Genomic DNA, 60,948 nt, shown 5'->3' on the forward strand with positions numbered 1-60,948 from the left:
AAATCCAATTATAGCCCAAATCTAGACAATAGGTTATCACAGCTGAAAAGAATATGTAGAAGGTGAGGAAAAAAAAGAAAGGATAAGTTTGTCTGTAGTGCAGCCCCCTTCTAGTGAGTGGAAGGTTACTCTGAAAGGAGCCCTCATGGCTTTTACCAGACTGTTTGGAGACCAATGCCATAGCCACAGAAGAGCAGTTATTACGCTCTGTCTCAGTCTATTGCAGTTTCTTTTCTGAGAAAGCTAATCGCTGTTTTGTTACATTACTTCCCAGCAGATGAGCCAGGCACTCCTGAATTTAAAACAGAACCATGAGTGAGTGACAGTGAGCTAAGCACAGGCTGGAGTCTTGTAGCAGCACATCCTTCAGCTCCAGTGCTGCAGTCAGAGAGAGAAAGATTTTTCCTTTGAAGATAAGACACCTGGGGCTTTTGTAGAAACTAAGTATGCCCCAAGTTGTGCAGCTGTTATCTCGATTTAAAAAAAAAAAAAAAAAAAAAAGGCAGAGAAAGACAAAGTGTCTGACTGTTCTATGCGCCACCAAAAATTCCTCAAAATACTAAAACCCAAACCAGCATTTTTCATTCTGCAGTTGTCTCGCTTGCGAATACTTTCTGTCTTGTGGCTTATGTGACACTTTCAGCCGAAGCAGCCTCCCAGGCAAGCCGTGAGGCTGTGCTGTGTGCGTACGGGAGAGAGGGAATGCATACGGGAGTGTGCGTATGTATATGTATGAGTGAGGGAGCGAGAGCGTGTGTGTACAGTGTCGTAACGTGGCAGGGCACAGGCAGTTATGAAACTTTCCAATAAAGTCTCAGTACGTCAGTATTGGTTGCTTGGGTTTTGTTGGGGTGGGTTTTTTTTTTTTTTTCTGTCTGTTGCCCTCCAGTTTCATTTCCATTTATAAGTGCAGAGAGAGAGAGGGACAGGTTGAGAAATGCTCGCAGACCCCCCCAAGCCTCTGGAGGAGCCAAGCAGTTCCCACGACAGGTGGAGCACGCCTCCGCGGCACTGAGTGAGATTCCCGGGTCGTGGTGCCCAGGGACAGGGGGAGGGGAAGCCCTCACTGTCCACGCAACTGCGGTTGAAGGGGCCCCTTCAAAGTGCTGCAGCAGCAGCCAGAAGTTTGACTTTTATTTTTTGAAAGGACTGGAGAAATTATTAACCACAGTTGATGACGTCAGAGTTGATCTGATTAAAGGTTTGTTTTCTTGCTGGCAGAGGTGTGCTCCGTAGAGACTGGTTCTCTCTTCTTTTTTTTTTAAGTTTCTTTTTTGAACAGCAAACGGAGGGAACTGCTCGCATTGCTGCTGCTGCTGCTGCCGCTGCTCCAGCTGCGTGTGTGTGTGTGTAAACAGGATGGTGTATCTGTAGCTGCCACGCGCAAACACACATTTGACCATGAGGACTCTTCGCAGGTTGAAGTTCATGAGTTCGCCCAGCCTCAGTGATCTGGGCAAGAGAGAGCAGGCAGCCTTGGATGAGCGGGGGACCCAGCAGCGACGGGCCTGCTCCAACGCTACCTGGAACAGGTAAGGTCTCACACGATGTGCCGGCTCCCCCGCAGTCTCTCCACGCTCCCGTGGCCGTGATTAATGTGTGGGTCGCTGCTCTGTCAGCGTGCAGGCTAGGTTGCCTTGCTGCCAGCTCGGAGAGGTTACAGTACGTGGGGCTTCTGTGTTAGCGCGTTACACATACCGGAGTTAGTGTTCAAGTAAAAGACGGGAGTAGCTTTTTTTCCTGTTGGTGTTAACCTTTCCCTGAAGGATGATAGCAAAGAGCCTTTTCCACAGATTGCTCAGCCTGCTCTTCCTTGTGACAGACAAGGACTTATTTCACAGGGGCCAGCTGCAAATATGTCTTTATGTCTATCTAGATATTCTCAGTCGAGGTTGATTTGGTTTAGTTTAAAAATATTTATACATACACAGCTATTAAAATACATTCTTTTTATCTGCATAACTATATATATCTTGCTGGTCGTTGATACAGATATGACAAAGTCTACTCAATTTACTTATATTAATACAAATATCTCTGTGCATGTGTGTATGTGCGCACGCAAGCACATGCACTTTGGACAGGGAAAAATAAGCCCTGATTGTTTTCTTTATTGTGTTTACAAATCTGAATTTTATTACTGTTTGAAAAAAAACAAACCACCATGCAAACATTTCATTGAGAATGTATCACTTAGCACAGATATTCAGAAAGCATCTTAATGACCGTTTTGGTGACACTCTTAAAGATGAGTCTAAGTCTCTTAAGTCATTAGGAATTATATTCTTATGTCCTTTTTGAAAATGAAATGTCATCTCCTGGGTCACAGCTTGGAAAGCGTCATTTGTAATGTTTTATAATTGTATGGCGGTACAGCTGTAGAAAGAAAAATACCGGTGAACTATAGACACATTTGCTAAAGGTATTTCAGTTTGGAGCAAAACCAAAGAATTATGAAATACCACGTTTTGTCCCTCTCGCCACTCGATATATGGTTTCATGCCTGCATTATGAATTAGTTATTTAATGCTAGCAAGCGCACCAAGCACTGAAACTGTACTGGTCACAAAAGAAACCAAGTTTCTGTTCAAATATCATGCTCTTTATATTACCTGGAGTTGCCCCCGAGGTCTGTATGGTGGTGGTAATTAAAGGCTAGATTGGGCCACCTTGGCTCGTGCCAGTTGGGGCTTCACTTGGCCAGCAGCCCCCTGGGGAGCAGCAGGGAGTAAGATACTCCTTGGTGTGAATCAAGATGACAGAATACAGTCCCCAAAGCCTTTTTGTGATGGTGTGCTGACAGCTTTAGTTGGCAGGGATTAGTATTTCCAGGTCTTGCTTTCAGGGAGGGAGCTGTGGAGGCAGGCGTGAATGGAGAGCAGGTCAGGCATGGGGCTTCACAGGAGGGGGACGGCTCCAGGCTTAAGGGCAGCTGATGCTCAAACCAGAGGGTTTTCCTAAGTGAGATGAGCAAGAGTTTGTTATTTTTAATGTGGACAGGGCAGGTATAGCTCTGGCCAGAAGTGGTTGCCTGTCAGCGAGCTAGACTTCTGTGTGTTTCATCCAAACACTTAGACAGCTGTCCCATCGCTCGTTCCTGGAAGAGGTGTCCGCAAGTCATCCTGTCACCACTTTGTGTGAACTCAGGCCTAACTGCGCTTTCTTGCTGCGGGTTGCCTTTTCCCTGTGCAGGGATCGCCGGGCCGTCCCTGCCGTTTGGTGGCATGTGCCTCTGAAATGCCTTGGGAGCACTGGCAGAGCTGCTGTTGTGGGGTGGCAGGCTGGTGCTACCTGTGGTGGCAAGTCAACTGGGCATCGCGTGCCTGCAATAATGGCTGCCTAAAGCTATGGCAAATACTCCAGATTACGAGCCAGTCACACTGCACGGGCAAAGGGAAGGCCCTTTATTTCTTATTTAATAGTGCAAGGCTTTCTCCTGAGCGGGAGACAGAGTGAGGGTAATTCTTCTTTCAGGTGCAAAACAACTTGTATCCTCTCTTGGTTTTTAAGAAACTCAGATATTTTACGGGCTGTAAAACTGGAGCTTTTCCTCAGGAAGGCCAGGGTTTAAATGATGTTGGATTAGTTGTGTTAAGAAGTTGTCCACAGTAGGTTCTGCCTATCACCAGCGCATGCCCATCTTGGTATGCAAAACAGGGTCTGGTCTTGAGGGAGCTGGTGCTCAGCTCTCGTGGAGAGACCGTAACATTGGTGTCACAAACTGGGCATCTAAACTTTGACTCACCAGAAATCTCAGGTGGGTTTTGAAAATCTTGGGCTGTACAAGGTTTTTTATTTTTTCCAAGCAAAATTAAACCACCCCAACAGGGGACTAGCATGCCATACTTTGGTTTATGGGAATATTTGTTCTTCCAAATGAAAGAATTGCCTGTGCTGTTTCATTCTGTGCAATATCAAGCTAAGAGTTTGCTGATCAAGGAAGTCGAGATGCACCAGCAGAGCTCTTCCCTCTCACCAAGCCTGGCTGTTCTATATTTAAATGTCTGCTGGTTTCTTGCCTAACATTACCAGCTGTGCCTGGGTGTGGCATGTGTGTATCTGCTTTTGAAAGAGGCTTTGAACCAAGTTCATCAAAACTGATGTGGGAGAGGTAAAGCACAACCCCAACCCTGTGGCCAGGCCCTGCCCCACACAAGACTGCTGATCCCGATCCCATGCTGAAAGTCAGCCCTTTGAGGTGGAGCAAGGATGCTGCCTCGGCCCAGCCGGGGACCACGCTGAAACGCTGCCAAGCTGGAGTTTTGCTTGTGGGGTCTTCTGCAAGGTAGCAGCAGCTCTGTCACAGTGGGCTTTGCCTGAGGAGGATGTGGCTTGTGTGTGGCTGCAGTCTGGTTGCCCAGTGATGTCCCCTCCGCTCTGTTCAGACCATTCAGCCCTCAGACTGTTTATATCGGAGGAAGCCTGCTGCTTTCTGACACCGAGGGAGGGCAAACTGCAGGACTTTAATCGCAGGGTTTGGTGTGCAGGGGGCACGTAGCACTCGGTGCTAGCAAGGAAGGTCTCTTCCTCCCCGATAACTTCCCTTCACCTCCAAACTAAAATGCTGTAAAACTTCTCAACACTGTTAGATCAAAGGGAAATTGGTGCCAAGCTGCTGCCTGCTACTATTCAAATTAGACTTTTATATCATGGCTTTTTCTGAGCTTGCTTTCCTATGCACCCCAAAAGATCTGTGCAGCAACATACTGGCAGTGCACGTTAACTAGCAACCAACAGCAACATAGTGGAACAATACAGTTTCGTTACAGCTCACAGAATTTGCATTGGATTAAAATAGCTTAGATTTTTTCACTAGCATTGTCTTCAATTCCTTTTCTCCCCCCTTTTCTGCTTCAGGCAAAAGATGAGAGCTGAATGCTGACTAAACCAATTGGACTGAGAAACCCAGGGTTTTTAGTCTCGAGCTTGCAAGCCGGAGGGGGCGGGGGGTGGCTCTCAGGGCAAATAAAATCTGTTGCGAGGTTTTCATTCTGACTGAGCTAGCACAGACTGCCTAATCAGGAGCTGATACTGTCTGAGTTGTGCTGTGGGAAAGCCTCTAGTCAAACGCACTTAGATCCTCTTTGGTGCAAGAAAATGGGGAAAATTCACCAAAATGTGAAAGAGTATGAGATAGAAAAGGCGAAGAAAACACAGATGAGATGCCTGTGACATTAGTGAGATAAGCAGTAAATCCAAGGAGACGCATGGAATCAGAAAGAGTTTTATGGTTTGGGGTAATTTTTACAGGGTTGTAATAAGCACAATAACTTGCTGTAAAGTAATTTTTACAGTCATGGGAACCATATGTCATCTTCTAATTAAAAATGAGTGTTTTTTCAGATCATGGTGAGGCTTCTCTAATGGAGGAAACATTCCAGACCAGCATATTTATCTACTGCATCTATTCAGAAATTTTCTTTCTTCCAATATTTAGTGTTTATTTAGAAATATTTTAAAATGTTTCCACTGCCTTGAGGGTCAGCTTTTTTTTTCCTGACCCTTTAATTGGAACCCTCTTTGGAGCTTTTGGCTGTGTGTGTGCACGGGGGGCAGACAGAGCCAAACTGTGGGATGGGGAGGAGAGATGGGGCGTGAAGGGGACTTCCCATCTGGTCATGCCACCACTGCTCCATGGAGCATGTGCCAGCCTTCACTACAGTAATAGAAAGTGGTGGTAGTGGTGGTAGCAAATTGCTGCTCCCCACAACCCTCTAGACATATTTATACTTGCTTGAATGCAGGTATAATTGGAAGCCAAAATCTCCATAGCCCTACAGTCTGTAGAGATACTAACTCTTGGTAACACCTCAGGGAAGTCCCTTCACCTGTCTGTCTCAACTTCTTCATACGTAATGGTAGTGTTTATAATTGCTGAAGTTTGTGAACTGATGCCTCTCAAACTCTTTGAAGATGGAGTTTTGCAGACCAGTGTATTTTCACTTGTATGATCCAGTGCGTAATTGCAGCCTACCCCTCTTTACAGATTGCTTTACCTTGGGTAGAAATTTCAGAAACATAAGTGAACTACCAGCTGCAAGCTTATTTTGAAAGGGTCAAGATCTCAGGGAAAGCCTGTGGAGTTGCAGCTGGACTGAAGCTGTCCTGAAAATAGGCTCTTCCCAGTTGAATTAAGCTAATTCAGAAAAATGAGGTTTTAGTCTGGAGCAAGGGTGTCTTCAAGGAGGTTTTGATGCATGTATATCAGGTTAATTAGTGTTAATTAGCTATTCCTGTAACTGTCCAGAGGAAATAAGCTCTAAGTCACTTAGTCTCTTTTGAAAATGAAAATGCCGGTAGTTGCAGGCTGTGATTATTCACACAGCATTGTTTTTGCTCATGGACTTCACCTGGAGCTTTGGAAAGGGGAGAATTTGCAAACACTAAATAAAAAACGGCATGATATATTCACCCACGCTGTTTGCATGCGAAGGTAGCAACTGCTTTAGAGAACCAGCATTACCTGCGTGCTGTGCGCAAATGAAAACGTGAGTCGCTCCACCTGCTATGCCAGAAAAGCCGAGCTGTGAGGGCCATGGCCATGGTTGAAGCAAACAGGACATCAGGATTCAGACACAGACTTGCAAGCCAAACTTTGCTATTGTTCCTTAACTCTGTGGACAAACTGATTCTGACCTGACAGAAACCAGTGTCTTAATCACAAGTTTTTCCTTCTTGGGTTCTTAAAAACATCAATGAAAGAAATGGGGTGGATGGTACTTCAGTGCTGGGGGGAGCCAGCCTCTCACCCACAGAAGGCAGTGATGTCTGGGTGCACAACTAGTAACTCAAGGGAAGTGTATGTTTTGGTGGTATTGAGCTACATAGGCAGTGGCTTTCTTTTATGCAAAAATCAGAATAATAAACCCCACCCTCCCTGTCTTGGCACTCACGCTGTTAGGCTGGTTGGGAGTGCCGTCAGCGAGCATCCAGCGTTGTGCTCTGGGGATTTACACCTTCCAGATCCCTTCGTGCTGACGCAAACAGTGGGGAAGGTCTGCGCTGTGTGTGCTAGAGCTGCTGTTCCCCATGTTTTGGGCAGCTGAATAGCGAGTCCTGAAGCTGGTGCCTCCTATGGAGGATTGGGCAAATCTGGAATGAGTAGTCTCTCCAAAGAGGTGAAGTTTCTTAGCCTGCTGGGTTGATTTTTGTTGCTGTGAGTGCCTTCTTGGTTGTAGGTAGTTTTCTTTTGGCAATCAGTGGCCACTGAGGGATAGAGAAGTACAATATGTTGCTGGGGCTATCTGACATTTTGTCTTCATTCTAAAGGCAAACCCCCCCGAAAAGCCTGGTCTCTGCAATTTTCCAATCCTGATTTCCCCTCCTACAGCCAGCCTTCTCTAGCCATGCTTCTCTCTTCCTGGCCACCCCCAATGAGCCGTGGGAAGTTTCCTCCCAGGCTTCTTTCTGCCCCACTGCTGATCTCTCAAAATGTCGCCTTCTAGCTACAGTCTTCAGACGAAGAGTGACCGGTAGCATATGTTTTTATGGAAAGGTGCCTGCACAATGTATCTTAGTGCTTGGGTTCAGGTTAAATAATACTGCCACAGCAATTTATCCTCATTTACACCAGTTGAGGAGCTGGCTAATGAATTGGTGTTGTGCTTTCAAGACATGCCATAATCCCGTAACTCGGAAATTTGCGTGTTCTCGCAGTGTGAGGGTGGCTGTAGCTTGTTTCAAAGGTGAACTGCTCAGGTGCACAGAGCTTCTAGGTCCCCCTTCTTCTGGGAGAAGATACTGATGGGGGAGAGTTAGAAATTGCACATTACCTTAAGCAGGAGAAAGTGCAGTGCTGCAGGAGTAGGAAAATGTGTCTGTTGGTACAGTGCAGCAAATCAGAAGCAGTTATAGCTCTGGACATGCAGTATGGGCTCTGGTCTTGATTGGAGACCGGAACCTTAATCAGTACTGAGCATCGGGAGTTCAGGAGCTGACCTTTTTTGGTGGGTCTTGTGGGCTCTTTTTTGTCTTCTCTGTGCTGTTTTGTTCTTGTGCAGCTTGAGCACACATTTACACACACAGCAACTACAGGAAAGGTGTTCAGAGTAATATTAGTGCATGAGTGCACCCATTATTAACTTTCATGTTGTAAAAGAGCTACAGAAGGGAGTTTACAAAGCATTTCCAATTCAGGTTAACTATTAAAATATAAGTTTAATTACATACATTATTGACTTAAGACTCGGTGGAGGCTGGTCGCAGGCACAAATAAAGGTGATCCACCCACCTCAAGCATCTTGCAGGACTTCTGTGTGTAAGCAGCAGCTCAGTTTTTCTTTACACCAAAAGGTTGTACCATTCTGAGTAAACGCTTTTAAACAATCATTCATTATAGAAACTATAGTGTCACTTTGATTTAAGCAAGGGTTGGGTTTGTTTTTTTCATTAGCTTAACGTAACTAAGAAGATTTAAGCTAGCTTTTTATTATCCTGACAGCTTATGCCCCCAATAGCATCCCGATTATTCCAACTCCTCTTTGTTGCCTCTTGAGCAAGTGTGGAGGGCCAGATCTCCATGGCCCTCCTGGGACTGCATGCCTGCACCCCGCAGGCAAGCGCTGCTGTTTGGGGTGGGAAGGAAAGGCTGCTGGTCAACGTAGCAGGGCCAAGACTTGTTTTCTAGACAAGGCAGTTGTCCCTCCTACAAGGGAGATCCCAGACAGATTAAAAGATCACCACTAGGATGTTTTATATAGGTGCGGTTCTACTACATGGGCAATAACTTAAATACTCATAACCTGTCTCCCTTAGTTCTTAAAATGTTTGGTCTCTCTTATTTCTTTGAGGAATAATAATGGACCTGTTAAGCTGGAGAGAGGAAACCTCCCCCTTGTTTAGATAGCAGTGCCAAAGAGAAGGAGGGAGAGCACGTGTGCTTCTACGAGAGATATTTAGTCATTCTTTTCTGCAGAAGGCTGGCAGGGAACATTGCAAAGTTCATTTCCGAATCAGAAGAGCGTGTAAAGACTGCTTGTTTTATTCACTACATTAATCGTACTTCACATATTACTCATAATATTAAAATACCCAAGTCGCTTCACTGTATACCAGAGACATTTAGCTGCCAATTTTCAAATAATTGTAAATTGAGTGTGTCTGTTTGAGCCAGCCAAAATAAGCTGGGTTAGATCATGAGTGTAGTTCTGCGCACATGGGTGTAGGGGGTAAAGAGGGACCACCGTGGCAGGGGGAGTGCTTAACGCCTTGGAAACATCATCAAAGGAGGAAAAGACAGTAGAGAATGATGGTTCCTATTTTGATCTGCTTGTGCATCTCTCCACAGTGGGTCATATTCTTCAACTGCCACTTTTAATTTCCTTTTTCTACAGATGAACGTGATTTAGCTTTTCTAACAGTGCATCTCTTTGCTGTTCAGCATTGCTGTGTGCCTGCGTTTCGAATCTCTCAGTGAATAGCATCGCGTTTACTTTCCAGCCCATTCCGTGGACCTGGGAAGGTTTAATGTGGGTAACCTGAGGTCCCCACGTGCCCTCCACTGCCACCTGGCATAGTGCCTGCAATGACATCCCTTGCGGTGGGAGCAGCCACCTGTGGCTGAATCTGGCCCTGAGCTGACCAAACTTGTCCACCAGTAGGAATCAGGCTTCCTCCCTCTGGAGACCTTATGAACAGATACCACCTTTAGCTCTTGGGGCAGGGCAACCCCAAATTCTGGTACCTCCAAGATGGGCAAATCTGGTCCTGGTTTTGCTTTCCAGAGCTCTAAAGCCGGTTGCTGCTCCATTGCACCAGACTCCAGTGCAGTGTGAACAGGGGGAGGTCAGCTGCAAAGCTCTGAAAAATGACGTTGCAGCATCACTGGTAAAACAAGATCCCCAGGAGGGATGTGTTTGCTGTAGCTTCTCATTCTTGGAAGATCTCTTCACTAGATCTAGAGGTGAGATTCAAGTTGGTGGCGTATAAATATGCCTCCTGAGCATCACTGAGGCTGGTTTTTACTGTTCCTTGCTCCTGCTGAGTACAGGCTGGGACACAGCATACAGAATGAGTGACACCCAGGGAGATGGTGCAGAACAGGAAGACTTCTGCCCTGTGTTTTTGTAATACATCTTAAGATGTCATCTCGCTTTCTCAGGTGCAACATTGAAAAATCTGTATTGTCCCTTTGCAGTCAGTAGGATTGTGAGGGAAGGAGAAGAAAAACAGTGACAATGGTGGCATGTAATACTGCTATTGATAATCACACTCATTGCTTTTGTTATTATTTTCATAAATATATTTTAAAACACCCTTTAGTGGTCACTGTCATCCTCTTTATGTGTGGGGTAACAGGCAGTTCAGAAATGAAATGACTTGCAGTCACTGCCAGCGGTGGGAATGGTTGTTTCAGTAAAAGCAGTTGTATTAGAAACCAAGCAGCAATAATGTGAGAAGTGGAGCTGATAAAGGCTGCTTTCTTGCGTGTAAGCATTGGGAAACTAAAGCATCTGTATGAACGTTGAATAAAGACTGAGCTCACCCTGCAGTGTGTTCTCAGTCATTAAAAGATACTTTTACCCCAGCTGAAACCTAAAAGACCTTAAGGTTTTGGAGACTTCTACTCCATAGTTAAATGTGGTAGATGTTGCCAAGCGGTTCCAAGAGTGGAGGAGTGAGGATGAGCTGACAGACAGAGAGACTGAGTGAGTTTTCTTTCCTTTTGAAGTCAAAGCTGTGAGGCTACAAAAGGTGGCACTGGGTTGGGGAAGGAGACGTCTACTCCCTTCTAGTAATGCTGAAACAGGTTTGGTCTCACCTTTCACTGGCATTTCTTTACCTTTGTCCTCAGACCTAAGCTCAGTGCTTTAGGCTGATGTGTCACCACTCTAATTGTGTCAGGTGTATTTCAGGAGCGTTTCAGAGCTTCATCTTGAAGCACATACTCATTTCAGTAACCCTTTGAGGTGCAGTCTTGTTAAGTTCATGGGACTGGTAAGCATCGCTGCTAAGCATGTGGATTGCTGGGTTCCTGTCTTACCTGGCAGGGTTTTGCCATTCAGCGTCCTAGAATTTATGGGGCTGGTGGCTGTACACCCCAGGGATGGACAGCGTTGGGTATGTGACTTTCTGCTGAGCTAGAGAATTTTGTGGTCTCGATCCTGTCTTTAGTTGCGTCTGATTGCAGCAGAAAGTCACCACGTCTAAGCAACATCTGCTTGCAGAACAGTTACAAATGGCATTGAAAATGAAAAAGGGAACAGATGGTTGGCCTGTACCTCCCTCATGGTTCGCCTTAGAAACTCTAGACCTGTCATTTTTTCAGCGCAGCCTTGGTTTTCCTTTAGCTGGCGCAAGAGCATAAATCTTTGAGAAGTGAGTAAGTGTCAATAGGAAACAGTCTTTGTAAGCAATTGCCCCTTTTCTATTGTTTCATTTTTGACCATGAATGAGAGATCGGTTAAATTGACTTAAAATTCATAATTGGCTAGTGTTTCTTTTAATTTTTTTTAAAGAACTAACCATTCTTGAGATTCCATTCAGGAATGCTATATTTGTGGGTTGAACTTCAGGTATAGTGTCCAGCCTGGATAAATGCTGATTTGTTGATAAAGAAATCGAGTAACCATAGCTCAGACAAACATATTCCAACAACGTGGGGAATATCATCGCTGATCTCACAGTGAAGCTGTTAATTTTCTCTGTGGTGAATATATTAAAAGTTATACTTAATATACTTAAAGTACCTAAAATATATAAGCCTAAGTTTTTTGAAATTACTGATTTCAGATGTGCAACTGTTGAAGTTACCGATTTGGAACAAATCAAAAAGAACTGATTTTCAAAGATGTCATCTATTTTCTAAAGCATAATTCCGTTTGAGGCATGGGGTACCAGAAGTCATCTATGACTTTTAAAAAGGTCCTGCAGTGTCTAGGCAGAGATGTTAAGCTTATTGTGGAAGTGATAGTCTTCTAAAATGTGATCAGGTGCTAATGACTCCTAATGTTCTCTTTCAGTATCCACAATGGAGTAATAGCGGTGTTCCAGCGTAAGGGTCTCCCGGACCATGAACTTTACAACCTCAATGAAGGAGTCAGGTAAGAGACTGGACTCTACGTAGGGTGTTATTAGCCAGCGTGCACAGTACAGTTTGCTAGCACTTGCACTTGAAAGCTTCTACAGCAATATTACAGTGGGTTGGTTTTTGTTTTTTTCCCAGTGGTAGTTTCAACCAGTACAGTCAGTTTGGGCTCAGTCGATAGCTGTTGCTGATGTGTGTCAACACCTCGCTGGGTAGTGAGAGCTGGGTTTCTCCTTCTGCACAAGAGGTATTCAGCCACGAGGAGGATGGATTATTTCAGAGTCTGTCTTGATGTACTGGATTGAAACTAAGGAACGGAAAACCTGGACCCCTGTAGTGCAGCCCTATACAACTGCAATGCTGCCGTGGTTTCCGTAGGTGCCAGACCTAGTACTGAGGTACTTCCCTTGCATGCATGGAGGATGCAAAGCCTCCAAGTGCTCAGTGGAACATGGCAAGGAAAGATGTCCTGCCTGGTGGTCCCTTACATCTAGCTTCTCCTTCCACGCAGGCTGAATATGCTGTAGATGTTACAAAGCTGTCTTGTCAGCACACTGACCTGAGTAATGCCATTTTAAGGTTTCTATGTCTTTCTCATACCGTGATGATACATTTAAGTTATAGTTACAAAGAAAAGTTTACCAAGAGATAAGCTGATATCTGGGTTTACAGCACTTTACTTTTTACTATTCTTTCTTGCACTTATTACTTACTAAACCCTCTCTCACTGACAAGGGCAAGGTAGCGGATTTCCGTTTAGAAACTTGTCCCAATGCTTTGAAGAATAAACAGTGGAAAAGAAACTGCACTTAGAAAAGACAGACAGCTTGTTACATTTCCTGGCTATCTTCAGATAAAACCCTTGGTGATTCCCTTTCCCTTATTGCTTATTCCTATCTGGGCACTGGAGTCTGACAAAATCCACAGAATATCCAGATATTCTGGGATTATCTGTCCCTGTCAGGTTCCATGTCTGGGATAGCTGGACAAATCTGGGTCCATTAATTGTGGGAATATCTTCAGAGAAGTCCAGGTGAATGGTATTTGGCCTGTATACTCTATTTTCCCCCTCTCTCTTTCTTTTTGAAATTAAAAGAAACTTATTCTCCAGTTATTTCTTACTTCTCTGGGGAGAAAATGACATACAAAGAATAGCTTTCCTAGGATGGCTGTCAGTTAGCATGATCCATCAATCATTTTGAGTTAGTTATTGGAATAATGGTTGATCATTATTACTGTAAGTGCAGTTGGGATTCTTCAGCTTTATCTGAATGACAAAAAATGGTAGTTCTGAGCTAAGATTTCCTGGCCAAATGCATTTGCCTCAGGATGTTTCTCTGCTGGTGAGGGACAGAACAGGACAGATTATCTGCTGATGTGACAGAGACAAATATAATCTTCTATGAACCAACAACTAGAAGAAAGAAAGAAAGAAAAAAGATAGATAGATGGATGGATGGATATTATTTGGTGAACTGTGCCTAGGTTTTGCTTTCATTTACCTGGGTATAAACCCTGCAACATGATGATGCTTGCTAATATAGTTGTGTTGAATTATTGCAACATCCAAGGCAGCCGAACAGGCAAGCTGACTACAAATAGACTGATTTTATTTTTTTTTCCCATTTTCTGAGGGGCTTTGCTGTGGCATGATAGGCCCATTTCTTTTTGTTAGGGTAAGGATAACGCTGCTTTGTTGTTATCTGAGCTGATCGCTTACTTTTGCTCTGCTTTGGGGAGAACACCACATGGTGACTCATACCTGAGCTGATGGACAAAACATTGTGAAATGTAGACGTAGCTAGAAAGCTGCCGTTGTAATTGAGGCATCAGCAATTTAACTCTCATGGGATGAGCGAGCATTTGGCAAGATGCAGCGTGGCTTTTGAGACTGGTTCTTGTCTACTGCTGCTCTGAGGTTGTTCCCTCTTGCCTCCAACTTGGCCTGAACAGCCTTCTAATTTATTGCCAAAAGCTGTCCATCCTCTCGGTGACAACTCTGTTTTTGTGAAGATTCTCATGTGTGTCCCGCTTGCTTCATTCATAGAAACAAGCGGAGATGAGAAAACTGCAAGTTGTCAAAGAGGACCCAACAGCTGAAAGATATATTGTTACTACTGTTGTTATTTAATTCAAAATAACTTTCTTTGAGTTAATGTTATTATTGAATGCAAAAATATCTGATTCATAAATGAACTCAGAAGTGGAACAAGTGTATATTTGCCTTACAATTGTTTTAGATGCATTTTCCCCACAAGTACATAAATAAAAAGAAACAAATAGCCATTATTTCCACTGGGCAGCATTTGAGTGTGGAAACATTCAGGTAAATGGCTTTTTTCAAGAGTTACAGGACAGTAAAAGAAGTTATTTTATTTACCACTTTAATTAGAGCAGATTCTGGGATACTTTTTGTAATTAAACCTTGAATATCCAAGTTAACTCACAGACCAAGTGTAAATATTTGAGAGGTTAGGTTATGCCCACAATATTTGCACACCAGCGTTTTGACTCAGGAATGTCACGTATATTCAACTACTGTATGTCACATACGTGCAAACAAATAAATATAACTTCCTTTTATGAATACACATCTTGAGGCTTTGAACCCTGATTATGTATGCACTGATTATTTAAGAAAACATCAGTGGGTACGAATTTATACAGTACCATTTACTTTTCTTCTAGGTTTGACTCATAAAAGCTGCCACTCATTTACACCAATGCCTTTTGACACCATTCTTGCATTCCTCTGGCATTAGAAAGTGGCCTTAAATACAGAGTTACACAGCACTCAGAAGGCCTGTTGCCAATAAAACCAGTATGTGATTTCAGTCTCTTTCATATTGCTGTAACTCCTGAATAACTCTGCTAAAGCTAATGATGTACAGTAAGATGGTTAGAAGGTACTCCAGTAACTGGGAGTATCACCAGTGTATGGCCTGTACATTACTACTTCTGAGTCCTTACTAGGTGATTTAATAGGGGATTGATTCAAAAGTCAGTAATAAAAATCTATTTGCATATACTGACTGTTTAGTGTTTTTCTTAGTGCATGTGTGTGATATTAGTAATCATACAGTGTTTTTTCCTTTTTCATTTCATGCACCATATGTCATTTCAGTGTTTATTTACATCACTTGTAAATCAAGGAAGAAAAAGAAGGAAAGGGAAACACAGTGGAAGCAGGATATCCTATATTAAAGTTAATACATATTTATAGCTGCCTCTTTTCTGAGTTTCAGGATACTGGTTTAATGCAAACAAAGCACATTTTAGTGGCATTTCCTCCTTTGTAGCAAGAGTTTAAACCCAGTAAAATCACTTGTTTCCATTTGCTTCATTTAACTTTATTTAACTAATAAAGTTAAATTCAGATATAATACAGTGTTAGAGTGTTAGACTTTCCATTCTGAGCAATGGTGCAAGATTTAATTTCAGAATGAACCAAAGAAGTGGCAGCAGGAAGACACAAAAAAGTCAGGAGCTATTACAACCATATTTTATGTGAATTTATATTATCATCTCAATTTATGAAGTCATTAAATAGTCAATGAAGACCTGATATCAATGATATCCAAGCTTCATAAGAGTGCAAAAGGACTAGCTTCAAAATCAGATGCACTTGAAACAAAGTCCCCTGTCTGATCAGGGATCTGTTTGAGGTTTGATCAGATTTTTACCTGGATTCCACCGTGATGTCCACATATCTAGATAAGGGTATTCAGTAATCTGAATTATCCAGGATCTGACAGGTGACAACCTCACTGATTTTTGTTACAGGAAATTAAGCAAGGATGAAAAAAAATTGCAAGCAATATCTTGGATCCAGTTTTGTTGTGGATCTCTTTTAAATTAATATGACTACAAAGGACATCAAACGTCAGTGTTCTGATGTGGCCTGAGGGCCTCACTATTTCATGAGAAATTAATTAAGCAGCATGAAGTATCTGTATTATTAGGGATTCAAAGAGCAAGATGCATTAATTGTGCCGTCAGTTCTTCTTTCACTCTGTAAACAGAGATGCTAATGTAGCCATAGTGCTGCTTGGTGTGATGCAGTCCAGTGCATATAATTAACTACAAGCTGGTTGTTTAGTTCACTCACAGCTGAAAAAATGGAAATGTGGTGAGATTTTGTTTTATCAGAGGGCTAGTTATTGGATTTTGTATTTCCTGCCCTAAATGCCAGGAATTATTAGTAGAACCTAATATATGAAAAGAGAAAGTATTTGCAAATCATCCGTTCAAGACTATGGGGAATTCAGGACTAGACTTTAAAGACCTGCTAGCTTGAGGAGAGGGTAGAAAATTAAGCAAAACCAGTCAGCATAAAGTATCAGTATTTTTTTTTTAAACAGTGGCAGAAAGAGATACCTGGGAATAATTTCTTTGCAATTTTCTTGTTATTTTAACCTAAAATGGTTTACCTATCCATGTTCAAACTAAGAAAAACTGTTGGTGCATTGCTTGAGATCCAGAAAAAAATCACATCACTTGGACAGTATATACCCACTTGGAGTAAGCGTGGCATGATTTGGCTATAGCATCTTTGTACTCTTTGACATACTCTTAAGGCTTTAAGTCTTTAACAGTCCTTGGGGAGGGGGTGTTAACCCCCACGAAGAGCTTGTCAGCTGATACCATTGAGGATGGAGTCTCAGAGCACTGCAAAGGTTGTCCTCTCCCATATGTTGCAACAGCATGGCCATACAATGGCCATTCATGGCAATGAGAGACCTATGGCTAAAGCCTGAGCTGGCTTTGAAAATTTTTGTCTGCAGATAGTTTGTCTGAGTTAATCAGATTTCTAGCTGAAAAGGATTTTGATGCTTACGAGCATCTGAAAACCCCCTTCCTTTTGTTTGTTTTCTATTTCATTTATGCTTAGAGTGTTTCCACAGGGTGCTATGAGATCAGTGTGGACATGTGCTTAAGGATAAATAAATAAGATATTGTATTTCGGCCTCCTAAAGGTTGACCTGCTCCTCCTTTCCCTGATCTTCCAGAAGATCTCAAGAGGCTGTGCTGAAGCATGTGGTGTTAAAAACATCGGATCCAACTCTTGCAGGCTTTTTCATGGAGCATAGTGTTATGCTGGAATTTTAAACCAGATGTGTATTTGTTTACTAGATAATTTGATTAATTAGTTATTTGTTAAAGGCATAACCCAACGTGATAGATGGTAACATGCTACTGAATGTATAATATACGCAACTGCCCTAACTGAAGTGGGTGTTTAGATTTTAAGTAGAATTTGACCTCATTTTTTCATGGGACGTGAGGTGGTCACACAGGGACAGGTTGTCAAAAGAGCTCATGGCTTTCAGGCCAGATTTGCTAACGTTCATCTCAGACTACATTTTTATAAGGTCCAAGCTCTCATATGTGCATCTAAATAGCAACCTGAGTGCAAAGAAGTACAACTAGCATCCAACATGTGAGACTTAAATGACATACAGCTCTTTGGAAATGTAGTGAGTTTTATCTGGATACAAATTTTGGGTTTGTGGATCGGGTTGAATTCAGTTTCTGAATTTGAGGGTTGGTTGTTGGTTGTGGGAATTTTTTTGCATGTGTGTTTGGTTTGCTCTCTGAGATTGTGTTGTAGGATTTAGTGTAGAGAAACCAGGAAAGGCCAAGCTAAACTGTTAAATCACTGAAACTGTATGAAACTTTGGCTGTCCTTGGTCTCCTGACTAGAAGATTGTGACCCTTTAAATGAAAACTGGCCAAGTTTCATGCCTGAAAAAAACCCTGTAGAATATCATCCTGCTTCAGACTTCTCTCTAAAAATTTTGTTATGGCTTGCATTTTTGGGTTGTTTTTTTTTTTTTTTTTACATTACACAGGACAGAGATAATTTGGCTCTGAACACGTCAGCCAAGCACGTGCTTGGTTTTTTGGCTCAGATGTATGGATGGGCAGAGAGCACCAGGAGTTCTCCCACGTCTGCAATGCCAGGTGCCAGTGAAGCCCTGGCACAGCAGGAGAACAACATAAGCATTTTTAAAAGGGTTAGATGTAGGATGGAAAACATCCTCTTTTCGTTGAATCTCAATTTCCTTTCATATGTATTTGTGCAACTGAGCCATCTAAAAGCACAGCAGGTATTTTTCAACACACAGAAATGCTGGCTGGGAGTCTTGGTCTTGTTGACCCTGTTTGCTCTATTTGTAGTTAGGCATTATTGACAGGCTCTGTGCTCATATGAAAATATTTTGCTATTAATGACTTCTTCTTTTCCATGCAGTGCACAGCTAATACGATTTGCTGATTACACAGATCCTTTTCTTATTCTTTTTAATACAGGCAATTATTGAAAACAGAACTGGGATCCTTTTTCACTGAATATCTACAGGTAGGCATGTGTGTTCTTTCATTTAAATCAGATTTCATTATGTTACTGAGCAAAATCATTTCACCCACTCTAAAAGCTGATCTGGAGCCCCTTGAAACCATTCAGAGATATCCACTGACTTCTCTGTGTTCTGTCATTTATGGATTAATGAGATTTGGATTTTTATATATATAGATAGTGACAGCCCAAGCTGTGGAATAGGTTTGTGCAGGCGCTATGTTCTTGTATGACATTGCTGTCTTTCAGTAGACTTCAGACATTCTCTTTTAACTTAAAATTTAAGTTCCTGAGTAAACCATTTAGGTCCATTGTAGTATAGTTGATAGGAAAGACAGTTAGCAGTAAGTACACACTGTCTATTGAAGCAGTATTCTTTCTGCTTCTCTAAGACAGAGTACATGCTTTGTGGGCCAGCCATTTGAAGTTTGAGAAGCACTTTGTACCACACACAATACATGCTGTATCCTGAAAGCAGTAGGTGACTATATCATCATTTGACAAGTGTCCCAAGTGATTTAAGCAAGATGGACACAGGAGGAGTCCTTTGATGATTGATCATTAAAATAAAAGACCCCCTTTACTGTCAAAAGTGAAGAATGAACAAAATGTGAAATATGATGGCTGTAGGGAAGTACAGAATTGAGTAAAGGCAGTCTATATTTTATTTACAGAATCAGCTGCTCACAAAAGGCATGGTGATCCTAAGGGACAAGATCCGGTTTTATGAAGGTAACTTTGATTTTAGCATGGCTATCTATATCTGTCACAGGATTTTTAGCAAATGCATTCTGGAGGCAATGTGATGCTTTCCACTATCTTTGCGGCACTATGGATTAGTTTGTATCAATTAATTCCTGCAGTCTGTTGTTGTGTTGCGCTTTGGTGTTCCCATTGGCTTTCATGAAGGAGAGATGATTGCCTAGAGCAGCAGCAAGGGAATAAAGGAAGGTTTACCTCCAGCATGGACACTTCCTTCTCCTTCAATTATAGCCTGCTCAATGTTAAGGAAAAGGGGAAAAATAGAGTAACATATCTTAAACAAAAAAACAAGCACTAAGATCCCAGTTAGTTGAAGTGTCTGGCTAAGTCCAAAATAATGCTGTAGGTTGTTTTAAGAGTTATTCTGTATTCATGCTTACATAAACAAGGTCAGACACTGTCTCTTTTTTTACAGTCAAGGCACCATTTGTCTTCTGGAGGTGTCACCTTCTGGAAGTAAACATCAGGGATAACCTCCACCAGATATGTCATTTTACAGTCGCCCTCATTTCGTGTCCTACGCTATTGTGTGGCACTTAGATGTGCTGTTAAATATGCTGTTTTGTCCTAGATGTAGGCATACAAGTTGCACCAGGGGAGGTTTAGATTGGATATTAGGAAAAATTTATACACTGAGAGGGTTATCAAGCACTGGAACAGGCTGCCCAGGGAAGTGGTTGAGTCATCATTCCTGGAAGTATTTAAAAGATGTGTAGATGTAGAGCTGAGGGACGTGGTTTAGTCTTAGGTTTTCTGTTGGACTCAATGATCTTAAAGGTCTTTACCAACCTAAATGATTCTATGATTCTATACGTCATCAGAGAGTGAAATGATTTCGGAATATCTTCAAGGATTATTGCCCATGTAAACAGTCTGAATTTTAAACAAACGTGTCTTTCCTTTTCCGATGCTGCAGTCATATCACTTAGTCTAAATATACTGCTTAAGCAGAAGCCTGGAGACAATAGTTTCCATTACTTTCAGCTATCTATAAATCCTAAATGTGACCTTTCGTTACTGACAGTACAGTTGATCAGATTAAGGTAGTACAATGAGACCCAGCTTTTCTGATGAAAAGATAATAGCCTTGAACACTGCAAAAAGAGAACAAATTTCACATTAAAAAAATACCCCCCAAAAAGCACCCAAACTCCTCTAAGGTGAACACAGAATTCCTCAGTTATATAAAGTAACAGCTCAGAGAACACAAGGGGAACTGTAAGGATCTTGAGACCTTCATAGATGCTTTGTAAACCACAAAGGAAGTTGGCTTTTAAGTATCAAATCAGCAAATTAGATACAGAGACCTTTTCTTCTGGTTTTACTAGCTTGAAAATCAAAAATACTATTGCTGATGTTCAATATCAAAGCTGAGATGAAAAATTGACGTGTGAGAACACTAAATGGCTTGGAAGTGTAGGAGCATGTTTAGGAAATACAAAATTTCAGCAAGCTCTGAAGTTCGTTTTGGTTTTGAATTTGGTGTATCATTTTTTGGTTGCCCCAGAAATGCTGGTAAGGTGAGGAGTAAATGTCACTTTTTTTGCACATCCATCCTCAGAAATGTCAACTCACTAAAACTGGCGAGTTTCAGGAGGGTAGCTGTAATTTAGGAATCTCATTCAGAGGCAGAGGTCTTTCTGACAGGCTTCCTACAAGCTTTCTTACAGCTTGCCTGGGGAGCTGCTGATGGATGTGAATTTCCAAGGCTGGAGTTTGGGTTTCTTGGCAGCAGAGGCAGCAGCACCCCAGAGTCCATCCTGTAGTCAGTGACCCCATGGCTCCCAAAACACCCAAGACAAAGTTGGGAGCACGGAAGTCCTGGGAGCTCCCATTCTCTGCAGGTCTCCCTTCCTGGGTCTGCAGCAGCAGCAGTCCTGCCCTCAAATCTTAGGTTGTCCTGCATCCCATGGTTTGAGTTTTCCTATGCAGTTGGTGTTGAAGTTTTCCAGAGGAAAAAGATCACTTCAGAGCATAGTTTGGAGGGTTTTTGTCCTGCGGGAGGTTTTGAAAAATTTAGCTTTTGTTTTAAAACAATGCTTTTTTATTCTTATATTTCTTTCAGGAGTTTCAATTAACTTTTAGAAGCACTGAAAAGTACTACGTGCATTTTTATGTCATATAAAATTGACTATATTGTGCTTCATTAAAATGAGCATTTAGAGTAACCCAGCTTCCTGGAATCTGGCAAACGCTTCTGGTAAATGTAGGGATCTCTGCCTGACAGTAAAACATATTCTTGAAAGGACATGGAAGTCACATTCATCCATGTGAAAGATGCTCATCATCAATAAACCATAGGAATTCTTCCACAGCCCCCTGTAAAAGGCCTGCCTGGCTAAAGGCAGGTAACTCTGCAGCCTTTCTGAGCTGCTGTACAGAAATCCATCACTTCACAAAACAAACTGCCCACAAAATGAAAGAAGCGTGCAACAGTAAAGGCATGTTTATCTCAACAGGGTGATTTGACTTTGTGCAATTCTAGCAGCAAGATTTGAAAAGGACCAGTGTTCAGCACCCACATCTGGAGCCAGATTTGTAAGGGCTTAGTTTCCACTTACCCTCAACTTGTGGGCAACTAATGTATTTAACTCTTTTTAAAACTCTGCCCTCAAGGAATAGAGTGGTTGGGCTTCTCCTTCATGATTGGATTTATAGCTTTGAAACACTTCAGTGTTTCAGACATTAGTATATGGAAGTTATAACACTATGGTATTTATTATTATTATTATTATTATTATTATTATTATTATTACTGCTACAGCTGCTAGGAATTTTGGACCTGGTTCCCTGCTGTGTTTCACTAGAGCTAATGCAAGACAAATTTTTAAAAAATTGAAACTGAGAACACCCTTTTCAGTCTTGTGCACGAGTGTGTAGGACAGAGAGAACTGCATGGTGGAGCAGAAAAAAAGACACTGTCGTGGTTCACCAGCCAGCAGCTGCAGTGTAGCATGGTGATCCACACTTGACACTGAAAGCACTTAAAGTCATCAACCCAGGAATAATTCAGGAGTTGCAGATGGGCCAGAGCTGGTGCTATTTGTCATGTGTTTAAAAATGCAGTGAGATCAGGTATCCCATAGTAAAGACTGGCACTTGCTAACTTGGAGTGTAGATGCTTTCATGCAGTTTCTTTGTGATGTGTGTGTAATTCTGGGTGAAAAGTTCCCAGGCTGAGTCCCTAAATAATGCTGTGATACCAAAATTAAGAATAGTCTCTGATTCTGACACCAGTAGTAATATTGATTGATTTCTGTTGAATTTGCTTCCTGATAAATTGTATTGTCTTGTCTGAATGCCTCATAATGATTGATGTATTTAGCTCCATAATACTTGCTGGTGGAGGAGCAGTGGCATTGCTTTTCTTTCACAGTTGGGTTAGGGGCACAGGGATACTAAAGAGCTTGCCCAAGGTCACACATGCCATTTTGCAGAACAGGGATTTGAAGCCAGCGTCCAGCTATTGAACCAGACTTCCTCTCCCATCGATCTTGGCTCCTGCTTTTATCTCTGTGTTTTATGAAATGTTCTGTGAGGAACTCTGTGTCCAACTTTGCGTAGGACCTGGCCAGAGCTTCTCCAATCTCCACCGGGAGGCTGCAGCGGGGGAGGGAATAGAAAGGAAGGTGGCCCTGCTATGAGGAACTCACGTCATAGTAGGTTTTGACTGCATCCTTTGAAAGTTACATTAAAAAGTAGAGCTGCAACACCATTCTCTTCTTCCATAGAGCTTGGGTGAGATTTTCTACGTAAGTGAAGATACAGGGAAGCTAAGGGATCAATTTGAGGAGATGCTTTGTGGAAGATCTCCACAGAGCACAGTTTGCTGGCTTACAGCTTAGAGGGCAGAGGGGAGCATGGTGGGAATGTTTCCACATTTAACCTGCTCTGCCCTCCTCCTACTGCTCTCCTCCGCAGTCTTGTCCACTAGGTATTGCTGCAAGAGGAGGAGGTAACCTGAGCTATTACTCTTTATTCTTGAGGGGGTTTTTCTGAGTAAGCTTTAACCTCAAAGTCTGAGTTTACTAAGAACATTAGATATGTCATCTGAAAAGGCACAAATACTGAATGATCCAATACAGTGAAAGGAATACTAATTCCATACTGCTAATAGTAGCGTTGCAGGTCCACATTGTTTCCTGAGTGTTTTAGTCTTTGCAGCTAGCTGATTACAACCTAAATGGTTCACTAGTTTGTTTTGTGTTTTTGCAGGGCAGAAACTACTGGATACATTAGCTGAAACTTGGGATTTTTTCTTCAGTGATGTCCTGCCCATGCTTCAGGCTATTTTCTATCCTGTGCAGGTGAAAAATTACTCTTGTTCCAATAGAATCTTGAAAAACTGGAAAAAGCAACTTTACTGGTTCATCAACAGATTGATGCAATCCTTAACTCCCTCTCCTTGGGCCAACCTCCCAGTGCAGCTGTTCTGTATAGTCATTTCATGCAAATAAGTTACTTATGCAAACAGCGGTTTAAAGTGCTTGGGTGAAAAAGATGAAGGGGAACTTTGAAAACAGGAGTGGAATACAGGGAGGATGGTTAGTTGTTCTGTCAACTGACACTAAAAGTCAAAAAAGGTTATGAATAATAAACTGAAATACGCACACATTGAAATAAGCAGAGCTGTTTTGACTTAAGTATATACATTTCCTTCTCTGCGATGTGAATTCATCTCTGAAGTATCTCCACTTTTGAAAAGGAACTGTATTTCCAATGTCAAGTTCTATGCTACTATAAATGAACAGCAATAGTCAGTGACATTACACCAGTTTATATTGGCTCAGTATTTGATTCCAGTAATTTTAAATCCAAAATAGGTACTTGATCTGATTTGGATGAGGCTCACTCTTCTAACTTTGTGGTGGCCACAGAGTTGAAAATCTGTACCAGATAGGTGTAAGTGACCTTCTGGAGTTGCTCTTAGATGCCTACAGATTTTAGTGGGCATTGGGTGCCTAAACATACTTGGGGAAACTTTGGAAACTTTCTCCCATTTTTCCAAGTGGACTTCATGCCTAAAATGATTGTCCAAATGTTATCGATATTACCATTTGTATCTGCAGTTAATTACAGGCATGAAATCTGAATTCGGTGGAAAAGCTGCAACTTTACACAGAATTTGATTCAGGAGAAGAGCTGTAAAAACTTACAGGGCTACACTTCACCCATTGACTTGTGTCTTACCTGTAGAAACTTTAAAACCATAGATATAATATGGTGTTAAAAACCTATTTCTAAGTGCCACATAATTTAAATCCAAGGCATCTGGGAACCTAGAGATATAGATAGTCTCTCAACCTGGTTTTCTATGCTGACTTGACTAGATTAGAACTCACTCAGATGTTTTTAAAAATCGCACCAAGTACCCCTTTTCACTGTTGTCTTCCTGAGGCCTTTGAAAATAATTTAGCAACACAAGTCTTCTCACCTTTCAGATGAAAATAATTGCTTGAATTTTCAAAGGAGCCCTGAGGGGGTAAGAACCCCACGTTCCATGTAATTTCAACTAGATGTAGGTGCCTGATGTTCTAAGGATACTTCCAAAAGCCCAGCTGGTGCTTATGTGCTCTCGTAAATTCTATTCATTAGCAACTGAAGCAGATTTGGCCTTCTTTACTTCAGTACAATTAATTTAACAAAGTGAAAAGGAATGGGTGGGGTGGGGTCAGGCTTTTTTATTCTAAACTAAAATAAGTCAATACCAGCTGAATATGAGCCATTCCAAGAGGGTCAATATTTGGCTAGCAGTACTCAAAACTGCAGGCAAGAATACATATATGTGTACAGCTATATATACCCAAGGAAAGAGCCCTGGTGCTGGCAATGGGAACTGTTTTACAACTCATCACGTATAAGGCAAGTGGTGTTAATCTCTGCAGGCAGAGCTAGCATTGTATTCTTCAGATGAGTTTTTTTTCAATGAGAAGTGATGGCTGAACTGCAAAAAGATGCTTTTGAAAATGTAACATGAAACTTCAGCTCTGCTTCTACCTTATAGTGATGTATCCTAAACTGTAGAGAAAAGGAGGTGGGCTGAGTCAGGATTCCCACTGTATTTGAAGAGAGTATCCAGCCAGTACTCAAAATCTTCAGAAATAATGTAAATTCCACCCTTTTTCAACCTTGCTTTGTTTTTTTTTTCTTTAAACATATGATACATTTCATTACAGTTAAAGTACAAAATATTCATATATAGTCTGTCTTAAGTACGATCCCCCACACCCCACCCCAACCTCATCATCTTCATACATAGTCAGACTCAGTCATTGTCTGCAGCATTCATTACTGCCAAATCAATTTCACTGTGCAGATTTGTAGGCTGCTCTGTGTCCTTTGTTATGTTTCCTCTGCTTTTCATTCAGGTTTACCATTCTTGTAATCCCTCAGAAGTGGAGGAAAGAATTTTGACAGAAGATTTTGAAACTCATTTTCACACTGCTCATAATCCATCTTGCTTTGTTTCTCTTTCTAAGGGGAAGGAGCCCTCGGTTCGGCAGCTGGCCCTTCTGCACTTTAGGAATATAATTACCCTCAACATTAAATTGGAAGATGCATTATCACGTTCCAGAGCCAGAGTTCCACCTTCTATTATTCAGATGCTGTTAATACTCCAGGTAAATTGGTTACTTTTCTCAGGCTGTTTTCTTTATCTGCCTTTCTGTACTGTATTGCTGAAGTCTTTTTAAGCAGTCTGTGGTTTTGCTCATTCATTGAAAACTTCTTACCCAGAATGCCAGAGCTTCTGTGCAATTAAATTTTGTCCTAATATGTAAACATAGAGACTCTAGAGGTTCAGATTTCATGCCTTAAGATCCCGAGGGTCTGAGAGTAAAGGCTCGTTTTGAAACTGTGGGCCTTGAAATACTAAGTTTTGCAAGCAGACCAGTGTATGTGGTAATAACACGACTTCCATGAAATACTGCATGATGCTGCATTAGCAATTCCGGATATGAAGCTTCACATCTAGAGTAGGCAACAAAATGAATATGCAATTTGTAGTTAAATCGTGGTCATATTTGGTTCCTGGAACAAAATTCTATCAAAGCTGTTGATACAAAAACATTAAGACCAGATAGATGCTGGTATTTGCCTTCAATGTTAGATTATTTTTTTTAGTAGTAGTGAGGAGAAACAAAAAGGGGAATTCCATACAAAAGGCAAGTTTAAATTTTTTTTTGCTTAATTAAAGAAAAACATGAGCTTGTGTTGAGAAGAGGGATAAGGCAGATGGGAGGGAGAAAGCCAGGAGTGGATTCTTAGGGAGTGCGGAAATTGAGATTTTCCTGGCTGGTGATTTTTTTTAATAAACAAATGGATTTACAGTAAATGAAAGAATATAGTTTCTCACACTCAAAATGATTCTTCGCTCTTCATCAATGTATGAATTAGTTCTGTCTGAAGTTGTTTTAAAGAGTAGGATAATCTAAAGGCCAGTGATGAAAATGGAGCAAGGAGTAAGATTCTGCTGTTCAAGAAATGGTATTTCACCCCTGCTATCATAGTGGACATTTGTTGGAGTGTATAATGGTATGTTTAACCTAGTTTTCTCAGAAAAAGATACTTGTGTGATAGGACTGCCTGCTTGCCCCTTGTCTCCCTTCTCCCTAACCTCCAACTTGCCAAATGCTTCTTGAAACTGCTGGCTGATTATGGCACAATGACAGCAATATCGGAGATACTAAGATTCCTAGGAGTTTTGTGGAAATTAGTGTCTGGAGAGAAGAGAGGAGCCTCAGGGAAAAACTGGAGCATGGGCTTAACTGCATAATGAGACATCAAAGAATTCATGTAATTGAACTGCGAATCCAGCTGTGTTAATGGACACCAGAGACTACACATGAGAGAGTACCATCATGAAAACCTTAATCACAGGAAGGTTTTCTATCAGGCCTCATTCCTTCTTAGATGCGAGGTAAACTGTCTGTTCTACACCAGGCTTCAGCAGCGCCGTTGCTAATAGATCTGCTAGGTTTTTTTGTGGTTTCTTCTTTAGAGAGTCTGTGTTGGCTATGGGCAAGATCCGGCTTCGAATGAATTCAGTGGTGAGCTGGAACTGAATAACATCCTGATTTAGAAAGTTCATAGGAGGTTATGTGGAGTCATTTGCCAGGATTAGTGCTACAAGAAACAGTTTCTTTTCAAATCTGTTTTCTTCAACAACCAGAGGTGTTAACAAGGCGGATGCCTGTTTAGAGTAAAAGGCCAAATCCGTTCTCATTGCAAAGCTGTTGATGGAAATCAGTAACGAAGTGAGAGGGAGTTTGCCCCTGAGCATTTATTTCTGCATACGTTACCTACGGTTGTGTGGTAGGGTCCTTTCACAATAGCTCTGCCAAACTTGTGGTTTAAAATCTAATGGAAATTACAGGAAAAGGTCAGAAAAGGATCTGGGAATGAGCTGTTTTATGTACATGCTTAGCAGTGTTAGTCAATAATTGGATTTCAGAGCAAAGGCTTTTTCCCAAACTCAAATGTCACATTAAACAAAAGCAAATTTTATACATTTATGGCATAATAATGGAATTTCCTTGACTTAAATTAACTCATCATGTGAATAGGGCTGGAAGAGTGATAATAATTAAGCTGTCCAAAGAGCACATGGTGGGCTCATGCATACGGATTTCCCAGACTGAGAGATGATGTCTTAGAGTGGACATTGTCTAATCCCTATTTCTGTCTACTGTGGATCTCTCTTCCATAACAAACTTGGTGATGCTGGAATAGACTCCCATGGCTAGATTAGGCTAGTGATGTCAGCGCTGGACCAAGTGTTGAACCTGGTGCTAAGTTTCCCCGTTCCTGTCCTTGACAGCCTTTTGCATCTGTGTTACGCAATTAACGAGTGGGTCATGTTCTTCAAGACAGCAGCTGTAATGTCAGCTGAAGGCCATGGGCTGACAAAGGCCCATGCTGACGTACACCAGTCTGTCCTGTTAGACTGGATTAAAGATTTGGTAACTAATGCAGGGTGCAGCTAGTATTGCTTGTGTATTAGCTTGACATAGCGTAGGGGAAGAGCCTATATCAGTTTGTCAGAAGACACTGTCTTTACTGAGGGGAAGGGAAGCTTTTTCAAGAGGGAATGGAAGGTACAGCAAACCTTGGACTTTATTCAGGAGGTAGGTGCTGATTCAGCAAAGCTCAGTAAGCCTGTGTTTTACCTGAGTGTGAGTTTGCTCACATGCTGAAGCCAATGAAGCTATTTTGTTGACCTCTGTGAAGTTACTGACCTGTTGCAAGTTGCACACATTCCTTGCTTGCTCAGCTGTCCACGCTCTGGCAAGAAGAATAAATTAGTCCCTGCCAAAGACCTCCTGAATTAAAAGGGCCTGAAATGAAGTTGCACCCCTTACTTCATTGTTTGGGTGATTATTTTTTCTTCTTTGCATCAAATCTTTTTTCCTATTCACAGTAAACTATTTGCTGTATGTGTGCCTACCAGTCATGCATTTAATACCCGAGCATGTGGTACAGCACCTGCACCGATCCTTTGGCATACAGTGACGTGATAGAGGATATACACTGGGATAGAAGGGGTCACCAACCTGACACATACCTCACAATTTGCCCAGAGAGCCAAATACCTCAATTCTTTGTGTTGAAAACATCAAAGACCTAAAAAAAAAAAGGCAGGGAGAGGAAAATCTTATATCTTCTTTATGCAGTCCCTGTTTGAAGGAAAGAAGAACCTCCATTTCTGGAATAAAGCTGTTACAAGTATTGTAATAGCAGATTCTATATCTGAAGGTTTGTTGTAAGATAACCCCCATTTAAAGGATCAGAAATTAGTCCTCGATTTAATTATTAGATTTGGGTTCTCCAGTCCAGTAAAGCCACTTCTCACCGGTGCTATTACCTGGTCTAATTACAAACCAGCAATCTACTGGGAAAGCAGAACTGGGGGACAGAGTGATATTCCTGTGCTGTTGGAAGTCAGTGGGATTTTTATCACTGCTTGGAAGAAGGGCCTTATACCACTCAAACTTTCGGTTGGAGCACAGCCTTGACCCAGTTACAAAGCACGAACTGAAACGTTAATCCTTTGTGGCTGCTTACAGGCAACATAAGCTGAAGTGCCTCCAGGATGCTACTGTTTGAGTTGCAGGGCCTTCAAGAGCAGAGTCACGACTGAGGGAAGTAAAAGAACTAAAACTGCTTTTGAGCACAGAACGATGCACAGGAGCTCACATACCTACACTGAGTTGTCAGTCTTGCCTTGATAACCTTTCTCTTTGGATGAAATTAGGAAGCTGGAGGGAGAGGGATAAGCAGAGAAGAATTTTCTCCTTTATGTTCTGTGAACCAAAGAGAGTAAAACTATCAGCAGAGGAGAAACAATCTGAATTATTTCCCAAAGCGTGTTGTCAAAGAAGACCTTTGCCACTGAAACAGGAACATCTTATCTCCAGGTATCTCTCCTGAGGTCTGAGAAAGTTGGAAAAAAAGAATTACAGTGTTTATCTGCATCTTTCAGTTAACATCAGTGTTACTTGAGTCCACAGAATCTCTCTGGGTGACCCGAGGTATTTCAAAACTGCAGAAAGGCACAGCACAATATCTTTCGTGCTGAGGGATGAGGCCTCACTAAACATAAGCTCTGAAGAGAAAAATAAAACCTGTGGTTTCCTTTTTGGCTTCTCTGAGCTTCATTTGAACTCCCTTGCCTGTTGTCTTTCTCTGTAAAGGAAGACAAAATAAATACCTAAAACTGCCCGGTGGGACCTATTTGTTATCTCTGGAAAGTTCCTAAATGCAGGTTCAGGTCCTTGCACTTGAAAGGGGTGGAAAAACACATTGCAAGAGCTGAAAGCAGAATGCAGAGCGCTGTTTTTCCATCTCAGCAGCCACACAGCAAACCAAAGACAGTGTAGTGGTTAAAAACAAAATACCCTTTACTATCGGAAAACTGTAGGGTCCTGCCTGTGGAACAACAAATTTTCTGTAACACTACAATGGATGTCAACTGGGGTCAATTCTTTATGGCCATAGGGTTTAGAATTTGGTGGTTGCTTTTGAGAGTTTGTCATACTAAATCTCTTACGCCCGAAGCATAGGTCGGACAAAGTGGTGTGGGCGTGAGGTTTCAACATGCTTTTAATTTCTCTTTACCTTTTTCTGAGTTCCTGGTTTATAAGACTCAAAAAGCAGAAACCAATAAATAAGGTATTGTAGACCCTATTTAAATATAAATCACCATATCAAAAGCCTGTGCGTCCCCTGGGTTGTGCATAAATGTGTTGTCTTTCTTCCTGGTGGAAGGGTGGCTTGTCTTTGTCGTTTGTTTCAGCCCCACAGGCACATAAAAAGTCAGGTAAGAGATCTTACAGCTGGGACGCTGCCTGACACAAAGGGAAGAGTCTTCCATTTCTTTGTGTTGACATACACAAAACTGAGAATGTGACCTTCAAGAGTATTATGTAGAAACAAAGCTCGCTTCTAAGCAATATCCTCTGTCTTATTCTGTCTCTATCAGCAAGTGCAGTTTGCAGTAATTAAATGGACACAGGTTTGTTATCATGGAATTAATTTGTATTGCCATGATTTTTAATAAGGCATAGCATTCATTTGTTGTAGGAAAAAGATCCTTTTGAAAGAAAATCTTGACCTTTTTGGTAGTGAGGAGTACTTGTCATATTTGATTTTTAATTTCTTCATATGTTTTTTATTATTGCTCTAGTTTTCTGATGCTGGGAATCATTTCTGCATGGAAGCAGCAAAAATGCTAGAACTATTTCATCTACATCTTGGGGTATTGCCTCAAGCGGGTTGGGATGTGCTGTGTTAATGAGCATGAAACAAGAAGCTGGGAACTGACTGGAGAGTTCAAAAAAGTGACAGCAGCAGTAGCCTGAGTGCAACACAGGGGAACGAGAGAGGTCTAAAAGTATATTACAGTGGTGCTGACACTTTGGTCAGCCGATGGTGCCAGGCGGGATTGCTAAATACACTATCTGTACTAACCAAAGTACCACCTTCGCTTGCTTGCATGTCAGTCGAGCAATTTCCCTGCCATAGCTGGGGACCTTGGTGTAAGTGGTAAGGACGCGAGTAAGTGACAGTCAGCGGCTATCCATTTTCCATTTATAAGGTGTAGGATTATAGTTGACCACATGAGAAGCATTTTCCCTCTATAATGTTTTTAGCTCTGTTTCCACCTGGCACTTACTTCACAGCTCACCACAAGTATGTTTTCTCTAGGGACACAGATAGGGTGAGTGAGCGTGGTTGCTATTAACCATTCCATAAGCCTGACTGACAGTGGGGTTTTTTTAGTAGTAACTCCAACACAGCCAGCATTTCTGCACCAGGGACCTTGAAAGATTTGCACTCACGTGGACCCTCTTTCTAACAAAGGCCACTGGAAATCCATTGCCATATTAGCAGAACAGATTTCATTTTGAAATCGAATACTCTCCAAAACTAGCTCTTAACATATTTGACAACACTACACGTTCCCACTTGTGCAACCTTAAACAGGAGAAAACCAGGAAAGCAACATAAAATGTTGTAGTTGTTTTGCTTTGTTATATATGAACCTGTCTCGTGAACACCATGGCACAGTAATTCAAACGTGCATCTTGTCCCTCCTCTTAACAGAAAGCCAGTGTTCAAGGGAACATGACCATAACCTTGTACATACCAATTAAACACTATTGTTTTAGAAGACAATTTGCATCTTGCAAACTACCTTTGAGTGTACGCTTATAGTGCATTTTAAGAGTACCTTGCATTAAGTAAAATGTCACTTCTGTGAAGGATGCCAGTTAGTTAATCAGAGGTATGGCTTCAGACGGAGCTGGCCAAACGCCACAGCAGTTGTCTATACTGCCCTGCGTTATGCTGTTGTGGTCCATCAGGTCCTCTGCAGTTACTGCCTGTTTGCTGTCTTGCACTGTGGTAGGTGTGAAGTGCTTGTCCTCCTTCAAATTGCTCAACACTTGCCTTGGGGTTAGAGTTACAGCATAGCTGCTGCCTACAGCACCTGAGACTACGTTAGCCCATAATGATTTATTTGTGCAACCTAAGTGTGAGTTGGTTTAGCTCAAGTCAGTTAGATACATGCTTAACCTCAACTAAACGAGGTTGTCCTTATTGAAATACATATCTGTCTCCTGGAGTTTGCCTCCATTAATGAAACTGGCCTATTAAAACCAGTACAAGTTCATTGCTAGGCAAGTCCTTAATCCTTAACAAAATGGAGTTAAATCAGTAAAATCATTCTTAACTTGAATTAGAATGTCCCTGCAGACCCTATAATTTTATCAAGTAAGAGGGAGGTGGTTTTAACTAATTGCATTAGTTCATACAAATGTCTTTTGTGGACCCATTTGGGCCAGTAGACTAAAACTGGCATAAAAGATACCATAGAAATTTTGACTATTGAAAAACTCCGAGCAGGAAATGTTCCCACGATGCAAGAATCCTTTGAGGCAGGGTGCTTTAATACTGTAATTCGTGGGTTGTCTACAGGGGGAACATAAGAAAGTTAATCTAAGCTACCTTTTAAAGAAGATTAATTAAACCTCATTAAAACTCTGTATGGACACTCATTCTTAGAATTAAAAGGGTAGGAAGGGAGGCAAGTTAAATTAATGACACTTCAATTCTACATCAGATGCCTAAGCACAATTTATCTAAACAGCTTTCTGTTCTTAATTTAGTGAATATTACTTCATTTTCCTAGATGTCTCCAGGTAGACAAAGCCACCGGGGAATTGCAGCTGTTGAATTGCCCCAGGCTGTACGGGTGGAAGTCCCCAAGAGGTGGCAGTTATTTCATGGCTGTTATGGCCTCCCACAGACCTGGAAGCCATGCCAGGTGCCACCTGTGGGTGGTATCTACCAGCTATGGCAGTGGTGGCACCTGGCACCAAAGGGGAGGACTGTTTGCTCTCCATGACTGAGTTGTGTCCATACAGGTAGCAAGGTCAGCCAGTGCTGTGGTGGGGTTGGCTGGTGCAGCACCTACTGTTCTGTCCTGCTGGGATTCATCTGGCCCTGCACACGAGAAAAATGGCAAAAGTAATTTCCAACAGAAAGACTGTGCAGGGTTGTTTTGTAGTGTTGCGTACATGGGCTTCCCCATGGTTTTCAGAGACGAGTCAACATCAGTTTCCAGTCCGATCTGTACTGAGCTGCAGTTGGGTGCGGGGCTAGATAATCCCCTGTGCAGGTACCACCACGCCCCTGCCTTCTCACTGCCTAAAGCTTTCCAGCTGGGCACAGGGCTAGCAGAGAAGCTTTCCACCAGCAGATTTCAGAGGCAGCCCATATGCCTGTTGTGCTCCTTGAGCCTTTCCTGCAGCAGACACGGCGCTGCACGGTGCTCACAGGATTTTGAACACTGGTGCTTGCTGGTAACAGAGCTTCTTCTCCCATCATCTTACTGGCTGCTTCATCACCTTTTACCTTCCCATGTGTTGCCTTCTGACTCTTTTCCTCTCCCGACCCCATCTTATTTTCCCACAGGGCAGAAGGGAGGAATGCAGAGAGGGAAGTAGCTGGCAGCGTGTTAGTCACATGGAGGACAGCTGAAAGCTCATCCTTGCAGGCAGCTCTTTTCCTGATCTCAGTTTCCCCCTCCTGACTTCGATTATGCCCGTAAACTGGGTCAAGACCCAGTAGCAGCCAGTTGCAGAGTGCCAGGGCACACAACCAGGGGAGCTGCCTGTGCCGTGGGTCTGTTAGGTGGTCATGACTGACGAGCATCTCTCAGCAATGCCCAAACTGCTCAGTCCTCCTGGAGGCAGCAGTGACCTGAGCAAGTTACAGGGACCCAAGCAGCAGCTAGTGGAAACGCAGATGCTGTGAAGTTCCATTTGCCGTGTAGGCAGCAGGAGCTGGAGCTGGCTGTGGTCGCTGGCAAGCAGCCAGCTGCCTGACTGGTTTGGGGACGGACCAGGGCATGGCCAGTGCTCCTTGCCTTAGAAAGGGGGTTTCCCCTGTCAGCAGGCACAGAGCAGTTTGCCCACACTGATGTTAATGGCCACTTTGTGGAAAAGTCCCCTATAATTACAGAGGAGTGAAACCAAACGTCTCCTGTATGAATTGTTTGGAAGCAACTCTGTCAGCTGTTTGCTCTCTGTCAGGAGTGATTTCTCCTGGGGTTTTGGTGTTTGCCTGTTTCTCCATCTATGCTATAGAACTTTATCATTATGGGAAGACGTGTTTCCATTGAAGTCGACACGGTGATCAAAACAAATTATATATAATGTCCTAGCCTCCGCCTTCTCCCCAGAAGGTGCACTGAGAATGGAAAGAGTTGTGGAGGGTATGGAAGCTCCTGCTCTGCAATACCACCCAAGCCCCATCCCCAAGCCTTTCCTCTCCCAGCCTGTGGTTGCTAGTGCCAGAGCCAGTACTCCTTGGGGACCATGTGTACCAGGCTGGTGGCACAGGGACTTGTGCAGAGGGTAACTGCTTTGTGGTGTAATTCTTCCGAAAACAAAAAGACTGTGCATTGCAATCTGCAAAAGATAGGGGAGTGATTGAATGAGTCTCTCGGAGGCATCCTTTCTCCCACGGTGAGTGGACAGGGTTAATTGTCTACTATCAGTAATTTCACAGTCTTGCCTGTAGCTCTGTTGTGGCTGCCAAAGAAACAACTATGTGTATATGGCCCAGTGATATGTGACACGTACTGTGAAATTCATTAACTTGCCACTACCCAATTACTACAGGCAATTAAAAGGTAAACAGTTAATCATGTGATGTTAGAGGATTCAGATTACATTATTTGATTTAAACCATTATCTGTTGGGAGTCTTCTTCTGTTACCAGTGAGCTACCAGGTGATTGCAGTAAAACTTCTGCAGCGCAAGGTGACAACAATGTGACAGGTCATGCCTGCGAGTCAGGCACGTGGGCAGTTGCACTGAGCGTCCCTGGTACGTTATGGCTTTGCTGTGAGTGAACCGGCTGGCCATGGCGGCCTGGTGTTGCTGGGAAGAGACCATCCATCAGAAAGAGGTTGGGAGCTGCAGGGGGGCAAGCCAGAGGTGTGAGAGGGGAAGGAACTCATGTTCCCGACTCATGTTCTCTTCAGAATGGATCCAGAGGCCTCTGGTTTGAAGTCATTAGGCAGAGGATTGCGCTTTAGTGCTCTCTGATCCAAATGCAAAGCAAAAAGCAAGCGTGCTGCAATCAAGCAGATGCTGGCAAGAGGAAAAGCCATCATTTAGCCTGGCTGAAATCTGTCAGAAGGGTATTTTGCAAAATACAGCTGTTGCACTCAGAGTAGCTCTCACATAAAACCAATTAAATTTATTCTCCTTGAGCAGCTAAGAGCTGCCAGCTGCTTCTATTACTGTCCACCGTGTATCTCCAAGCCTCTTTTTTGGCTAGTGTGCACAGACGAGAGCCTTCATGCACTGGGCACTGTATAAATACAATGAAAATATGGTCTCTGCACTAAAGATCGCACAGCCTAATGCAAGAGACAGTAGATGTATCTGGACAAACAAATGGGGAGTACAAGGAAACAATCATCCTAGAAGTGATTTTATAACTGATAATGTTGCCTAGTGGTCCAAATGTCCTGTAGAGAGTAATGTCCTTGTCCTCTGGTTGTAGGTTGCCTATTGGGCTCCAAGAAAAAAAAAAAAAAAATCCCTCATTTGTCCTGTATCATTCACAAGCTTTTTTTGTGGTTTCTGTGTTTAGTTGAAGAGAACAAAATCTTGGAAGAAGCATTGGGGTATTTCCATTGTTTCTCAAAATGTCTGAATCACATGAGGACAAATGTTTAGCTTTATACTGCCTAATGCAGCTCTGCTAAAACCTGTGTATAGTAGAGGAGAAATTGGGCAGTAGTTTTGTCTGAAAAGCTCTGGAATGGGGTCATATATAGCAGTGTTGTTAACATTTAAAACAGAAGCAAGGAGAAGGCTTGCTCCATGGATGCGTCTGGGTGATATTATGTGAATTAAATTAAAGCATCAGCCAGCTTTGAAGAAAAAAAAAAAAAAAAAAAAAGACTTTTGTTTCAGTAGTAGCGTCGTATCTACAAGAGGTAGGTCAGGACATCTGTTGGTTTCAACCACGCAGGTTTCCATTACATGTAGATCTACCACAGTTGTTGCAAGAATTGCTGAATCCTGCTGAATTTTGCCAGAGCACGGAGTTGCCAGTGTGCGTGTCCCTGACAGGTGATGGGGACAAAGGAGGGAAGGTCAGCCCTTTAGAGCCACTTCTGCAATCAGGTCCCTAATCCATGTATTGTTTGCATTTGGGGAGTACACTGCTCAGTGCTCTCTGGCTGTAAATTCAGATTTTGTGTCCTTTTTATCCTCTACGTGTTGGGTTGCTGCAAAAGGTTTTCCACTCTAGATCCAGTGAGTTACTTCCCACATATTTTGAATTGGCAAAGATTTTTTTATTGAAATTGAATTGTTCTGTAGAAACATGTTGCTTTCAGCAAAGATGTTGCTGCAAGCCAGGAGAGCTCCCTCAGGCCCAGGCTGCCAGGCAGCTGGCTTCCCAAACATCTGTGTTCTGGGACTGATAGAAGCTCAACCTCCTTGTGCACAAGAATAACTACGAAGTGCTCACTCAGGAGTGCGCTGCTCAGTTCCCAGTTGTCCTGGTGCGTTGCTCCCTGCCTGCACAAGCAGCAGGCTGAGGGGAAGCAGCTCTCCTGAGTGACTGGTTGCCTACGCAGACAGCTGCCTGAGTGGTGTCTGAACCGCACACCTTCTTAAGCCAGGATAGACAGGTGATCTGAAGGTGGTCTGCTGCTTTCTGGCTCACAGGGATGAGTTGATGGTAGTGAAAATCGTGTCACTACCAGAAATGGCAAAAATTTAAATAATCCAGAAGGCACAGCTGACATGTCTGCTTAGTTTAGTCAAGTGTATTTCAGAAATGAAGAAAATTTGTGGAGGAGATTGTCATGTGAAAGGATGAAGCAGCATGGAGGATGCTGAGGGATGAAATGTTCATTAATGATTTAAAAGGCAAGTGTGGCTGTGAAAGGCAGTATCAGAAATCCTCACAAGTAAGTAACAGCAGTCAAGTTAATGTTTGCAGCTCTGCAAAAGTGTTTCTTGGATGTCTCTTCAAAAGAGCCTGGATGCACTGAGGGAGGGCTCTGCCATCCTTTTTTCCTGTTTGAGTACCCACCTGAAAATAAATCCAAGATGGAATTTCTTGTAATAAATGTTAAATGAGAAAACAGTTAGAGACAAGACCAGGTATAAGACTTGAATGTGCAGAGTTAAAAGTCATCAATTCCCCAGCAAGGTTAGATGAGTTTAATGTGTATAGATCAGCAAGAACTTCAGGAGGGAGCCTAAAAAGAAATGAGAAGCTGTATTCTCTTGGACATTAAACATCACATCTAATTATTTGGTAACTCACAGGGTGATCTCTGCATGGGGCTGCAAATGTGCTTCCGTGCACGTGTGTTTGCCTGTGAGTGTAACATGGAAGTGCCAAAGCATTTGTAAATGCAGATAAACTAACTTCAACTCAAATTTATTCCATAAACAGCTCTTCAGAGACACTCACCTCTGCATCGATTCATTTGGTGGGTTTCAAAGTCACATTAGCTTATTTGACTGAGATGATTGCAGCTCTCATCTGTGCCCAGGGGAGTCACTTAGCCAGGAATCAGACAACCTCTAGCCCTAAAACTATGAAAGGCAGAAATGCATACCATTATTTTTGGTGGATCTTTACTAGCAAAGTAGCTGTTTCTGCAGGATCCTAAGCGCTGTATTTAAAGCCTCAAAGTAACTTCCTTACTTCTAATCATATCTTTTGCTTATCTTCAGTCTTCATCTGCTTTGTCTCTGCAGTCTCATATAAAGTGTTTAATAACAGTTTAAAGGAAAATAATACATTGGATTTTTGTGGGTCAGGGAGAGACTAGCCTGTTCTTAGTGCTTGATCCTTTCTGGAAAGAAAAAGCCTATTGCAATCTTTCAGCAGCCGAGCCATTTGAAAAGCTCTCACCAGCTGAACGCAAACCGTGTCTGGGTGTTTTGTCTTCCTTATCTTTTGTCTCTGTCTCAGTGCCACCAATGAAAGGAAGAGAGACAGAGCAGCTTCTCATGCTGACATTGACATAACTTGGCACTTGCTGGAGATTAAAGTGAATATGACAAGATCTTTATTTCTGAGGCAGTCACAGGGATCTGAAGTGCTGACTTCTGTCAATACGGCAGTGGCAAGCCTCTCTGCCTCTCCCTCCCATGAATGCTGTTGCTATGAGAAAAGCAAGAGGCAGAGATGAGACAAGACATGATTTAACCCTTCAAATATTCTAGGCTTTACCAATGTGCTGGTGGCTTAGGATAAAATGAAGACAGAAAAAAATAATGTGAGGCAACACTACCGAGGGCTTATAACAATACAGCCATGAATTGTGCAGCTGCATCTGTCCAACACATGCAAAAAGGATACTACTGCCTAGGAATGGACATGTAATGCATAGGGCACGGCCTTCCTAACTTGTAAACCAGTATAAAATTATTAACCTAACAGGGGTTATTCTGACTTAAAGCAGTTGAGAATTGGATGTAAAAGTCCTACTTTTCACATTTCCTCCCTCCATGAGATGCCTGTTTGCGAACACACATAGTATAGTCTTAGAGGTTTGCTGAAAATTAGTCCATTATGAATTCTTAGCCCCCTCCACCGGGCTGAGATAGCCCTCTGAGAGGGGAAACTGCTTTCTTCTAGCTTGTTCCAGTCTGCAAAGGCGTGGACTCCATTTCCCCCGAGCCCAGGCACATTTTCTCATTCTCCCTCTGGGCTGCTGCAGAGAAACCCCAACAGGGAAGAGGGCACACGCAGTTTAAGTGGATCAGGCTCAGCTTAGTCAACACAGGCTTGGACAAAGCAAAATTAGTCGCTGCTTGAAGCAGTTTTGATCCTGTTTTGAGTCTGTTTCCTAAAGGCTAAAAAATGTGTGAGTTGTCTGCTTGGGATGAAAATGGCATGAATAATCAGGGAAATCCAGGAGGAGGTACCTGAAATTTTCTATTATGGCAAACACCGACAAGAAGCAGGAGCAGGAAGATTAAACTCCCAGTTCTTGACCTCTTTCTGCTCCCAGTTAGTTTGATGGAGGGCATTTATTTTTACCCAGATGTCTCTTCAAAACGGGTCAATTGATCTTGTAGTGTCTCTCAGTGAGCTCCCAGAGTTTAACTCAACATTTTTATGGGACTTGAAGCTCTTGGATTGAGAGTGCTCCAGAAATGCTAAGCCCTGTTGAAGCTAGTAGAAGAACATGAGCCAGCAATGTGTCCTTGATGCAAAGAAGGCTAATGGTATCCTGGGCTGTATCAGACAAAGTTTTGTCAGCACGTCAATGGAGGTGATCTTTCTCTTCTAGTCAGCACTCGTGAGGCCGCATCTGGAGTGCTGGGTCCAGTTCTGGGCTCCTCAGTACAAGAGAGACATGGACATACTGGAGGGAGTCCAACAAAAGACTATGAAGATGATAAAGGGACAGGAGTATCTCTCATGTGAGGGAAGGCTGAGTGAGCTGGGACTGTTCAGCCTGGAGAAGAAGAGGCTCAAAGGGATCTTATCAATGTTTATAAATACCTGAAGAGGAAAGGGTGCAAAGAGGATGGAGCCAGGGTTATTGTGTACAGTGACTTTTTGTGTTGCTCCTTGAGGCAACTGCTCCCTATTTCTTTGGGGCAGGCTGGTACCGTGCTTGGGAGCAGATTTAACAGAGGATCGGTCCAAATTATTCAGTCTTTTGGAGACAATTCTTCTAGACACAGGTGAAATATTACTGCAGCACAGCAAGCATACATTACTGCTGGCGGTTGTTCTGCGCATTTGCTTCTTTGACCAATACGTGGATACTTGACTTTGAGGGAAAGCTTAATCACTGAGTTGTTGTGTTGGAAGGACGAACTGATGTTTTGACATGTATGCTTTCTGCAAAGATTTTTGAGAAGTAAAATTCAATTAACATTTGTAAAATTACGTGGGAAACCTCACAGTATTTACCGAGAACGCTTTGGTCAACTGATCTCAGTATAAGTGATGTTTTGGGATTGAAAACAGTGAAAACAATGAGTGATAAGTTGAGGGTGGTGGGCAGAAGAGAAGGATGACAGGCCAAGTAGGGACCGGTAGCATGTTAGCTGTGCTTCATGTTCTTGGTCATGGCCTGTGCTTGCAGGGGCAGGAGGGAAGAGGGGAGCGCTCCTGTGCTGGGTCCCACTGGTGATCAGGGGTGGGCTGTTGGGGTGGGCTGGGTGGGACTGTCCTATGGCTCTGGACCAGAGTCTCCCCTACATGCAGGTCATCTGCTTCAGGCACTCAGTGAAGGCAGGAGCTTCCTGAACTTCTCTTCCCTGGGCACTTGGGTTCACCAGTGGGTTTGCTCTGGTATCTTTGGAGAACCTTCCCCCGGCCTGACTTGCCGTGATGTGTGGTTGTCTGTCGATACTGTATGAAAAGCCAGACTTTTAAAACTGCAGCATGTTGTTGTTGCTATTTTGCAGGTCTGGCACTTGTTTACTACTTCACCTTTTGATGGTAAGACTCAATCATTGTTGGTCATGGTCAGTTTTGAGTGAAAGCACCAAATCCTTGTGTAATGCCTGAGTACTGGAGGGCAGCCGGGGCTAAGGATTTTGGTGTTGCCGCCTCCTTGCCTGTGGCTGTTTCAGGAAGGGGACGTGGTGGTTGAGCTGTTGGGAGCAGTGCACTGGCAGCTCCCCTGCGGAGGCTGCAGAAGAGTCCCTGGTTGTGCGTGGGCAGCCAGGCTGGTGGTCGTGATCCCCCGGTCACTCGCGAGGGCTCTTCCCAAGGCTTACAGCAAGAGCCAGAAGTGTCTCCGAAACAGCCCGAGGGATTTGATGGGGGATGGCAGCGGAGGGAAATGTGTGTGATAAACCTCAGTGTGATGTCATACAGAAGAGGAAGGTGATGCTGCTTTACCACATCTTTCGCCACGTTTGTTTTATGCACTTGTGTGTGAAGCTGCTGTAGTCGGTGGCGCTGAGGTGGGGGTGACTTGTGTGTGACGCAGAGAAGGGCTGCCACCTGCCCATTCCTTCCCTTGTCTTGTGACCAGTGGCACAGGACTGCCTTTGAGAGGGCTTGTGGGTACTTTGTGTGTGTGTTTTTTCAGGTGGATTTTGTGGTTTGTAGAGGTGAGTTCGAGCTTCACCCTTGCCCCACACCAGGGGCCTTCAACAGAGGTTCTCCCTGGCGCCTCCGTTCCCTGGCACCTCTGCATAGACTTTGTCTGTGGGACTTCCCTTCCCCAGCCAGACGTGGCTGGAACTGGCCCGAGGGTTCAGGAGGCATCGGGGGGAGGAGGGGGTTATGGTGGGAGGTGTGTGCTCTTGGGAGCCTGTCCAGGGCCCGTGGAAGCAGAGGGCTCTGCACGGAGCAGCCCAGGAGAAGGGCCCAGCGGGCGACCTCGGAGTGCCGTGCTGCGGGCTGCGGCCATGGCCGTGTCCGGTGTCACTGTGCTCATTTGCATGTGGAAGCCCATTGGCTGCGGCGTTTGCGAGGCGCCTTTGCTCCCTGGTGCATCATGGGTGGGCGCGTGCTGGCGGTTGCCCGTGCTTCTGGCGCCACGGCGGCGGCGGGTGGAGGCGCGAGAGGCGGCTCTGCGGGGCCGCGGCCGCGGGAGCTGGGGCGGCGCTTCCGCGCCTTCCACGTGTCCTGTGGCGTCGCCGGCGCGGTGTCTGCATCTCTGCGTGGCCTCGGTAACCTCGCCGCATAGGCAAAGGCAGAGGAACAGCTGTCCCATGCAAGGCCAGTTCCACCTCCCCACGAGGGACTGGCAGGAGGAGCGCGAGTGGGAGAGGAGAGAGGCTGCTGCCGCTGAGCTCTCAGCCTCAGCGGGTCCGTCATCTGTTTCCTCATGTGTCTTGGTGAAACATGGATAGATTGGCAAGGATGGCCAGCCACTCCTCGGGTGGAGATGGAGGAGGAGGCTTCTCGCTGGTCTGCATGGACAGGACAAGCCGTGTAGAGCAAAGGCAGATGCCCCGGCGCAAGCAGATCCCCCAGAGCAGACAGATCCCACGGCGCAGACAGATCTCCCATTGAAGGAAACACCATTTGCACAGCCTGTTAATTCTTACTTTGTTTTGACTTGTGTTTGTCTAGTTTTCTAGTGTTTGTCATTTCACCTTTACAAAACCATGTAGTTCTGTTGCTGTCCTGTTCCAAGCCAGGATTTTGAAACCTCCCTCTGTTGTGTTTTTTGAAAGTAAATGGCAAGACAGCCTACCACTTGTGCATTGCTTTGTGTTTTGGTGATGAAACTAGATGATTGCCAGCCATCCTTGGTTTTGGTTGGTAATGGGCGCAGGCTTTGGAGAATGGCTGTTCACACTGTTTCTGCTATGAGGGGCTGTGGCCTCTCTCTCAAGCAGAACTGTTGGAGGACACACAGGGGATGGCTGCTGTCCCAATGGTCCCTAAAGATGCCCCTTCCGGCTGCGTCCATGAAGGGGAAGAGGTTGGAAGAGGAAGGTGGAAGGGAAATAATTCCCCCTTGAGAAGATGTTGTTTTGGGGTTTTGCTGGCAGGGCAGCCTCGTTCTGTCAGAAGGGGTGGAGAATAGGGCTCCTAGTATTGTTTGTTTTATGAAAAATAATGATGTTTATAATTGGTTTGATTAGCTTCAAACCTTTCTCAAAGCCTGTGTAAAGCTGAGTGTTTATCCTTAAAATACCTGTCCCCCCTGCACACCTCCAAGCAGATGTAGTGCTTCCATGGCAGCTTGCAGGCTCCAGCCAAGCCATGGGTGTCTTCTCTGGATGTGTTTCTTGCTCATCTCCTTCCTCTGTCCAGCTGGCAGTGGAATTGGAAGCACACATCTGACCTGGGACGTTGACGAAAATGATCAGTCGCCTGGGCCTGAGCATGTGGTGAAAGTGCAAGGCTTGGGCAACGACGCATGCCTGCTGTTGTGCCCTGGCTATTTCCAGGCTTGCCTGCCTGTGTGTTTGTGTCTGGAGAAAGATGCGCCCCAGTGCCTTGCAGCTCCAGGCTGTGAGAATTTTTGGGGTCCCTTGTTCCAGTTGTAGATTGCTGAGTCAGAGAGATAGGAAGGGTTTGGAAGAAGAGTGGGTCCACAGGCTCAGGCCGAAGTGGCCTCTCAGTATGAATTTGTGCTGAAGGAAGGAGGGAGGGTGGTGGGGTATATGCTTGTTTATGCAAGTCCTCCATCTTTGCAAACAAGCTAGCCACTCACCCTATTTTCAACAGCATGCCCTAAAATTGTTTTTCTTGGCTTCTTCACAACTGGATGTTCTGTGAGGCTTGCTTTTTTTGAAATCTTAGGTCTGTCTATGACCTCTTTATTGGACTTGCCTTTTGTTTGATGTTTGTGCTCCAAGCAAAAATTGAGGCACAAACCAGTAGGAAAATGTAGAGCTGTTAACATGGATGCTCCATGAATATTGTTGAGGAACCAGGACCTTTGTTTTGATTTTTAAGTTGCATAAGGAAGTTTAGCTGGTGACACACAGGTTTTGTGACCCTTTTTCTACTTGCTGTTACATTTTGGTTGTCTTTTTTTTCTCTAAGCCTGGCATTCCCTGGAGTTGATTTCATTTTGGAGTGTCCCTGCTGTTGTGGTTGATGAAATGTGGTGGTGGTTTCTTGGAGGCAGTGATGGCAGTTCAAAGTCTATTTGGAGGCCAGTAAATAGAGACATAGCCCAGGGATCAATAACTATGTCCAGCCTTTCCTTAATGATCTGAATGACAGGGCAGAGTAGACCCTTAGCAAGTTTGCTGATGACACGAAACTGGGAGGAGTGGCTGATACACCAGAGGGTCATGCTGCCATCCAGAGGGAACTCGATGGGCTGGAGAAATGGGCTGAAAGGAACCACATGAAGTTCAACAAGTGCATGAAGTTCGAAGCCTTGCACCTGGGGGGGAACAAGTGCAGACACCAGCATATGCTTTCCAACTGAAAAGCAGCTTGGCAGAAAAGGCCCGGTGTGTCCTGGTGGACACCAAGTTGAACTGTGCTAGCAGTGTGCCTTTGCAGCAAAGGTGGCCAAGGGTAGCCTGGGCTGCATTAGACCAAGTATTGCCAGCAGGTCAAGGGAGGTGATTGTTCCCCTTTTTTCAGTGCTGGTGAGGCCATACCTGGAGTGCTGTGTCCATGAATGTGGTGAAGGGGCTGGGGCATCTCTTCTATAAGGCAAGGCTGAGAGAGCTGGGACTGTTTAGCCCAGGGGCTTGGGGGGGATCCTATCAATGTATATAAAAATCTGAAGGGGGGGGAGGGAGGGGTGTGCAAAGAGGATGGAGCCAGGGTCTTTTCAGTGATGCCCAGTGCCTGGACCAAAGGCAGTGGGCACAACCTGGAATGTAGGAGGTTCCCTCTGAACATCAGGAAACACTTTTTTTTTTCCTTGTGAGGGTGACTGAACACAGGCGCAGGTTGCCCAGGGAGGTTGTGGAGTCTCCATCCTTGGAGATGTTCAAAAGCTATCTGAACGTGGTCCTGGGCAACTGTCTCTGGGTGGCCCTTCTTGAGCAGGGGGTTTGGACCAGATGACCTCCAGAGGTCCCCTGCAACCTCACCATTCTATGATTCAGTGAACTTCAGGATGTCATCATCATAAGTGGAAAAATTTGTCACACTCTCCATATCTTACCTGTTTTCACCTTGTTTCCACCCTTGCTGGCTTGGGCTGGACCCCCAGCTGATGTCAGTGAGCATAGTTCCATTTAACTGCAATTAACATTCAGAGTTAAGCTGAGTAATTGTTGCCAACAGTCTGGTCCTTCTCTGTCAGACAGCAGAAGAGTTCAGCATTGTACTTGCTCGCCTCTGAAATAGGAAAGCTGCAACTACACAAGGAAAGCACTTAGGGAAGATACCAAAGAAATCCATCCTCTCCCCTTTTCAGAGGACTCGGTAGGTAGGCTGGTTCTTTATTTCTGGAAAATAGTTATGCTATCAATTATTGACCATCTTCATCTTGTTGGTTAAATAATTTCTAGCACAGATTGTTTATGCTTAAGGGCTACTACAAAGTCCCATGCAGCAAGTTTTTACATCATTGTTTGCCAGAAGGACCAATGTACTTTGCAAGAAATCCTACACTGAGTGTGCCCTATTTCCTTTTTTTGCCTGTGCACGTCTCCTGCTATCACTATTAGCAAGAAAATGTTGAATTTAGTTAACTTTTGGTCTGACACTGCACGGCTGATTCTACTGCAAAGGCTGAGAGGAATCGGTTATCACGTCTGATACCTCCATGAGTTTACTCATGAATTTGCATTTACTCCATGTGTAAATGGAGGCCAGATGCGGCTCCACAAATGTAATTTCATTTGTATAACACTGGATTATTATGTAAATATATATATATATTATATATAATTAATTAATCCAGAATTATATTTTCACTCTGCAGGGCTGACTCCCAGGGAACAAGGTGGGCAGTTGAGGCAGTTCAGTTGAGTTGAGCCACCTGCTTGGGCTTCCTGATTTTGTGTTGGAGCTCAGGGAGTTCCTGCAGGGGGTATACAAGCCAGATCTTTGGATTTTTCAGTAGAGTGTTGTGCACGTCAGCTGCAGATAGAGTAAGTGTGGGTGAGAGACTCCCATGATGATGCTCCGTGTTGCAGTAGGAGCAGCAGCTCTGAGCGGCTGTGCACAGGAGGGACAGCTTCAGCTATCTGGGCAACAGTTGCTGCTCCAAGAGCCACTATGGTCTCCTCCAAGGCATGAGGCTGAGTGGGCTTGGTCAATGAAAGGGCACAGTGCTGCAGAGAAAACAAATATTTTACACACCTGGGAACCACTCCTGAATACTCTTCTCAACCAAGTAAACTGTACCATAACTTCGCTGCCATAGGTTTGTGTGTGAGCATTGCAAGATCAGTAAAGATTAGATTATTAGATATGAGATGATACTAAGGATGTGCCTGTATCTATTCAAAGGAAGATGGAGGGATGCAGACCTCAATCCAGAATGTGACCCATATCATACCTGGGAGTATGTGCTGTGCTGCCAGTGGTGCACATGGCAAGGGCTGCTGGCCCATCTGTTCCCAGTTCCTCCTTGCAGTGATTTCATGCCTGCTCAGAGTCCAGGTTGCTCTGTGTTGCTCAAGTTGTAGAAGGTTAGATGTGATGCAATGAAAGGTGTTACGGGCGCCAAAGTGGAATAACAAGTAGGCATGGCCTGTAAGGGTGCTGATTTCCAAATCTCTTACAAGCAAGGCTTCTGCTATCTCTTTGGCTAAAATAAGAAGCAGGTCTTGTTGGCTTTGTGGTCACCAGGGTGTGCACTGCAGTCTGCACACCCTTATCAATTCACCACTAGCAGTGTTGGCTGAGTAATGTGTGTTTTCACTGCAGATACTGTTCTGTGTCTGCCTTGTGGTATGTCTTGTGACTTCTAATTTCAGTTTTCCCTGGGAGTAGTTGGGCAACTATTGTTACCCGGTATTTGTCAGATTATTGCCAATGCATGTCTGTTTCTTTCAGTCATATTGATCTGACTCGTTGCCAGTTAAAGAAAGAAATGCATTTCTTAATGCATTTTTCTTTCCTCCAAGGAATCTGCTGCTTTTAAGCAGAAAATGGTTACATTTCTTAGCTGTTTTCCTGTGTGGTTAAAATAGGGCAGTGCATGAGGCCAGGACCTCACTTTGTGTTTGGGCTTGACCCTGTAAACGCTTCCTGCAGCACGTCTCATTTCATGTAGCACAAGATCAGGACTGCTTCAGCAGTAGGTCATGGCTTTTTGTTGGTAGACCAGGGTGGAGGCCAGCTGTTAAGGACACCCCAGCAGGTTGAGGCTCAGGCTGTGTTATTTGGCCATGAGCTGAAGCGTATATGGGTGCTTTCTGTTCCATGGGCAGAGGACTTTGGTCTTCTGGGTCATCAAGTCACCAAAAGTAATGATTGCTGAAATTACTTAATTAAATCATCTAGAAGTCTGGCTTCTACTCCTTTCTTTCTTGACTCCAGAAGTTGGTAACCCGAGATCTGGCTTACGGCTGTTCCTGCTTGGTGTCCCCTGTGGTAGAGCTGCTCCCATGTCAAGTACCAAGACATGCTGTGCCTCCCTCCATGCCATACCCGCTCCTGGCAGGGTACCGGCCTTGGCTGCAGAAGGCCTGCTTTGTCCACCTTGACCTGGAGGAAGACAAATTTTACATTTTATTTTATATTATTTTATTTTATTTTTTATTCTATTTTATTTTTCAATTGAAAGAGGAGGCAGTCTTCTACATCACTTCTTACTCATGTAAACATGCTGATCAGCTGAAACATTAAAGCTGAAGTTAAGTACTACATCATTTAATCAATGACCAGTGTATACTTTAGCACATCTACAGTTGCAGGTGGGGGTGAAGTAGTTACCACCATTATGTCAAGTTGTTAGGGTGCAGTTAGACACTGGAGATATCTTTTTCATGTGTAATTTCTTAGGTAAATGGTCCTGTGATACTCTGTGCTAAAGAAGGAAGTGAAAAGCAACTGAGTGAGACCACCATTTCTGGATGTTACTAATGGTGGGTGCTATTAGTCAGAACTGGAAACAGTAAAGGACCCATGACCTTTTATAAGTACTCAGCAAAACACTGAGTTACTGCTGGTCAGTTAAAAGCAGTTTGCTCTTTAATAGTGGTTTATGATTATTTTCATACAGATGAGTGATGAGTTACCTGGGGCAACTTGCAGTTGTCCAGCCAGCACTGAAGCAACCTGTGGTAAAGATGAATACGGGGAGGCTCATACAGCAGAGGAGCTCAGCAGATGACAGGGGGCTTGCCCAGGGCCTGAAAGAGGAGGTCAGGATGGATGTGGGGTATTATGAAACAGCAGATGACAAGGGGACAAAGCAAAGGGTTAAAATGAAAAGAGCCAGGCATGAGAGAGTGATAGCCACATGGAGATCCAGCTAAGAGGATGATAACACGAGCTAAGCATCAATGAAAAGCAGCCCAGGAGAAGCAGGTAGCAAAAAGAACAGCCAGCGGCTAGGTTTGTTTCTAGCCTTTTGGCATGCATGAGACATCCCCTTAAGGTGTGCCTGAGAGCCAGAGGACATGACAGGTTCAGCTGTAGCTCATTTGTCTCCAACTGTTGTGATTTATGTGCTCAGTTCTCTGGGCTGGTGCCTTGCCTGCCATTAAGAGGGTGATGCATTACAGGATTTTTAGGGTAAATAAATTTTCAGTCAATGTAACCCACCAATTCCCAAGTGGATGAAGTGGTGAATATACCATTCTTATGCTGGTGGCTGCTCTGCTCACCAGGAGTACTTGAGAAGAAACTTTCATCTTTGTTCTACTTGGTGCTGTGCTAGCAAGCACTTGTGAGCAGACTGTAATTCACAGAGCGTTGGCACAGAAAATAATGCAAGCTGCTCCGTGGCCCAGGAGCAGTCTCTTCTCTTTGGACTATAGTTCGTTATTGGTCTTCCTTGGCAGGCTATTAACAGTGGGGATTTGCCACCAGTTTTTGCCACTGAAACAGTGAGGTTTTGCTACCTCTTTGCTCCCTAACACATGTAAAAAGGAGACAGGCAGCTCCACATTCAGTTTCTGGGGTGAGAAGCGAGAGGCATAAGCAGCAAACGACACAGAAAACCAACTCCCTTTCTGCCACATGCCAGGGTTTCATGAGCCAGGTCTTTTCCATAAGATGTCCTACATCTGCACACAGGAGTGTGGGAAGCCTAAAACTCTGTGTCCTAATTTAGCCAGGCTGTCTAATGAGACATACCAGACTATCAGCAACCTAAATAGTTTTTCATGGCTGTGATTGTCTTTGGGTTTTGCTTCATGTCTGGGTTTTTTACCAGAGCCTGAGGAAGTGAAGCAGCCAACACCAGGTGAAAAGTGGTGGGAGGCAGATGATTAATTTCTGGGCTCCTTTGCAACTCACAGCCTGAACGCCTCCCCGGTGAGCTGGGTTTGACGCAGCGGGCTTTATGGTCATTTCAGAGCATTCATTTGGAAGTGCTGATACTATCTGGTTATGTTCTAGGTGTCTTTTTTACCAGAAATTAAAGGATTTTGGTTATGGTGATGAATAAAAAGATGGAGCCAGAGCCTCAGGGGTTATGCAGCAATGACCACCTAGTTGCACAGGGACAGAGGCTGCAGGCAGGTTTGCATCTTACACCAAGTTGGATCGATGGCAGGTCCACCCGCCTGTGTGCCACTGTCACTGTTCACTGCCTATGAAGAGAAGAGCAGGGTGTTAGAAATTAATATAATAGGATATAGAAATAAAGAGTTGTGGTTGCGGTTATTTCATTGCTGTGGTAAAATAAAGCAAGGACTTTTTTTTTTTTTTTTTTTTTTTTAAGAAAACTTGTGGCAAATGTTACTAAAATAGAGTTCAGGTTTCTGGCAGCTTTGCAAGTCATGTAGACTGTGCTTAGATACAATTTTGATAATGCCTTAATGGTATTTTTTGTTAAAACATAATTAAAAAAATCTTCAAAGCAATCCATCTTTGTTGTATGGCATGCAAAAAGCTAAAGTAATAAACCTTAGCCTCAGGCAGGTTTTAAGATTGTGCTTGAGGATGACTCTTCAAGTCCTTAAATGGCTGCTTGGAGCGGCTTCCACTTTAGGACCACTTTGAGGCTTAGAGAAGTCCTACATATTGGAAAAGGAGCTGTGGCATTACATGGGGTTACAAACCCCCCAGTTATTCTTCTGAATGTATCTGTTTATTTGCAGTGCCAAAAGACAAATTTATTTTTTCCTCTGTGCTTTCAGAAGCAGCTCTTGTGCCCTTTAAAAACTCAGTAGGAGTTTGTGGTTAACTTACGGAATTAACAGGGATGGAAACCTGAGGGGTTCAGTGCGTCCATTCTCACTGGAATGACTTATGGTTTTGACTCATGGGGTTTTGTTCCCAAACACAAGGAATGTTTTGTTCCAGCAACATACTCCAGTGCAGCAACAGGAGGCAAGCACGCCGCTGGTGCTGCGGTTGAGCAGACTGGGCAGTAACTTCATAAAGTAGCTACTTCAGTAACCTGTAGTCTTTAGGTAGTCCCTTCTGGGAGTGCTTACAGATTTACACATCAAAAATAGTAGTGCATAGGGTCCTTTTAATGCTTTTGAACTACAATATACGATTCTCTGTTTCTAAATTATTTAATTACACGTTAATGAAGTAAGGGACTTGGGATACTGTGTTACATGCAGAAATTCATGTCTCTGTTTTTGATGCTGAGTATAGATCTTTTCCATTTGCAATGGTGTTCACATATTGAGGACTCAAATCCCCATTATCTATGCCTTAAGAGTATGGCAAACTCTTGTCATAATATTACATTTTAATCCTTCCAAAGATAATGAGGTGATTCTTGTTGCATTTCAAAACAGTGTGACCAAGGTGAGGATTTGATCCATCAGCTACACTTTTCCAGAAGTACTAAGGTACTTCCAGCTGTTTGATACTGAGCTATTTTGGCCTGCAATTGAAAAATAAATAGGTCAGGCAAGGCCTTTGAAAGGAATTTAATAGATACATCTCATACTTGCAGAGAGGCATCAAGCTCTCCTGCTAAAATGAAATTGGGTTCATGAAAGGTCACGGTTATCTTTTAAAGTAAGTTTTTGCATGTCTGCAGAGAAAATATTGCATTAAAGATAAGGGTAGAGTCTCTGTTTTACTGATAATGCTCCAAGTTTTCTTTTTTCCTCCAAATTACGATATAGTTTCCTGCAAGCTAAGCAGCCCAGCCTGCTAGATACGACTTTTGCTTTATTGCTATATAGTGACATACCAAACTATTAAAGCATCAAGCAGTAAGTACAAGAAGAACCGTGAGCTGCCAAAATAACAGGAAAATACTTTTTTTTTGTTATTTTGTTGGTGACTTTTAAGTCCTGCCATAAGTTTTTCAGAAACTGTTGTGGCATTGGTAACAATCCCAAGTTGGCTTTACTCTAAAGCCAATTTTGCCTTTATAAGCACTTACAAATTTCAGAAAGGGTCTAAAAAGGACTTCATATATCTTTAAGTATATATGTATATATATAAGTATATCTATATATACGTAAGTATATATATGCATGTAGAGAGATGGATAGATGTCTATACATGTGTATGTACCTACATTTGCGTACAGATATAAGAAGCGTTTATAACCATACTTTGCTCCATCCTGAACTTCCACCAGAAGTGCCTTCCCACCGAATGTAGTGTTGCACACAGGTGATTTTGCATGTGGCACAATGGATGGGGTGGAAACCTCTGGTGGAGAGAAGAGTTTAAATGTACCCTTGGGACTGGCAGCCAAAGCAAAACAGAAGCTTCCCCGGGCCTGCTAAAACTGATCTGCTTTAGGAGGTGTCCATCCTTCCCCTTGAAGCTTCTTGCCCTCCTCAGCCCCACACGGTGCCAAATTACCGTACCCTCTGAAGTAAGGTTTGCGTGCTGCTGTGGTAGCAAGAATTGGCAGGTCAGTCACCGTTTCACCCTTCTGAACCAGCTGTGCTGGATACTAGGATCGGTGAGGCCGTAAGAGCTGGGACTCTGCGGCCCCCCCAGGGCCACGGTGTCTGCCAGCTGCTGCAGCTCCTGTGACTGTGGGCTGGCTGTTCCCCGCATCCTGCTCCTGGCTGGCTCGGAGATGCAGCTGCCACAGCAACCCCCCCTTCTGGCTGCCCTTCAGCTGTCCCAAGTGCAGCACCAGCTAAAGAAGTGAAATCGGAAGAATTGCAGAATTGGAAAGTCCCGCTTTCTCGATAGGGTTGTGGGGCACCCCTGCCCCTATTACTACCTTTAATATATCTCAGCTAACCTGCTGTGAGCTGATGTATGAGCCTGCAGCTACCTCCTTCCTGCACCATGATCTTGAAAGCTCATGAAGAGGATCAGGGACTGCCTTACACCCCGTGACCCAACCTTTGACAGCTTACAGCCCGACCCCGGGGTCAGGACACTTCCCAGCCATGTCATGTCAACACAGCTGCAGCAAGGACCAGCTGGCTCTGAGTCAGGGGACATTTGGTTTTGTGAGTGGCACACAGTGACTGCAGCGCAGTGCCGCTCTGCCCCTGGGCAGGGGCTGCAGCCAGGCGGAGATGGCCCCAGCTTGCTCTGAGCCTGCAGACACTCCTCTGGGCTATTCAGGCTGGGGTTAAGTCGTAAATAAGTGATGGAGTCATTAAGGTCATATGGAAAGTTTGGGTTTGGAAAGCTGAGATAATCCTTGCTGAATATTGGGATGTACTTGTATTTGATAAAATAGAGGTCCAGAGGATCTTTGTCGGTGAATAACACAGCAGAAAGAAATACAGGAAAAATGCTCTTTTACAAGTTCAGGACATAGTCTGCAGCCTGTTACGCTCCTGCTCGCACAGAAGCTCCACACCAAGAAAATGGTTTAAGGGAACTGCCCCGTCCAACACCTGCAGGAAGGCCTGGAACAATGACCAACGCAGGAAGGATGTTGCAGGTGGATACGGCATGTTTGTGCCAAGGTGCGGAGCAGGAGAGAAGTCACCGTGGCTCCAACGGACGCCAGATGTTTTATGACTTTTCAGTATGTTTTGCAAAGCATCTCATGGATGATCGCAGAGCTAAGGAATAAGACTAACTGCAGGCTGTGTTAATACTGGGTGGTTTTACACTGTAAAGGTGGTATTTTGTGTCCTCTTCACTTCAAAGGTGGGAACTAATAGAGGCTGAAGTGAAAAGGGGGTTGGAGATTAGCACTGCTCTTGGGAGAGCAGGAGTGAAGGTTGAGGGCAAGACTGAAGAAGGTGGTGATGCTATTAGTTAGGGAGTTGGGATTTTGAGAAAAGAGGGTGTTTCTTGGGAGTAGTGAGCCAACGGGCTCTCCAGGCACAGCAGCTGCAGGGCAGCGGTGGTGGGGACGAGGCAAATCTGTGCCCAGCACAACTGCTGCTCCCCGACCCTGTGATGGAGGGGTGCCGCAGCAGCTGGAGCTTGGGGGTCAAGTCTCCATCCCCTCAGCTCACCCCAGAAGCCTACCCTAACCCAAAAGAGCTGCTGGAAGCCTCCTCGTATCCCCGCCAGAGCAACAGTCAATGCAGAATACTGTTCAGGCTTTTGAGGTGTTCCTCAGGGAAGAAGGAGTGTATAGCAGAACAGATAATTCCTAACCAAAAGAACTTTTCAGGCGTGTAAGGCCAATAGGAAATCAGACGGTGGTAAGATGCCACTGGACAAGGACACTTTTATCACTTCATACAGTGTCGCAGTTCTGCTAGTGGTGAGTTATTTGGTGGGCAGCATGGTACTAGTGAATCAGTGGGTTTCATTCTCCACGGTTGATGTTTAACTACCCTCTTTCATAAGTATCAAAAATACTTAAGTGGCAGAAAAGTAAATAAAGCCTTACCACAAAGTCTGGGCATGAGCAATGCTAAGCAATGGCTTTTGCTACTAGTATTATATATATGTTTAGAAGACCAGTTCTGGAGATAGTTGGTGTGGGAGCCTGGAGCAGATGGCCTAACGCACTGGCCTTTGCGATTGTGAATATGTAGTAAGGTAGCAGGCATGTTGCCCTTCTGAGGGCTGAAAAGATCTTGGCTAAATTCCAGCAAGACAGGAGGGAAGACCCTGGAGCAGATCTCAACATGATAAAAATTGAGACACTTCCTCTTGTTATTTGAAACGTTTTCTCTGATATGATGATTTGGAAATAACACATGCACCTTCAGTAAGTCTTCTGAATTATTCCTATGTTATTTTTGTCTGGTTTAAATTGGTTGAATAGCTATGCGCTCTTTCTGCTGTTACTTTGGTGTTTGCAAGCTTTCAGATTCACTGCATATGCCCTTATGTTCATATTTGTATTTGTGACTCCCCCAAAGTTTTACAGGACACAGCACATCTCCAAAGATTGTGTATTCATTAGATAAAACCCGCTGAATTGAAATCCAAATTCTATCCATTCTCTGTTGGCCACTATTCATTTTCCATTCATAAACTTTTATCAAGTAACGCCAGGCAGCATTCAGGCAGTGCGGCAGCCAAGAGGTGAAGTAAGCCATTCACAAACAAGTCGCAGGCTGATAGTCACCCCGTAGACAGTGGTTGGTGAATCATACTGAGCAGCAAATACATCCTGAACGTCAAGATGCTTTCACATGCTGAAGGAAGCGTTGCAGTTTTACTCATTTGATCTGCATATTGCTCTCCGGAGGCTTTCATCCCTGCATATTTCTTTTTACAGTAGTTCAGGGTCATATTACGCAATCTGTAATTCTGCTAAATTCAAGCAAACTTGCTGAGTATGACATTTAGCATCTTAATTCTGCAATAAGATATGTCAAACATATGGCCATATAGCAACACACTAAAATGTGAATTTACCTCGAGTTGCAAGAGGAATGCTATACATACATATACAGGGCTCTGCTCAGACAACGCAGGAGCACGCATGCTGCGGCTGTAAGTGGAAGGGAGACTACAGCTCCACAGGGTTTTCCTGTCACCTCTGCAGCCTTATAAGCCCATTAATGGGTGGAAGTGCAGAGTTAACAGCTAACGGCAAAAGATTTTGCCTGTGGGTGAATCTTACTGTGCTAGTTATAATGTGACTTTTGCCTGGAAGATGGCAAGTGCCAGGGAGGGGGTGAGGAAGAGATACAAATCTCTTCACTATAAATATTTCTTTTGAAAATATCCTGGAAGAAATATTTCTTAGTTTCACCTATTTCTTAACCCTGTTGGTATTGCTTAGATGGCAGTGACACCCTGTGGTACTAGCTGCTGGTGCAGCACTTGGCAGTAGTTTATTCAGGAGGCCAGTATAAGATTGCAGTAACAAAAAGTCCAGGGATGTTAATAATTCATCTTCACAGACTACATCCTCCATCCTCCCTGACTGCCTTTGCACTAAGCAGGATGTCCCTTTCTGGATTTAAATGTCCTGGAAGTAGCTACTTTCTGAGCCTCTTTCTGAGCATTTGTGCAGTGCCTGCATAGTGAGTCCCTCTGGTTCAACTCACATCTCTTGGCTTTACAGTAAGAGGAATCAACTGTAGTAACAAACCAGCATCGCATCACAGTGCACCTTTGCTATATAACTTAGTGAAAATGCTTGCTGCCTCTTTGCTTGCCTTGGTGAGCAAGGAAAGCTTGTGGTTGGAGGGGACAGTGTTCATCTTGGGTATTTTCTCTCTTTCAGGGGGTTCACGAGTCGAAAGGCGTGACTGAAGATTATTTGAAACTGGAATCCCTGATCCAGAAAGTCGTTTCTCCTTACTTGGGCACATACGGTCTGTATTCCAGTGATGGACCCTTCACGCACTCTTCCTGTATCTTGGGTAAGAATAACAGAGACTGGATTTGACACAGCACAGAGGGCTTCACTAAAACCTTGGTCCACACAGGGCCAGGGCCCACATGAGAGGAGACTGCCAGTATTGATGCAATGCAGTCAGGCTCCTTTCTAAGGACGTGCTCTTTGCAATGGACAAAGTCACAGTGAAACTTGCTAGTGGCAGAAGATGAAAACAGATCATAATAGTGCTCGTTAATAAATCTGTGCATCTAGAGTGTGTTTAGCATTTCCATTGTACCTTTTAATGAGAGAGCTTTAACGGAGGATGCTTTATGGACGATGAGAGGGAGAAGCAAGAAGCCATTTCTAGAGTGCTGCATCGTGTCTGTTTGTTAGTGCACAAAGTTCATACAAGTCTATTTAAATCAGGGAAGAGAGTAGGAATTTGTCTTAGAGAAGACTAAGCGATAAGCTTTCACACACGTAAAAGCTTTCTGCGGACTGGAAGGTAATAAGCTGTTCTCCATTCCACTGGAGATAAGAAAAAGAGTGGACCACCCATAGCAGGGGAAATTCAGATTACATGGAAAGAAAAATCTCTAATGGTACATAAAATGCCTCTGGAAGCTGTTAAATCTTCACTGCTAGAGGCGCTCTATGCGTGTCACATATTTAGGCATCTAAAAGGAGCAAGGTGGGTAAATGTCTGGTGACAAAGGCTGAGTGAGTGACCTTGAATCCCTTCCAGCTTATTTTCTATGATTCTTTGAATTCTGACGCATTCAGTGACTTCTGTGAAGGCAGGATTTGGCCAATATGAAGGTCTTTTGAATATCCCACATAATAATTCAGTCTGTTGAAAATGCAAGGGGAATACTACCAGCATAAATAAAAAAGGAAATGTGGTAGTACCTGAGTATTTTAATGTAAATAATGTGATGGCCCACTTCATCAAAGAAAATAGAGGGGAAGAAAAGTTCAATTGTGTGTTTTGTATGCAATCAATTTAATCTGTTTGCTTGTCAGAAATGGTCAATAAGGTAGTTGATTTTCCCTGAAAGCTAAATGGAAAAATGGTAGTAAACGCAGTAGGCGTTTAAGAAACAAATCGGTTTTATGTGAATAAGTGGAGGCTGGTTATTTATGGAAAATGGTTCAGGATTACTACTTTGTATTCGTTGCTTGCCATTAAAAGACCACAAGCATTTAAATGGAGCCCCAAACTGACGTTTTCTGAATACAAGCTTCTGTATGTCAGGACAGAAAAAATGCACCCAAAGAGAATAAAACTCCAGTGAAGTGGGTTGTTAGAAAATAAATGTTGTATTGTATAACTGCAGAAGACAGGAAGGTTTTGGTGGACTGAGCACTTCCCCTTGCAGCGGTTTGTGGCAGTACCCCTGAATAGGTCTTACTATTGGCAGTGAACCTGGATCCAAGGTTCACTGTGCCTAAGTTTCTGCTGCTTTTTAAACTAATGCATCTAGTCTGTCCAGCTATCTTGGTAGTATGATTTAAAGCTTTGACAGATTTTCCTTGGGACTGGTGAGGCCTCTGAGCCCTTTTCTTCCTCATCTGGCCAGCACACCCAGCCTTCCACTCTAGCCAAGCCTTGGTATGACCAAAAAGCCGGAGTTCCTGTGGCAGGGCAGCCACAGGGAATCTTTTCTGTTTGCCAGGTCAAACTCATAACAAAGAAAAGGTCCAAAAGTGAACTTGGTTCAGTTGATTTCACTGCTGAGGCAGAAACAACTGCAAAATACAATCTTAAGTACAGAAACTGGCTTTTTTAGTAGTACAGCATATGATTGGAATTTGCGTCCAGGTAAGCACATAATTATACATAAGTATAATTTTAGAAGAGACTTGTATTTGTAAAGAAAATTGCATGGTTTGGAGGGGAACATATACCAGTATCCTAATTTAAAGCCAACAATTTATATGCAGTGGCTGTAGTTGACTTCCAGAGTGTAATTTGGTTCCCTTCTCCAGCTATGCCCCTCTCATGGGGATCGTGAAGTGAGAGTAGCAGGCATAAAGCTTCAAAAGTGAGACCTGCTATTCGCACCACTTTTTTTTTTTTTTTTTTTTTTTTTTGGCACAAGTGAGTCTGAACAGTGAAGTCTGCAAAAAGTTTTCATGATGATCATTTTGGTCTAGCTGCCAGAGAGAACTCCAGCCCTAAACCACTGTTGGTGGATCTCTGTGCTGACGTGCTGCCACCTGCTGTTCATCCTTTGGGAAGAGCCCACTTGGCTAACAGCAGCATTCATACAATCACTGCCAGATCGAGTGCAGGTTTGTTGCCCAAAAAGGTCGCTATGGGCACTGCCCACCAGTTAATGTTTGCAAACACTCTTGGTGTTCTCTCCTTGTGTGGTCACTGAACGATGCTTTGCATCTAAGTTTTTCCAGAATTATTAGTAAGGCTGCCTGTCTTAATCCTCGTGCCCCAAATTTGAAGAGACCTGATTTTCCAAGGGTGGGTGGAAAAGTTACGATTTCAACTACTAGAAATTAGTGATCACCTTTATAGCCTGAACAATGACAGAATTGTGCTTTCTGTTCTTGTCTAAAGAAAGCATTTGCAATTGTATATCAGGTCTCCCACAATATTTACTGTCTTACTCCACCTGCTGAAGTTATATGAATATAAGGGAATGTCAGCTATTATTTGTAAAGATATGTTTGGAGTCTTCAATATGCTAAAGAAATGTAGGAAATCTGAATCCTAGGAATCTATAAAACCAGCAAAATGGTTTTAAAAAAGTTATTGTCATTCAAGAAAAGCTTATGAATATTCAGGCCTTGACTTTTCTTTTGAACACTTGTACAGTTAGTACAACAAAAATAGGAGCCTTTGTAGATACTACTCTGAATCTTTCTCTATTTACAGAGAAGCGGTTCTTCAGGCGTTCAAAATCAGGTGACATCCTTGCCAAGAATCCCGTGGTGCGATCGAAAAGCTACAACAATCCACTGCTGACGCCAGTGGCCGAGTATGAAACCGAGGGCATGGCTGCCAATGGAACAGGCATCCGAAGGCACTCTGTTTCAGAAATGACTTCCTGCCTGGAGCTACAGGGGTACTCCAACCTCACCACCATCATGGACAATGGTTCCAAGAGCTCCATGACAGCCACAAAAAGCTCACTCTCAGGAGACCAGGAGAGGCCCAGCACTGGGTCAGTGCAGTGCTCCAGCAAACTCAGCACAGTCGAGCAACAGAAAGGACTCTTCCACCCAATGGATGACCCACATAGGTCTTTTGAGCTGGACAGGGACCCTTCCTTGATTCCAGTTCCCTCTTCCAGCCCTGAGAACATAGTGGATCAGATTTTGGAGTCGATCGACTCTGATTCTGAAGGCATTTTTATTGATTTTGGCCGAGGCTGTTCCAATTCATCAGCATACAACGTGGACGTGAACAGACAGAGCATCATGTGAAGGACATTGGTACACCAACCTTGGGTTTTAATATTATATACAAAAGTTACTAACGCATTGAGTCAGACTATGGGCAAGCTACATTGGGCAGAACCTCTGTTGTAGGTCATCACAGCTGTACTGAAGTACACAAACACAAGTTTACAGCAGGCAGGGATCTGCTGCAAGGGGGAAGAAACTCCAACCACTTCCCCCTGTCCCCATCACTCTGCAGTCGGATTTCCTATTGTCTTTATAAACTTAGGGGTTCACAAGCTGAGTGTCTGGTAAAATGCTATTAGTGCAGCTGGCAGTGTTCGTTCAGTAAAACAGCCTAGCAAATACCTGTGTTCAGTTTTAATTTTCTCGAGATATCCTGTAGACGGCAGGTTGTTCTCTGAACTGTAACACCTCAGCCAGAGTAAAAACATGTCCTTTTAAGAAAACAAAAAAACCCAGAGGCTGTGGGCCTTCATGCCACAGAACACAGTGATAAAGAAGTCTCTTTTAATCTTTCTCTTGTACATCTTGTATGTACTCCTTTGCCTAATGGTGAGGTAGAGTTCTTGAAGAAAGGCAAATAAACAGAAATGTGCTACCTGATGTCACGCGATGCCTCATGTCTGATGTTCTGTTTTACAGCCAATACCTTGTGTCTGTGAGAGAGCTGTCTTGAAAATGGCTTTTGAGGTAGTGTTAATTTGCTCTGAATATGGCACTTCCAAGAAATCTGTGCACTGTCAACTCCTGGAGCATCCATTGTATGGAGAGATTCCAGCAGAATTCAACTTACTTGTTTCCTAAATAAATAAAAATATGGCCTCTCAGTGGAAATCCTCATTATATATTTACATTCTTAAAGAAATACAGTAATGCATATACTGTCATTATGTGTTGATATTTGAGGAGTGTGAACCATGCAGCTCTTCTCATCCTGAGCACGCCAAGCTCTCTGATTCTGCCTCGCAGTAACACGGTGTTGTAAGAGATGTGTCAGTGGTTTTACAGAGGATTGATGCACATGATACTAAGGTGAAGTAGAAGATGCGTGACAGATTTTTGATCAGATGGTTTTACAGTGAAGAAAGCGCTACTTCACGTCACTCCATTCTAGGCATTTCCTCTGAAGGAAGCTCTTCCTCAGCTGCCTAGCAGTGACTGCTTGTCAGTTCGGTCTGGCAGCGCCCAGCTCTTAGCTCAGATGCTCAAGGACTCTCCAGCTTCGCCCTGCACTTGCCCTGCTGACCGCAACATTCGCGAAACACTTCCCCAGGCTTTGATAATGTTTCTAGGTTCAAGGCGTCACTTCTGATACTTCATTTCCTTTGGCTTCACTACCTGATCTTTTGGAAAGTGTTAGCTCAATCTTCTGCTATCGCCCTGCTTCGCTGTTGGAGATTACAGCTTCTGGATAGATGCACAGGCTCCCCATAACACAGGGATTTGAGAACCTCAGAAGCCAGCTTAGGAAGGAGCCCCATAAATGAGGCAGGGGTTTGGTGTCTGTTGTGCTGCTTTGTGTTTGGCATGTTCAGCTGTGCAGCCTCCCCTGAAAGTAGGCACTTACGTTAGGTCATACTTAAAAGTTTCTTTTACACAGAGATTAAGAATTGCTTCTATGTCCCAACAGTCTCAAACCTAACAGCCAGGGAACACACCTGGATGGGACCATCCGATGGGGGCAGAGTCCATGCAGAGGGACTTAACACCGACTGGCAGAAACGCAGGTGCAGCAGAACGTACCCTCAATGAGAGCACCTCTGATGCCTGGGGGGATCTTTGAGGTCCAAGAAATGAAATGGCTCAGGATGTAGGCACCTAACTAGCTTTCTGGATGTGCAACTAGAAGTTGCAGATTATCAGGTCACCCATTTGGCCGCTTCCTGGCCATGGTGATGCCTGTACAATCCCACAGTTGTGCACCAGTACTTCAGTCCTGATGGGGCTGAGTATGTTGGCAGCTCGCTCACATCTGAGGTTTATCAGGTTCCTACCAACTGGTTGGTACTACCAATGGGTGTTTGCCCACCCTCTCCTAGCAGGGGGCATGATGAGCCTGCAGTCTTGAGGCACATTTATGGCCACATTTGGCCCTGTGCAAACCACAAGAGAGCGAGGAGGTCTCACTGAATTTGGATCCAATATATGACAGGATCAGTG

The 60,948-nt window shown here is 43.7% G+C and overlaps 1 protein-coding gene across 1 annotated transcript; it reads left to right on the top strand.

Annotated features, from left to right (window-relative positions):
• Positions 1 to 1,401: 1,401 nt before the first annotated feature.
• PRR5 (proline rich 5) lies at positions 1,402 to 59,391 on the top strand (the record flags this gene model as incomplete). The annotated part of the gene is made up of 8 exons (XM_082490377.1): positions 1,402 to 1,532; positions 11,961 to 12,041; positions 18,338 to 18,386; positions 19,058 to 19,115; positions 23,361 to 23,452; positions 25,625 to 25,765; positions 55,267 to 55,405; positions 58,259 to 59,391. The coding sequence occupies 8 exons, from the start codon at positions 1,402 to 1,404 to the stop codon at positions 58,807 to 58,809; spliced, it is 1,242 nt and encodes a 413-aa protein (XP_082346503.1). The 3' UTR covers positions 58,810 to 59,391.
• Between the last annotated feature and the right edge of the window lie 1,557 nt (positions 59,392 to 60,948).

This window comes from Vanellus vanellus, assembly GCF_965231255.1.
Source record: "Vanellus vanellus genome assembly, chromosome: 1".
Taxonomy (NCBI): Eukaryota; Metazoa; Chordata; class Aves; order Charadriiformes; family Charadriidae; genus Vanellus; species Vanellus vanellus.